At 52.2% G+C, this 65,983-nt stretch overlaps 2 protein-coding genes across 6 annotated transcripts; both read left to right on the top strand.

Moving 5' to 3' along the window:
* The first annotated feature begins 17,681 nt into the window (after positions 1-17,681).
* BAHD1 (bromo adjacent homology domain containing 1) lies at positions 17,682-44,228 on the top strand. Of its 4 annotated transcripts, XM_037056073.1 has the most exons (8): positions 18,810-19,014; positions 35,480-36,919; positions 38,876-39,258; positions 40,123-40,282; positions 40,666-40,742; positions 41,506-41,606; positions 42,031-42,252; positions 42,580-44,228. In XM_037056073.1, exons 2-7 carry the CDS (start codon positions 35,494-35,496, stop codon positions 42,218-42,220), a joined length of 2,337 nt encoding a protein of 778 aa, XP_036911968.1. In that variant the 5' UTR covers positions 18,810-19,014; positions 35,480-35,493; the 3' UTR covers positions 42,221-42,252; positions 42,580-44,228. The 4 variants fall into 4 exon arrangements, with proteins under 4 accessions (XP_036911966.1, XP_036911968.1, XP_036911969.1 ...); XM_037056071.1 differs by lacking the exon at positions 18,810-19,014 and adding an exon at positions 17,682-17,704 and having other exon boundaries at positions 42,031-44,228; XM_037056074.1 differs by having other exon boundaries at positions 41,515-41,606; positions 42,031-44,228.
* A 1,674-nt stretch (positions 44,229-45,902) lies between these two features.
* On the top strand, positions 45,903-47,982 carry CHST14 (carbohydrate sulfotransferase 14). 2 transcript variants are annotated; one of them, XM_037056069.1, is made up of 2 exons: positions 45,903-46,459; positions 46,619-47,982. In XM_037056069.1, exons 1-2 carry the CDS (start codon positions 46,151-46,153, stop codon positions 47,279-47,281), a joined length of 972 nt encoding a protein of 323 aa, XP_036911964.1. In that variant the 5' UTR covers positions 45,903-46,150; the 3' UTR covers positions 47,282-47,982. The 2 variants fall into 2 exon arrangements, with proteins under 2 accessions (XP_036911964.1, XP_036911963.1); XM_037056068.1 differs by having other exon boundaries at positions 45,903-47,982.
* Positions 47,983-65,983: the final 18,001 nt, after the last annotated feature.

Below are 65,983 nucleotides of genomic sequence, written 5' to 3'. Positions count from 1 at the left end.
ACTGCGGCCTAGGCATCCGTTTATGAGAATTTCGCAGTCCGCCCTGGCTGGTGTAGCTCAGTGGATTGAGCCGGACCTGCGAACCACAGGATCTCGGTTCGATTCCCAGTCAGGGCACATGCCTGGGTTGCAGGCCAGTTCCCATTGGGGGACTCACAAGAGGCAACCATACATTGATATTTCTCTCCCTCTCCTTCCCTTCCCCTCTAAAGGTAAATAAAATCTTTAAAAAAAAAACAAACTTGGCAGTCTGTTTTAAAAAGAAGAAAATGCAGATTCCTGAGAGAGACCCAAACCTAATCACAACTCCAGGGGTAATTCTGAGGCACAGGAAACCTTTTGGAGCTGGTCTGAGGCCCTGAGGATGCTTCCCAAGAGATCAGAGTCCTAATTATAAACCCCTGTAATCTAGTGATGGCAGACCTCCCAAGTTTCTGTTTGACACTAGCTCGATCTTTGGGACTACCCGGGTTCTCGGGAGACAGGGTTGCACAGTGGGCCCCATTCCAGAAAACCAGTAAGGCGAGTGGCCCAGGGGCACCGCAAACCGCGGACAAACCAGCCCCGCCCAGGCGCTGGGTGGAGCCAGAGCTGGTGTAAACCCTGAGTTGGGGTATGGAAGGGGTGTACACTCCTCGTCCCTCCCGGCCGAGCCTGACCTAGGACCCAGGTGGCTGTTAGTTTAAGGTAGTTCAGGGTCCTCTGTCTGCCTCTTCCCGCCCCAGGCACCTCGTGCTGCAGAAAGCTGCTCAGGCTCGCGCTGGGGCGCGGCTCCGTGGGCCCTGCATGGAGCTCGCCTGACCCCTGCCGGCAGGCCGAAGGGTCGCAGGTGCGCAGAGCCTGCCGCCTTGTGCTTTTGGTCAGTGCTCTGGACTGCTCAGGGCTCAAGATGTTTTCTTTGCCAAATGACAACGTTGAGAGCGAGAGAAAGAAAGCTGACTATCCTTTATCTTGTATAATTTTATACAAAACAGGTCACTTTTAGAAATTAGAAAAAGTAGAAAGGACTTAAACTCAGAACAACAGCCATTTTTAAAAAAAATTTGTTTTATGTTTGTGGGGTTTCCCCCCCTTTTTTGAGTTTTTATTTATTTGTTTGTTTAAATAAATTTTGTATTTAATTCTTGTTCAAGTACAGCTTTCTGTCTTATATTCCCAACCCTGCCCACCCCCCGTGTGGGTTTTAAAATATAATTTAAAAGGTGTATTTAAAAACCTTTAAATGAAAAAAAACGCTTGCTCTTGATGCCTCAACAGTGCCCCCCGCACCCCCACCCCCCACCCCTCCAAAAAAGCACTTGAATCTTTAAGAGATTTCTTTTGGTAATTCATTTCATGCCTCTAAGTGATATGCTTACATACTGATTTAATTGCAGACACGTCTAAGGATCGTGCTTTAAAGTGCATACATTTGGCCCTGACTGGTGTGGTCCAGTGGTTGGGCGCCATTCCCCAAAGCGAAACTTCGCGATGGATTCTGGTGAGCGCCCATGCCTGGCTTGCAGATCAGGTCTCCAGTTGGGGGCTGAGGGAGGTGACTGATCCTTGTTTCTATTGCACTCGTCAATGTTTCCCTCCCTCTCTCCCTTCGTTCCCCTCTCTCTAAAAATAAATAAAATGCATACATTTGGCTTATAAGAAGCTCATTATATGCCCACCCCTATTTTGCTCACCTTCTCAGGCTTCTCCACAGGCTAGAGCTTGGGAGCCCTCGAATCAGATGGTACAGAGTCCCACCCGCATTCTTGGCTGTCTCCCAACTCTGCCCACACTTAGTGCTCCCCAGTGGCCAGAGCCCAGAGCCACACCGGTTCCAGGTGGAAGCCCCCTCTCCCTGTGCGCTCGCTCCACCGGGCCACTCCAGCAGAGAGCTGGGTGTACGCTGACACCGACCACCCACCCACTCTCACACACAGCTAGCCTGTCGAAATGTTTCTTGGATCCACAATAGTCTGACAATTTGCCTGCCTTCTTCCTTTCCATGCCCCTCAGCCCTTCCATATCAAGCCAGAGTGAATTCCCAAGGTCCCCCTAAATACTTCAGGGGCTCCTAGCACCTGTAAGATCTAAGATTTGTCAAGACAAGTGGGAACTCTGATTGGCCCCTGCCTTCCCCTCCTGCGGCTCTTGTCCACATCCCCATGAGGACTGTGTTGTGTTGCCAACATTTACAGTGCTGTTTCTTACCCACGGGCCTTTGTCCCAGTTGATCCCTCGGCAGAGGATGCCCTTCTGGCCCTTGTCCTTGCCCTTGCCCTTGCCTCCTCACCACTAACACCTCAGTGCAGGGGCTGTCTCCCTCAGGAAGACCTCCCTCCTCCAACCTGTCCTCACTGCTTGTCCCCATCCTGCCCATCCTGAGGGGGGCCCCTCCCTCCTTCCCCCGGGGCAAATCTACATCAGTGGACTTGCCCCACTTTTATATTTGTCTCGTGTATGTGTCTGTTTCCCCTGCATCTGCCTAAGAACTTAAAGGCCAGTATTGTGATTTAACTGCTTTTATATGTTCACCATCCAGCATGGCTCCTGGCACAGAATAGGTGTTCCACAAATATTTATTGAAAGAGTAAATAGTAAAATGTGATGCTTTGCTCACATTTTGCTGGTACCATACTTGTTTGTGTATGTGATCACCTCTGAGTATATTGCAAGATCTCTGAGGTCAAAGACCATTTCTCAGTTATCTGAATCTTCCCCACAGCACCCAGGGCTCACAGAAAGCACTCAGTAGCTATGTTCATGCTGAATGAGTGAAACAACAGGTGGGCCAGAGCCTTGGCCTAATCCCCAAAGTTGGCAGGAACAGCAGAGCCAGCCGGCCTGCCCTGGCCCTGCCTTCCGCAGGCCTTCTCACCCCTGGGTATCCAGGGCCCAGCTGCAGAGGGGAGGCCCCCGCCTCTTATATTCCTCTGGCCCTCTCAGAAACAGAAAGGAACTGTGACGAGGGACACTGGCCCCTCTTCTGCCAGCTGAGAACAGGAATGGGGATTGGGTGGAGAAAGGGAGCCAGGCTGGGGCGCATCATTCTTTTTTTTCCTCGTGTTGAATGTATGGTATATACCGGAAAGTATGTGACATGCACATGCAGCACAGTACGAAGAACAGTAATACCATAAAACAAAGTCCGCTCCCAAGTCAGGGAGGAGGCTATTCCAAGTGCCTTAGAAGCCCATGTGCCTCTCCCCGACACATTGTCCCCAAAGGAAGGGAGCCACCGCCCTGAATTTAGTGACAGTCCCCTCCTCCCCTTTTTTTAAAGCTTTCGTTTATTTATTTTTAAAGAAGGGAAGGAAGGGAGAAAGAGAGGGAGAGAAACATCAATGTGTGGTTGCCTCTCACACACCCTCTACTAGGGACCTGGCCTGCAACCCAGGCATGTGCGCTGACTGGGAATTGAACTGGCGGCCCTTTTGTTGGCAGGCCAGCACTCAATTCACTGAACCACAACGGCCCGGGTAGTCTTTAGGCTCTCCTACTTCTATATGTATCCTTAAACAATATCGCTTAGATTGCCTGTTTTTAACCTTTCTACAACCAAACTCATACTTAATATACTCTTCTGTATCTTGCTTTGTGGGGTCGTTGTATAGGTTTTAAAGATTTCTTCATATTAATGAGTAAAACTGTAATTTGGTCAATTTTTTTCTTGTATAGTGTTCCATTGTATAAAAATATGACAATTTAATATCCATCCTAGTGTTCGTGGTCAGTTGGGATGTTACCACCTTGAGGCCATTCTAAAATCTTCCACATATGTCTTCTGGTTTATGTGTACAAGAGTTTCTCTAGGTGCAGTCCCCGGAATGGAAGTTCTGTGTTACAGGGTATATACCTGATCAACTCCACTAGGTAATTCCAAACTGGTTTTCAAAGTAGTTGTGCACCTATACTTTATTTTTATATATTTTTAAAGATGTTATTTATTTATTTTTAGAGAGAGGGGAAGGGAGGGAGCAAAAGGGAGCGAAACATCACTGTGTGGTTGCCTCTTGCACGCCCCCTACTGGGGACCTGGCCCACAACCCAGGCGTGTGCCAACTGGGAATCCAATCTACAACCCTTTGGTTCACAGGCCGCCACTCAATCCACTGAGCCACACCAGTCAGGGCTCACCAATACTTTTTTTTTTTAATTTTTTTTAAAGATTTTATTTATTTATTTATCTTTAGAGGGGAAGGAGAGAGGGAGAGAAACATCAATGTATGGTTGCCTTTTGTGCATCCCCTGCTGGGAGTTGGCCTGCAGGGAACTGGACTACAACCCAGGCATGTGCCCTGACTGGGAATCGAACCGCGATCCTCTGGTTCGCAGGCCCGTGCTCAATCCACTGAGCTACACCAGCCAGGGCTCACCAATACTTTTTAAAATAGTGCCACCAAAGGTGACCCAGGCAGAAGTGGCATGCCAGCCACAGGGCCAGCTGCATGAGTTTATTTTCAGGAAGGGAGAGAAGTCATATGGCAAAAGAGGTGCACCACTACTTCCCTGCTCAGGCCCATCGATTGCATTATCAACAAACCTTCCCAGAAAAGCTTAGAGGTGTGCCCTGGGCCAGGGGCTGGGAGATGGCCCTCAGCTCGAGCAGCCCAAGACAGGAACAGTTGTGTTCCCAGGTACTCTTCTGCCAGGCGGCCCCACACACTTTGGCCATGGAAGGCGTGGGACAGTAGGGCTGGATGGGTCAGTGGGAGTTTCTTAAAGAGAACAACATTCCAGGCCCAGGATACCTCAGCACAGGCACTATCTTCCTCCTCAGAGGACAGTGGATCAGTGGAGGAAGGACAGAGGGTTGCCCTGCCATCACTTGAGGGAAGGAAGGGACAAAGAGAAGGTCGGGGCCTTCTGAACCAGAGACAGACATCTCTCCATCCAAACGCACCTGTTCCCTTGTGCCCATCCATGAGCAAACATGGCGCCCACCCCGGGAGACGGGCTGTTAGCTGTGCTGCAGGAGCAGAGGCCGGGAACGTCAGCTTGCAGCTGCCCGAGGGAGATAAGCCCAGTGCAGGGGCTGCCTGCCTGGCCTGCCCTGAGAGCCCCCCTGGCACATCCGCCTGGGCTCCCAAGAGGCAGTCTCTGCAAAGTGGAGTGTTTTCAGGACAACCTGGGAGCCCCCACCCCAAATGCTTGCTCTATTTAAGGGAGTGGGGTAGCAAAGTCTCTTAGTCTGTGCTAGAGCCCTGTCTGACACTGCCAGGCTGGGCAGGGTTGAGTCTGCAGTAGATCCCATTACTTGGTAAAGTAAAATTGTTTAATTAAATTTATTATAAGATGCATTAAGATTTAAAATAGGGGGAGTAGGACTCTGAAATGAGAAAAGGCTGGTGAGATGAGACTCTGCATCCTTTCATAATCGGCCTGCAACCTGCCCAGTCCTTTGTTTCTTTCCGGACTCCCACTGTGGACCCAGAATGGAAGGGTGGGGTCTGTTGACCCAGAGTAGACGGGTGGGGTTGGGGCCATTGCAAAGTTGCTAATTAAGGCTGGAGGTGTGTGAATTTTGTCTGACTGTAGTTGCCCGAGAAAACAGGGACCTGCTCCCCAGTGCTGAGACTGCTTCCAGTGGCCGAGCTGGCCAAGGTTCAGGCTGAAGACTCACCACCCAGATACTCAGACCCAGCAAGCACCAGCTCTTCTCACTACTGATCTCCCAGCCCCCACCTCCCAGGTGACTCTGGGCAGAATACACCACACCCTTTGGCCCTGCAGGGCCGAGAAGGGGTGGGGTGGGAAGCAGGTTGGTCTTTGACGTCTCCACCTCCCTGTGGTACCTCCCCCCACCCCCTGAAAACTGAGGGGCTCCAGAGTGAAGGATTGTGAAGTCCTCACTGGAATGCAAGTGGACCCTTCTTAGTCTTCTTCTGTGAGGCAATACCCAGGTGCTTGGAACCCTGCCACACACCCTTCTATGCCCCCTCCCCATTCACTGCCTTAGGGGCCAATCAGAGAGTTTCACGCTGCAGCTTTTCCGCTCTCCCCTCCCTGTCACCCACATCTCCAAGGGGGTAAAGCCTTGTGCCCTGGACTCCTGAGCCCTGGAGAGAGGCCATGGGGGTGGGGTGAGAGTGCTGGAAGGGCTGAAGAGTGTGGAGCCTGTTGTCAATAGGCAGCAAGACCATCTGTAAGGCTGTTAGCACTCCCCAGAGAAGGGTCAAGCAAACACTGGCTCCTTCGTCTTAGCTCAGAGGCAGATCCCTCACTAATGGGTAACCTTCCCTGTCTCACATTCTGCATTCCTAAAACTTCTGCGTTCCCCTCTGCTTCAAGTGGACACTCCTGTGGGCTCAGCCCTCTCACGATTCCCCACAAGGTCCTCTGATAAGCCCCTTCCCTCCGCCCAGCCCCTCTCCCCAGCCTGCCCCTCTCACCAGGAACAGCCACCCACCTCAGTTCCCTGCTGCCTCATGGAAACTTCATCTCTCTGCCTCTCCTGCGAGGATTTTCTGGGTTCACCACCCAGTCCCCAGTCAGTGGATGGACCTGCTGGTCCAGCTTCCTGCCCCCAGCCAGCACACTTCTGGCTCAACCCATTGAGTGACCCATCCCTGCATCCACCAGCCTCCAGCTCAGAACAGTCAGCATTTACCGAGTGGCCACTATACACCATGCACCAGGGGTGTGGGGGAGTCTAAGACCTGTAACAGTTATGAGATTACAATTTAGCTGAGAAAATTAACATAAAACAGATCCGTTCAATAACTTCAATCAGTTCTAATGTTATTTATTCTTTTTAAAAAAGTTTATTTATTGATTTTAGAGAGATGGAGGGAAGGAGGGAGGGACAGAGAGAGAGAGAGAAACACCAATTTCCTGTTTCACTTATTTACGCATTCATTGGTTGATTCTTGTATGTGTCCTAACGGGGGATCAAACCCATAACTTTGGGGTGTCAGCATGATGCTCTACCCAACTGAGCAACCGGGCCAGGGCTGATGCTACTTGCTCTTTAAAACCTGGCGCAAGCACCACTCACCCAAACAGAACCTGTCTGTGGTTTGCTGCTCTATCCCTAGCATTAAGTCTGGCTTAATGGAGCTACCTGAATAAGAAATATTTGCATGATGAATGCCTGCCCTGGGGGGCTGCAGGAGGGACCACCCCTCTTCCTGTCTCTCTCCACCAAGCTTATCTAAATGAAATCAGATTTAACTGAAACATCAAGGGCAGACTTGGGGGGGTGCAGCAGAAATGGGCAGTGGAAATCCCAAGGCTTTGCCTTGAACTGAATTCTCCCATCTTTTCAGTAGCAGCTAAAAGATTGGGGTTCTGGGGCCACAGATTCTAACTTCTTGGAGAAGCCCTCTGGTCTGCCAGAGCCAGACTGTAAATTTTATGTCTCCAGATTTCAAAGAATCTGCCCTGTCAAACCCATAACTATTGGAATCCCAGTCACAGCATTCATTAAGTCAGTAAATTTTGTAGGAAAAATGTACACAAATCACAAAACCCACAAACATTGGAGACTTAGAGGCCAAGGTAACAGCACAGTTACTTCTGCAAACAGGCAAACTGAGCTGGGAGCAGTGAGTCTAAGGGCAGCAGCTGGGGCCTGGCACACAGTGTGGCTACAGGAAGTAGTTTTCCAGCACTGTGACCACGTGGCAAAGTGGTCAGACTGCAGAGCTGAGGTGGCACGGGCGAAGGTTTAATTTCTCTGCCAGTTGTTCATTTATTCATTCTTCATTCAGTAACTGTCACCGAGAGCTGACCGTGTGCAGTACCCTGCCAGGTGGTGGGGAAACAGGACGCTATGTAGATGTCCTTACCCTAGCCTAGCTGGCGACAGGCTGTACCGGGGAGCCACTCCCTCTCCAAGCCAAGCCGGGCCTGAGAGGGAGGGGAACATCGCAGGTTCAGGAGTGAGATTGAGGGCGAGGGGGGAGGTGTGGAGAGATCCATGAACCTCGGGCTAAGGCAGCCTCGGTTGTCTGTTTCAGATTCGGATCTTTATCCCGGCAGCCGGCAGGAGCCACAGAAGGGTTTAAGCAGGAGAAGGATATACTACGATCTGTTTTGAAAAGATCCCTCTGGCTGCTGTATGGGAAAGTCGGGGGGGGGGGCGGCGGAGGGCGGGGATGGGAAGGGCAGAACGGATGCGGGAGGCTAGGGCTGCGGTTGCAGGGGTGGGGAGGAGGAGATTCGAGGAGTGGAGGTAAATGACAGTCTGGCTGTGGTGATGGATTAGATATGGGTGGTGGCTGGGGAGGGTGAGGGAGGTGCCAAGGATGACTCGCAGGTTCCTGGCTTTTGAAACCGGGTGGGAGGTGGTGCCTTTACCCCAAAATGGAAACACTGGGAGAGGACTTGGTGTGCCTGTAGTTGGAAGTTGGTTGAAGTGTATCTGATGTTCCTAAAAGACCACATTGTTATTTCAGTGTCAAAATGAGTGCAGTGGGCAGGGAAAGGGTACTTTTGATGAGACCTCACACAAGGAATATTCTTTTCACAGAGAAATATGACAATACGCCACAACATTTTGCCTCCAGTCTGATAGCGGCTCACAGTGACTTCATGTGTAAAATCCAAATGATTTGCTGACAGATGGCTGGAAAACATAAGAATAGAGAATTGTTTAGGGAAAGTCATTTAGGAACAAGTGGTGGGGGAACAGTTAAAAGTGACAAGGCTGGGATCCACCACTTATCAGCTGGGTGACTCTTGGCAAGTTACGGAAACTGTCTGAGCTTCAGGTTCCTCATTAGTGATATGTGGTAGCAGTACCTATTTCATGAGACTGAGGGTTGAGGGTTAAGAGCGCATATTCTTTCCATCAGTGTCGAGCCGTGGGCATCTCTTAGGACAACTGGCATGGCGCTGCAAGACCTTGAAGCCCGGCCACAAGAAGTGAAAATATGAGCTGGGACGCCCTGCTGCCAACACAGATCGTCCCCACCGCACGCACGGTCCACGTGCGAGGAGGCAGCAGGTACTGTACCTTGAGCCTGGACATGGGCAGCTTCTCCTGGGGCTCAAAGTGTCATCCTCGCAAAACAAGAGCTATTGATGTTGTCCGCAATGACGGACTGGTCAGTACTGATACCCTAGGAAAGAACCGCATCATGCTTATTCGCAGCACACCAAGCCGACAGTGGTACGTGTCCCACTGGGCACTGTCCCTGGGCTGCAAGAAGGTAGCCAAGCGGATGGACTCCTGAGGAGGAGGAGATTTTAAACAAAAAAAGATCAAAGGAAAAAGAATGCCAAAATCAGCCGTCTTCAAGAGGAGCGGTTCCAGCAGAGCGAGCGTCTTGCCTGCATCGCTGGAAACTGGGCCAGCAGGGCCACGCGGATGTCTATGTCTACCTGCTGGAGGGTGAGGAGCTAGGGTCCAGCTGAGGCAAACCAAGGCCCAGAAAGGCAAATAAATCCGCTCCCCTCATGTAAGAAAAGTGCTTATTCTTTTTAAAGAGTTTGATACAATGCCCAGCTCATGGACTGTCTCTAGGAGTGGCACCTATCGGCACAAACTGCACACTCCGAGGGACAGGAACAAATCAGAACAGGGGCCGCTGACTCACCCCCGTGCTTTTCAGTAAAGAAGAGTTGCCATATAACTAAGCCCGATTTTCACAGATTCCCTTATACTATTTTAAAAAATAGACTTACTCACAACTCAGAGGGCAAAATCTGTCAGACCTGGTACTGGAGTGTACCTGTCATCTACCCGGCTGCTTCCTGCGTGGCCCAATCTTGCTTGGGCGATCCATCTCTGCGGGGCTGATAGCTCTTTAGTTTTAGAGGGTCTCGTCCTGGTGGAATGGAAGCTTTCCAGAATCAGAAGCAATGTCATCGGCATCATCTTCCAGGTCCTGTTCATACTCCAGCCGAGCTGAGTGTGAGTGGCGCTGTGGTTGGTCAGCACAGTACTGCCCTGTGGGGATCGCCCCAGGCAAGTGCCTGCGCTGCCAGGGGCTGGGCCTGGCCCCTGTGGGCTCACTGCCGGCAAGGGAAAAATGGCAAAAGAGCCACAGGTGACTCTCTCCCTCTGATGTTCCTTTCTGAACACTAGAGACGCCACTGGCTGTGGCTGAGAGCCTGTAAGAGATGGAGCCACCTCACCTTGGGGGGTGTGGTTAGGGATGCCACCGAAAATCTCTCCAAATGTAGAGATGGTCCTGGTTTTGGGAGGGTGGAGTGGCAGAGTCATGAGGAGGGAGGCTGGTCCCCTTCCTGACCCAGCAAAGAGAGGCACAGCCTGGCCAAGGCCAGAGCGGGACACACGCTTCTGGATGCAGAGAACACAGCCGTGGATACCGCATAGTAGGGACTCAACGTGGGAGACAGGTGCAAACAGGTTGCAGGACTGGATTCCGGAAACAGGTCCACTGCAGGCACAGCCGGACAGGGGCATGATGGCGTAGCTTCATAATTGCTAATGTTTAGGGGGCATTTGCTAAGAGTCAGGCATGTTCTAAGCATTTTGCATGTTGTAAGACACTGTACAGCCAGGACTCCAATTCGGGAAGTCTAGCTACAGAGTTTGTATTCTTTAACAACTACATTATGTGCAGGAAGAGTAAGGGTTTTTAGACCTGTGGAGGGTTAGGGTAAGTAAGGGTCTCTTTCCCCTTGGTGCTAACTGCCATATTTAAAAAGCAAGGGTCTGGAGCCCCTCCAAGCCCATGGGATCTTGAGCAGTTACTTAGATTCTCCAGGTCTCTGTTTCCTTATTTGTCTGTTAATTTAAGAATAACATTCACCTAAAAGGGCTGCTGTGGATGAAATAGAGAAATGAGTGTGAGTGTGAGCCCACACCCCTGCAAGACCTCTGACTCCAGCAGGCGTTGCCCGCTCCGGATCAGGGTGTGCCCATCCCAGCAGTCTGCAGGCCTGGGTTCAAGGAGCCATAGTGGATGTATTCATGGACCCCCGTACACAGCTGCTGGGGAGGGGTCCCCTTTAACATAGTCCCATTTGATTGCTGAGCAGATGAAGTGTCCCAAGAGCAGTGACCCCGAGGAAGCCAAGGTCCCAAACAACCACATCCAGACGATCACGGTTATTTCATGCTTCTTGGAACTGTCACTTCTTTACCATTAATTTATTTACTCAGTTGCTATTTACCAATCATTTGCTATTCAGTTCATCAAGTATTATTAGGCACCTACTATTTGCCAGGCATTATGCCGTGTTCCCAGGAGTAGTCACCTCGAGGAGCCCACAGATGCTGGACCATGTTTAACATCCCTTTTCATCTCCAGCATACTTCCACGGATCTTGGAGAGTGCGCAGTAAACATCTGTCTCCGAGGCAATAATAAAGGCACTATTGGAGACAGGCTGTGAGAATGTAACAAGGCTGCCTGTGTAGGTCCACGGCAGGCTTACACTCCCAAAACCTAAGACACCCATCGTCGTCTCTGTGGTGCAAGGATCACAGTCCTGAAAACCTTTGAGTCAGGCAGGTCTCGAGCGCCTGAAGAGGGCAAGGTGGGACTATGACAAAGTGTAGAGATGGCATTTGTTCTTCGTACCAGCCAATTGTTGTTGCAAGTGGAAAGGTGGGCCAAAAATAGCCAGATCGTCTGGCTTTTTAAAGATTAAAGAAAAACATGTTTATTGACTTTAGAGAGAGAGGAGAGAGAAAGAAACACTGAAGTGAGAAAGCAGCACTGATTGGTTACCTCCCATACACGCCCTGACCGGGAATGGAACCCCCAGCCTGTGGTGCCCGATGAAGCTCCAACCAGCGGAGCAGCCTGGCCAGGGCCAGAGCTGACTGTTCAAGAGAAATTGGAATTGTATCATTTTTAAGAGTCTGCAAAGTTCTTTTTTTTTAAAAAAAAAATTGATTTTAGATAGAGGAAGAGAGGGAAGGGGGGGAGAGAGAGAGAAGAAAGAATGAAAGAGAGAGAAAAGAAAAAAAACATCTATTTGTTGTTCTACCTATTAATGCATTCGTTGCCGATTCGTGTATGTGCCCTGACCAGGAATCTGACCCAAAACCGTGGTGGATCGAGGTGATGCTCTAACCAATTGAGCTACCCAGCCAGAGCAGAAATTTGGATTTTTATTTTAAACTTCCAAAAATACAGGCATTGGCTTTTAATTTTAATCTTTTTTTAAAGTCCTGTGAGACAAGAACTTGCCAAAACAGAAGTTGTCTACCTGCCGAATTCCACGTAAAGGTTGCCATGGGGGACCCCTAAGTCAGTCTTCAGAAGGGGAGAAGTAAAGAGCGGTGTGTCCTGGGGCCAGGTTCTGGGCGACCTAGAATGCCATCATTCCTTGGGTGCAGGAATATGCTAGACACGTGGGAAGCCTTAAAGGGGAAGTTGAAGCCATAGCCCTGCCCCCCAGAGGTCTGTAGCTTCATCACAAAGACCCAAGCAAAGTCGCAGATGCAGAGGCTACTAGGAATTCAGGGCATCCGGGAGTGATGTGGACCTCAGTTCCGGAGACCTTCACCTGAGCCCTTTGAGACCTTTCCGTGTCTGGAGACTTTAAGGATGAAGATTTCAGGGGCAGAGAGTTCAGGAAGCTCCAAGAACAAACACAAACAGGCATGACCTGTGCTGGGGTCCAGAGAGGTTGCTTCCAGGTGTCATGGGAAAAGCCTTGCTGGGAAGGACAGGGCTGTATAGCATAAGGCTTCAACGACACCCCCACACCCTGTCCTACTTGAGGTGGCAATCCCTGAGCGGTGAGAGTAGTTTTGGTCCGAGTGGGCGGGCAAGCAGGGCAAGGTCAGTAGAAGGCACTACAGTAGGCTAGGGCCCCAGGAGGGGGGTCCAACCTTGACCTGAGAGTCTGGCGGAGCAGGCTGTAAGCCCCACTTGTGTGACTTGGGACAGGCATTAACTGCTCTAAGCCTCGGTTTCCTAATCTGTGAAATGGTGACAGTGAGCCTACATGTCTTCTGGCAATGATTGGGGTGACAACGGAAGGAACTGGCTCCCAAAAGTCAAGTGCTCAGTCCCAGGGCCCCAGGAGGGACGTTAGCCAGCGTCTCTACGTGGTTTTTATCCGCAATGTCCACTGCCTGGGAATTCTAGTCCCACCTCAGGTGTGGAAAGAGCACCTGGAGGGTAAAGCTGGTCCCCATGGTCTTGCCTTTTTTACTGTCAATGTTACAGGAAACGGCACTGATTCTGGGAGGGCAGGACTGCCCAGAAGGGCTGAGGGGAGATGGATGAGTTGGGCCCTCCCGGGCCTTCTCTGGGGAGAGAGGAGGTGGAGCCCTGCTTCAGGAGGGAGCAGCACCGAGACGGGAGTCTTCCCCAGGGCGGACCCTTCCCGCCTAACCCCCACCTAGGAGGCAGAGAGTCAACGTTAAATACCCCTCCGCTAACACAGCGCCGGGTGGGAAGCAAAGTGGAGCATGCCGCCCAGCGCGAGCCACACCGCTCTGCTGGCCCGTGTGCCTTCCCGGATCTCTGGCAGGCGCAGATCCGACCGGGACCCTGCCCCGCAAGGCCTTTAAGGTGAACATCCTCCGCAGGACTTGCAGAGCGTGGTGGCCGCAGCCACCTCTCCACCTTTACCTCTAGCCTCACCCCCTATGGCACAGCTCGATGTCCTCAACTTTCGTTCTGCCTCTACTGATGGCACCTCCGCATGACGAATGGTGCCCCTCCATAAAGATTCTGCTCTCGGCTTAGCCCCTTCTCCGAACGTTTTCGCACCTCACTCCAGTCCCACCCCGGAGAGGACCTCGCACTCTCCCCTCTGCTTCCTCAGCAGCCATTGTGTGCTGCTGTCACGAAGTTATGCTTGTCATGCTGTTTCCTGTCTACTTGTCCCTCTTCCCCCAACACATCCCAGCCCTCCAACTGGAAGCTTCTCGAGAGCTGGGAAAGTCACTCCTTGCGGGCCGGCCCTTTAGCCTGGGGCAGTCCGGCCACTCCACACCGGACGGGCGACGGGAGAGGGCACCGGCGAGTGGGCGGCTGGATGGAAGAACTAAAGCAGTGGATGGAGCTGCTTTTTTAGAAACCGCGGGGGTGGTGTTGAGGTTAGCACTTCAGCCTCTGCAGAAGGCTCCCGCCGACCCCCGCCCGCCTGCCGGGCCGGCCCAGCTCCCTCCCGCTCCCGCGGCCAGGCCCACCGGACCAGGTGATCTCGAACCTTCTCCTTCTCACACCCAACAACAAACAACCCTCACGCTCTCCCTCCGGAGAAAGGAGGTGGAGCCTGACCTCAGCCGGAGGCTGCAGCAGCTGCCGGAGGGGGGTGGGGGAGAGCTCGGAGCTCCAGTTCTTGGGGGAGCCTCTCCAACAGGGAGTGGCGGGGTGGGGGCCTTGGCGAGTTCCCAAGCGCCCGGGAAGCCCTCCCTCTGCAGCCGCGACCCTCCTCGGGCGAAGGGAGGAGGGGCAGAAGGGGTGGCTTCAGTGAGTGCCTGCTTCCGACTCTGTCCCTCTCTGGATCTGGAGTGCCCTCGAGCCCGCCCTCCGCGCCCCATTCACACCCAACCTTCCTCGAACCCTGCAGCCCAAAGGGCCGGGTGAGACTAGGAGCCTAGTAAACCGGAGGGAGAGGTTGCAGCTCTGCGGGGCTCCCGGGAGCCGAGGTGTGCCCATCCCCCACCCCCTGGCTGGGTGGGGGATAGGGGGCAGTGTGGTGAGACGGACCCCGGGGACGCTCCGACTAGGGCAGAAAAGGGCCTGAAATGGGGTGTAGTCTGTAGTTGTTGGGGCCCTGGTGGAGGCAACTTGGGTAAGGGGCAGAGAGGGCACCCCGAAGAAGGCGTACCCCAAAGAGGGAAAGAGTTGGGAGCCGGGAGAGAGGGAAGGAGAACGCATAAACAGTTTTTTCCGGGGAGGGGCAGCTTGCAAAGACTTCCCTTGGCCAGCAATCTGGAGGCTAGCACTGGACACATGGGGGTCTTGGACACAGCCCCACGGACATGTATTCCCCAAAGTCTGAGTGCATGTAGCCGCCCTCCCCGCCAACCCCCATTTTCCTTCTGAAGGTCTTGGGCCCACATAGGGCCCGGCTTCACTTTGACCCCCAATCCCCACCCCCACGCTGTAGTAGTAGGTGCCATTAGAGGAAGGAGGAAGAGGTCCTGTTCTTTGCTGGGCATTCAACAGCTGGCTCCTGGGCAGGGCCTTGCCCCTCTAGTTCAGAGTCACAGGAAGTGTACTTCTGCCTCCCCCATCCCTAGGGAAGGGGCCCCAGCAGGTAAAGACCCAGCAGACGTCTGCTCTGGCTTTGCCTGAGGGCAAATAATTTCTAGAGATCCCTTTAAGGAGGGGCTTCCGATCCCTTTAAGAGGGAGTGGGTCAGATAAAAGGACTATAAAGTCCACTTTCATTATTTCCCCTGGGGCTGGGGGGTGCATGCGTGGCTTCCTATGATGAGGGAGGGAGCAAGTGCTGCAGCCGCATTTAATCGGTGCCCTGGTGTCTTTCCCCCAAGGAGCTATGCCCCTCAGTTTGTCCAGTGGGGGTGAGAGGCCAAGTGGCTCAGTGTTCCTGGGACCTAGAGTTCAGGCACTTTAAGGGGGCGGAGGAGCAGCTACCTGCCCCATATCCTGGGAAGATGGGACCAGTGCTTGGAATGGACATGGGGAACGTGGTTACTGCCACCACTGCAAGGACAGCAGCGTTGCCTCGCTGGGGTGCCCTGCCTGGTGCCAGGTGGCTGGAACCGAGGGCAGGCAGTCTGCAGGGACTGTGGCGGCAGTGGAGGAGGTGCTTGGCGGCTGGACAGTAGAGATGGAGCAGCCAGTCTGTCCCGGCTGTCAGTCTGGTCCTAGGTGGTGGGGGAGGGGTGTGCGGTGTGTTTTCTCGAAGCCCTGGTTGTTTTCCTCTCTGCTCTGAGGCAGTTAGCCCTTCCTGATGGGTCCGGAGGCATGGCAGGGGTGGCCCCGGAGACCTCATGGATCCACTTCTCTCTACAGACCCAGCCACAAACCCTTTTCCTTTTCAGTGGGGAACCTCTGGGCTTATGAGTGTGCCAAGGTGAGGCAAGGTGATGGGCCCCAGGCTGTGGCACAGCCGCCTTGGTGGAATGGGGTGGGGGCAGTACTCATTCAGGATAGAGGAGATCAAGGAAGGAGGAAAAGGTGGAGTCCTTTCCAGGTGTAGAAGGGCTCTGGACTGGGAAGGAAGGAGGCTCAGTCACAGAGGTCCCTGGAAGTGAGGGGAAGGGGGACTGGCTGAAAGGTCCCTTGGGGAATAGACAGGGTGTGCAGCCCAGTTCCTCTTCTTCCCTGGCTTGTTGATCAGCTTTAACAGGCGGTGGGTGCAGGGATTGGGGGTAGATCAGTGGGCAGGCACAGGAGGAACACCAAGTGCCTTTAGCCAGCCTGTGTCTCTGAACCTAGCCCACTCAGAGCCTCCTGGGGCAAAGGACACAGCCATCACATGGGGGAGGCTCTGTGGGTAGAATTCCTCCAGCTGCCAGGCAGGGCAGACTGGGGAAGTTTGAATGGGTTCTCATGACCATTCTGCCTCCTCTCCAGTCAGTATTCCCTTTTTGCCCTCCCAAGAGGGCCCCATGTAAAGACAGCTCTCTCTCCCCAAACTCCCAACCCTGGGCCACTGGATCTTCACTCCTGTATGGTGGGGAAAAGCCCAGTCCTCCAATCTCATCCTCCAACCACTTCCTAGGCCCATCATGGGCTTCGTGCCACTTGGTCTCTTTCTGTGTGAGTAGGTACATTTCTCTTCTGAACCTTTCCATCTCAATCCTTGCCCATTCACGGGCATGAAGTCAAGGTCAGCACAGGCTGAGCTGCTGACTGGAGCCCTGTTCCCTCCTTTGTTTTGGCTTCCAGCTGTCAATGGCCACTGCTGCTGTGACCCTCTCTCTGATGAGGGGTGGGGGCACACCAGTCCATGGGAGACTGGGACAGGGCGAGGGTGCTTTTTGTGAGGTGGGAATAGGGCTGGGATGGTGGGCAGAACTGCTAGAAATCTTTGTCCTGGGCAGCTCAGGAGAATTTTCAGTGTTCTACTTTTGTAGATTTGGGAATTTTGCTATCTCAAAGGGCGAGAGATGGGAGAAGTAGGGGCAGTTGTCTAGGAGAACCTCACTCTGAGTTTCCCCCAAGTGTTAGCAGTTAGCTTCCATTCATACACTTCTCCTTCTGGGTGGCCCCCTCCTTCAAACATTTCCCCCAACACACCTAAAACTACCTGGGCCTCACTGACAGTTCTAGAAGTGCATGGAAACCATCCTTGAGGCTGTTAATTCCTAGCCATAGGGGTGAGTAGCCCCGATTGTCTTCAAGACTTGCCTGTGTGAGTGCTTACATGTCAAGGTCTAGAAAAGGCTAGTGTGTGGGCTGCAGAAGGGCCCCAGAGCCACACTCCAAGGCTGAGTTTCTCCTCTACCCTAGGCAGCCCCAGCATTTAAGGGTGCTTCTCTCTGCTGGAGGCGGTCCCTCCCTGGGCTGCTCCCAGCCCTCTGGTGACTCCACTCTACCCTTCTTGCTGCTGCTCCTTTTACCTCCCAAAGCACCCCTCCCCCTCCTGAATGGGGAATGAGGCTTTGTTCTGGGGACTCAGCATTTCTCAAGAGCCTACTATGTGCCCATTCAGTGCTGGTTGGGTGAAGCCCTATTCTGGTTCTGGTGAGACAAAGTGCCCAAGACACAGCCCCATCCCTCACCTCGCAGGGACCTCCCACAACTCCATGTGACCTCAGCCTGCTGTGCCCACCCACCCCGCTGACCCCGAGAGCATGCTCAGGCTTGGAAAGACACGTCTGTGGGTGTGAGAAGGAGTCACAGCATTCGGTGACTAGGGGGGAGCCAGGTAAGTGTCCACGCTTGGTCCCATCCTGGAGTGGGGACGAAAGAGAGTCTGGCCTGGGCTGTCAGGCTGCCCACCGACACACACACCACCCCGCTCCCGCAGAAAGCTCTTGATTTTCCCCGCGGTGGTGGAAGAGGGTATGTGGGTGTCAAGGACTCACAAACCAGGCTCTGGTGTCTGTTGTTAATGGATGAGGGTTCCACACTCTGCCTCTGGGAAAGGTGAATTAGGAGCTGGAGTGGAGGGCGGTAGGTGCAAGGGAGAAACAGGAAAAAGAGATGCGGGTGAGGGGTTACCGAGCCAGGACCGACCTTGCTTGAAAGGAAAGGAGACGTGGCAGGCTGGGAAGTCGGAAAGATGAGGCAAGGGCGGGAGGGGCTTCTCAGCAGTCGGGGCCCTTTCGCTGGAGTCTGGGGCCCTTTCTGCAGGAAAGGGGGGGTTGTCCTCGCTTGATTTTCGTCTGGTCTTCCCGAAGCTTTGCCCTGGGGGCAGCTGCCGCTGGCGAGGGTGGGGGTGTTCCTTGGCCCGCAGTTTTCTCCAGTGGGTGCTAGGGAGGAGGAGGAAGCGGGATGTGGAGGGGTTACGATAAGGGTGGGGGGCAAGATGATTTCTCGGGGGTGGGGTAGCAGCTGGGGGATTAGGATTCCAGGCTCGGGTCACCATGGGATACAGGCTTAGGCTGTGCAGGCGAAAAGAACAATCCAAGAAGCCGGCAAAGAAAACCACCACCCGCCACCACCCTTGGCACCGTACCCCTCCCCCAAGGCCCCACCACTCCCCGCACCGCCTCCCCCAGCCGCCTCGTGCTGCCCCCTGCGTTGGGACGACCGACCCACGGTTCTGATTGGTCGGAGACTGGGAGGGGGAGCCGAGGGCCGGATTGGCTGGCGGGGCCAGCGCAGGGCGGGGCGGCTGATTGGCGGAGCTGGCCGAGGGGCGCTCCGCTGATTGGTTGGGGACGAGGAAGCAGGAAGGAGGGTGGCGGAGGCTCCGCTCTCGGGGAGTTTGTGGAGGAACCGCGAGCGGCGTAGCGGATCCCGGAGCCCGGCCCCCGCCGTCCGCCCGTCCGGCCGCCTGCCCCGCCCGTCCGGCCCTCGCCGTCCGCCCGCCCCGGCGCGCCCGCCCCCCCGACGGCCCCGCCCGGCCGCGGTCCCCGCTCCGCCCGCCCGGCCCCGGCCCCCAGGAGGAGGCGCTGACGCAGCAGCGTGGAGCCCGGGAATTGAGCGCCCCCGGGGGGTTCCAGCCGCCGGATTCCAGCCCTGCTGGGGCCTGCGGGCGCCCAGAGCTGCGCCGTTCGCGCCGCCGTCCCGGTGAGCTAAGGGCTGGGGTCGAAGGGGGGGAAGGGGCGAGCGGGCGGGAGGGAGCGAGCGAGGGAGGCGGACGAGTGAAGAGGAGAGGACCGGCCGCCCGTCAGCGCGCCCCACCGAGCGCGCCGCCGCTCCCGCCAGCCCGGGAAGGGACGGACGGACGGACGACGCGAAGCAGGTGCGGCCGCCCGCTCGCTCGCGCCTGATGCTTCCCTGGGGTCCGGCGCCACGGTCCCGCCATCGGGGAGCGCGGCACGCCTCGAGGTGACAGCCCCCGGGGGCTGCTCGCTTCGATGGCCGGGGGCGGGGTGGGTGGCGGCCGCAGGGTAGCAGCTTGGCCGTGCGGCGGCGGCGCGGGCGTCCCGGGCCGCGGAGGGCGGGAGGACGCTGGTTGTTTCCTTGCCGCGGCGTAGCCGGCTCGCCTCCGAGTGCGCGGGCGACGCGGCCCTGGCCCCCCTCTACCGCCGCGCCCCCTCCCCCATCGCGGTCCCCGAGGCTAGGGGCCGAGGCCGGGGGCGGCGCCGCGGGATTGCCTGTTCAGGGTGGGGGGCGCCCTCCCGCGCTAGGAGCTGACCGGTTATTGCTAGATGGGGGGCAGGGGATGGGGGCTGCGCCGGGGTGGGGGGTAGTGTAGACCCGATGGAATCGGACTGAGGAAGGGAGGCGCCGAAGACGGAAGGGAACCGGTTCGAGAAGCGAGTGTGGGCCGCGGGAGGCCCGGCGGGGACCGTGCAGAGCGGCTACCGAGTCCGTGGTGGGGCGGAGGGATCGAAGTTGTCAGAACGCCTCCAAGTGACAGCGGGACCCCGTGCTCTGGGCCCGGCCTGGTCCTGCCCTGCTTGCCTCGCCGCGGCTCCTGGGGCCGGGCCGGGCCGGGTCGGGTCGGGCTCGAGGGGCCCGCTCGGCGGTGAAGCGCCGGACAAAGGCGGCGCCGGAGCGGGCGCAGGTGGTGGCGTCGGGGAGGGGAGCAGGTCGGAGCCACCACCCGGAGGGGCGGGCGACAAGGCCGGACTCTGCCCGGGTTATTGCGGGGGCCGGGGTGCCCGCCGACAAGAGCTGTGGCACTGGTTCACCGTTCCAGCCGCGGATCCTCGAGAGGTTCTGGAAAGAGTGAGGTCGACCTGGCCAGGATGGAGTGGCACAGGAGTAGAGGTGGGGGAGTGCAGACGGTGGGCCTGGCTGGAAACGACCAGGTTGCTGGACGTACCCAGGCAGGCGACAGTCTGGTGGTGAGTCATTGTAGAGCCTCCTAGGAATGAGGGGTTTCAGCATGCAGTTTGCCCACGGGTAGAGGTTTAATCCCACCTGGGGCTTCTCCCAGTCACCCATTGTCGACAGTTTTAAGAGGACAGATCAGTTGTATTGGGAACTAGGAGACACTCTTCAGATGTGCGCCAACAATCCATCCTTAACTGCTTTTAGCACTTTTTTTTATATCCAAAGAAGGTATCCACGTAGGGAAATGAGAAGTTCAGTTTATGAATTCAGGCAGAAATTTAATGATGAAATGGAAAAGTCTTCCAATTCTTTTCCTTTGTGCCACCTGAGGGATTTTACTTCCTACCTTTTTCATACCCGTGTCTTCCGGAAAGAGGCCCCAGAGGGACTGTATGTCCTGGAGGAACACGTTGTACTTGGTCAGCTGGAGGTCACTTGGGAACTGGTGGCTTAAGCTGTGGGTTCCTCTAAGCCCACCAGTAACCAGCTCTAAGTAGATGCTATTTCCTATTTGTAAAACCCCCCTCAGAGCTCCCATGTCCCCCTCATATGACCCCTGAAGTGGAATAGTTGAGAACACAAAGGTGTGGAGACTCGGGCTGTCTAGAATGCAGACTTTTGCTAGGAATTTGGGTTTGAGTCCCACCTCTGGAAGGTGTTGGGTAAGAAAGAGCTGCTCCCAGCTGTAGTTGGCTATAATCTCACTCTTGGGAAAGCTGTCTATCAGCCTTGCTTAGTATGGGCACAGAGTTAATTTATGGCCACCCCCATCCTCCCCCTGCGAATCTAGACCCCAGCCTGAGTGGTTTGAGGCTTGTGGGAATGTGATGTATTACCTCATGCAGGAAACTAAAGTTTGTTCTGAGATTAATTTAATTGTATGTCTAAGATTCAGAAGATGATGAAGGCCCTTGTGCCTTCTTTGGGGTTACACAGTGTGTGATTTCTTTTGGTGTCAGTATAAAGGGAGTGACCTGGTCTGGCCATTGGATGTAAAGGGGAATTAATTGCCAAAACAGTGGTTTTCCTCTTGGACAGGCTCTTACCTGGCCAGCAGTCTCACGCCAGTCAGATCAAGTAATTAGGAGGTTTGTCTCAGAAGAGGTTAGCCAGTGAAGAGGTTTTCTCTTTATATCTTTCTCCCTCCTTTTTTTCTTTCTGTTCTCCCGGCCTCATGTCAGGCCTGTGTTGTTGTCCTGGCCTCCCTTTTCCTCCTGCTTCCTCTGATCCTTCTGATCCAGTCCCTACACAGCTATTAGATGACTCTTCCTAAAGCACCCCTTTGCCTTGTCATTCCCCTATCCACAGACTTGCAGTGGCTCCCCTTTTCCCACAGTCTGACAGCAGACACTTCCCTCCCCTGACTCCCCCAGTCATGCTGTGCACATTTATCTTGCTGCATCTTTGCTCTGCTGCATTCCCCAGTTTTCCCCAATGAGGAGCCCCTTGCTGCCTTCTTCTCCTGCCTGAACCCTATTTATCCTTCCTTTCCCTGTCACTCAAACCATTCGAGGCCAGCGTTGAGTGTTAAACCTGTATGCGTGTGTGTGGGTGTGAATATTCCAGGATTTCTGATAGTGTCATATACATTGTTTGTGTTGAATGAATAAATGCAGTTGACTGCTTAGTTGGGTAGGAACAGAGGGGAAGCCTTCCTTCCTTCCAGCAATGCTCAGTATGGAATGCTTTGTGATTTCCAACCTTTTCTCTCAAAGGCATGTAGATAGGGCATGTTTGGGGTGCTTTAGTGTGGGGAGCAAATGAAAGTTAGCTGTTTCTGATATTCCGTCTCGTGAAAAGTCTGTCCTGTGGGTTGCTCACATGACGCGATATAGACATGAATTACAAAAAGACTGTAATCTCGGTTTACTTCTATCGCACCAGGCCATTCTTTCCACTGGCTTTGCTGCTCTTATGCAGTTTTCCTTGTCCATGTTAAATGATTCCATATGTTTTATCTCTTCTCAATCCCAGGTGTAAATAAGGGAGAAAATGGGGTTCTGAGAACAGAAAAGAAAAAGATTCCTGGGTCTGGCCCATGGATGGGACTTTGGGGACTGGCGTTGGAAGAGGTGTTTGTAGCGGTATCGCAGATGTGGGAAGCATGATCAGCCCCACACTGGACCCATCAGAAAGGAAGGCCATGATCCCAGCTGTCTCAGAACTTTAGTTTTTGTTCACCATCAACCCCAGACCATGAGGGAAATGGGAATGAAGAGTGGTGACTGGTTTGAGTCTAGACAGTGAAAAAATAAATTCTGCATCCATCCCCTTTCCCCCAAACCTCTCTTTTGTGCCCCAGTTTGATGATTAATGGACCAGCATTTCCCTTCCAAGCTGGAAAGCCACCCCTCACAGTTGCCATGGCAATGTAGACCGCTCCCCGTCAATTAAAAAAAAATCCCCACTATTACTCTCCTTGCTTCTACTGTAGCAGGAGACAAGCTACCTCAGAATGCAGCTCCTGGGTTCTCCCCTCAGCTGCTCAGGCTGGTTTTGCTCTGCGTTTGAGAACATAGTCCTTGCTGTTTTTCTGGGATTTGCCTGCGTTTCTTCACTCTGAGCAAATTGTGCCCCCTTTTAGTTCCAGCAAACCCTGAAACACTTATGTGAAGAAGCAGAAAAAATAATTGTTTTTTTAATTCATCTTCCATACAAATGAAAAACCAGAAAGAGCCCTCTTCTACTTTTACTTCTGGGGTTAAAAAAAAAATCCCATCCACACCTTCTCGGGTATGTAAGGGTATAAGCTAGAAAGCATTTTGACTTCCATAAAGGAAGTTTCAGTAAACCTGGAAGGAATTTACCCTTCCACTGTGCTTCACGTTGGAATTCTATGGGAATTTTCAACTTATTTATTTTCATTCCTCCCTACCTCTCCTTCTCACCATTCAGGAGCACTTGTGTGTTTTTATTTTATCTGTTCTTATTCCTCTTGGCCTTGCTTTGGCAACATCTGGCCTCAGCGCCCTGTTGCAAGGTGAGTCATTAAAGAGGGAAAAAAACTTAAGGGGAAAAAGTCTCTGGAATTGAGAAGTAGCCTGTGTTGAACTAAGGCTCCCAGCCGAAGCTGCCAGGTTTATGGAGCATTATACAGACAACCCCAACATTAAAGGACCTCCTTTTTATGAATGGGTTGTGAAGAATGTAAATAAAGCAGCATCTCTCAATGGGGAAGCATTGTACATAAGCAGTACTACCCTAGCCTAAGTATTTATGGGAATTTGCTAGCCCAGCCTGGGAAGACTCACTTCCTTTGTGAACTTGCCATTGCACTGGGGACTTCGAAGGGACAAGGAGTGTGCTTGGGTACTCAGGGCAGACCCAGCACTCCGGCTCTGCAAGTCCCTGGCGTTGACTTGATGGACCAGCTCATGGCTAGAAGTGCCTGTTAACTCTGAAAAGATGGAAAATACAGGGTGTAGTCAAGAACTTGTGATGATTGGAAGCACAGGCTCTGATGCCTGGGGTCCTGAGATTCCGCAGTTACTGACCCTTTGTGCTGCTTCGACCTCCCCAGAACAGGGGACAGAGAGGACCTGGATGACGAAATCTGGCCTGGTTTAATGGAAGGCACCTAACTGAAGTAAAACTGACTGGTTTGAATTTCAGTTCCTTTATGATTCCCCTGCCCACCTCCTGGTATGGCCACTAATGAGCAGTAAACCGGCTAACAGGGAGGAGGAGGAGGAGGAGGAGAGCAGTGGCAGCCAGAGGCTGCAGACCGCCTCCTGCTCAGGGGCAGATGAAGAGCTGCTGAGCACCAGTGGGGCCTGGGGTTTCCCTGAGGGGAGGGGACTTGTGCCCTGACTTGGACAACTTGGTCTGGAAACTGGGGAGCAGAGGACTGAGGGTTTCGTGAACCAGTCTCAGGGCAGTGGTGTCCAGGACTTTGTGTTGTGTCCTGGGGAGCATTTTTATCCAGATTCCGTATTTCCCAGTGGAGTAACTCCTGCAGGGATGGTTGGTTATTCACCCTATTCAGTGTGCCCCCCCACACACACACAAGAAAAAGATAAAAAAAATAACATGCCCTTGAGGTGCTCTGAAAGCCCAGCCCACTGAGAATAAAAGAATGGGCTTGTCTCTTAGCCTCTTTGAGATGTAAAATGGGAACTTTTCTCCTGCGCACCAAGTTATCTGAATGAAAAAGTGACAAGTGACTCTTCTTAGTTAACAGGATGGGTGCAGACAGGAACCTGGGGTCTACATCTTCTTTCTCACATCAGCTTTTCTAGTGGATTGGGGGGCAGAGACAAGGTGCTTCCCCTATCCTAAGTTAAGGAGAAGGGCCGTGTTGCATTTCTGCTTCTTGTGACCCTGGGGTCTCACTGGGAGTGGAGCGGATAGCTCCTATTCCCATCCTCCCCAGAGGGGGCTTTCCATTTTTGCCTGCAGAGGAGGAGGGTGGCCCACACTTGGGCCTTTCTCCAACTGCTGCTCCCTGTCTGAAATGTTTGGGGGAAATTCAGTTCATTGATGACATTCTTTTTTTTAAAAAAAAAATATTTTATTTATTTATCTTTCGAGGGGGAGGGAAGGAGAGAGGGAGAGAAACATCAATGTATGGTTGCTTTTCGTGCGTCCCCTGCTGGGAGTTGGCCTGCAGGGAACTGGCCTGCAACCCAGGCATGTGCCCTGACTGGGAATCGAACCGCGATCGTCTGGTTCGCAGGCCCGCGCTCAAACATTCTTTTTTTTTTAAATATTTTATTTATCTTTTTTCTCCNTTTTTTTTTTTTTTTTTTTTTTTTTTTTTAATTTAGAAGGGAAGGGAAGGAGAAAGGGAGAGAAATACCAATGTATGGTTGCCTCTTGTGCGTCTCCTGCTGGTAACTGGCCTGCAACCCAGGCATGTGCTCTGACTGGGAATCGAACCACGGTTGTTTGGTTTGCAGGCCTGTGCTCAGTCCACCAAACTTCACCAGCCGGGGCCATTATTAATGACATTCTTATTTGGCCAAGTGGTATAGAGATGAATTAGCAGTTTTTAGAGGGTCTTCCTAGAAATCATGGGAAAAGCGTTAGGGTACTGCTTGGTGCCAGGATGTCCTGACAAGTATGCCGGAAGGGAAGATTCGCATTTCCACTCTAGGGCCTCAGAAGTGAGGGGCGTCCCTGCTATGTGCCTGGAGGGGTTCACCCAGTTTGAACGGAATGTAAGAAAGAATTACAGCACTGACCAGTGTGGCTTAGTTGGTTGGGCGTTGTCCTGCAGAGTGAAAGGTTGATAGTTCGATTCCTGGTCAGGGTACATGCCTGGGTTGTGGGTTCCACCTCCTGCCCCCTCCTCAGGACGTGTGCAAGAGACAGCCGATGGATGTTTCTTTCCCTCTCTCCCACACCTTGCCCTCTCTCTAAAAATAAATAAAAATCATTGTAAAATTGATGAAATGACTATAAGACATCTTCAGAGAAAATTGAAAGGACTTGATTTGTTTGGCCTTGAGGAGTTAGCCAAGGGGCAGTTACTGTCCTCAAACACTAAGGCGTCTTTGCAGCGTGACAGATTTCAGCCTTTATTGTAGCTCGGGTGAAGGAAAGGCAGTGCGCCTGATTAAGGAAGTGTGGTTAGATGTGTGGGGATGTCTGTAGACGACTTTCCTGGATTTACTGTAACATTGAGACAGTGTGCTTTTTTGCAGCCTTTACCCATTTCTGGAATATAAAATGGGTTTGTTTTCAAAAATACATGTAAAAATGTGTTAGGAACTTTGAGCAGACTTTCCGATAGAAACAATCTGTAAAATTATGTTCATGTTCCCTAGCCAGCTCACCAATGAATGCCGTTTAATCAGAATGCATCCTCAGTTTCTCGGGTGATGAAAAATCAGGAGAAACTAATAATGTGTTGATGCCAGTGATGAAAGCAACACAGAAAAACAGAATTGAGCGTGCAAGTTGCTCTCCAGTGTCCGTCGGGCCCCAGCAGCTGTCCCATGTCTCAGTGAGGGTGTACAGAGAGGTGACACAGTTTGCCTCTCTCTCCCATTGCTTTCTCCTTTTGGGGGTGAGATAATAGCTATCCTTGCGAGGTGGTTTTGAGGATGAATGAGAGTAAATGTGATGTGCTTACGGTGGTGCCAGGCGCACAGTGAGCACTTGACAAACATGAGCCGTCCTGTTAGGCCAGAAGCCTCTGCAGTGGGGCAAGACTTTCCTACCCTGCACATTTAGTGCATTTGGGGACTGGTTCTTTGCTGCTGAGTTCACCTTAATATTCGTGACATTCCCTGTCTTGATAGAAGTGTGTCTCTTGCTCTATTGTTTTTTCTTTTTTTTTCTAAAGAAGGGAAGGGAGGGAGAAAGAGAGAAAGAAACAGTGATCTGCAGAAGAAAACATCAGTTGGTGGCCTCTTGCACACCCCCAACCGGGGACCTTTACCTCTTGCATGCCCCTAGAGTTGGGGACCTGGCCCACAACCCAGGCGTGTGCCCTGACTGGGAAATGAACCTATGACCCTTTGATTTGGAGGCAAGTGCTCAGTCCACTGAACTACACAGCCAGGGCCACCCTTGCTCCCTTAATGGTTTGGGAATAAGAAGTGGAATGAGAGGATTATATCCTGAGATACCTGGGCAAGTTGAGAGAGAGAAGAAAGAGAATGGTAGTGAAAGAAGGTGTGCTGGGTAAATGTGAGTGATTTCCTGAAGTAACCCTATTTATCGAACTGTGGGTTACACTGAAGAGGCACAGTGGACTCCTGGGGATGGGGCAGAGTTTGGAGCTCAGCCCCTTGTCCTGAGCTCCAAGTGATGCCATTGCCTAGAGTAGAAATATTATGAGTTGGGGCAGATGGGCAGCCAGATCTTCATTCATTCAACAAGCTCTTACTAAGCCCTATGGATGGGATTTAGTGGTAAGGAAGGCAGGACCTACCTGTCCGTACAGAGCTTGCATCCTAATGGGAGTACCACTGATCACTTAAGGTGCCCATAACTCTGGTAGGGTCTGCCCTGTGGTTCTGCCCTTCTGGTGGAGCGTTGGAAAAGCCTAGTCTTAGGTCTTGTTCCTCAGGGCTGGTTCCTTCAGAAGGTCAAGACCTGCTGGGGAGGCTGAGGGCAGAGTTCCCATCTCTGCCTGGCTGGCCACTTTCTTCTGTTCAGGATGAAATAGCACCTCCAGTCTTGGCAAGCCATCTTAGAAATCTAAGTTGTTGGTTCCTAGAGTGTCCTGGTGGTTTAACCAACACATATCCTCTGCCACTCCTGGAGACAGGCCCACAGCAGGCTGTTGAACTGTTGTGTGTGGTTGCGTGTGTGTGTGTGTGTGTGTTTTGAAGAATAGTGCATTAGAAATATGAGGTTTCTACCTAGTTCTGCTGAGGGCCTGTTGCTGAGCTTTGGGGAACCCAGCCCTATTCCTGTTTTATTTCTTCCTCGTTGTTAATTGCCCAGAGGAAGCGAGTCCCGCTCCAGGAGGAGATTTGCTTCTGGCGCAGCCTGGGCATTGCTGAGTCTGGGTGGGAGGGTCTGAGGGAGCCTGAGCCTGGGGCTCCCTTGTCCCAGCCTGAAATCAGTCTACATGGAGCCAGTAAGGCTGAGTCTGGCGGAAGGTGCATTTGTCTCAGCTTTTGCCCGCTGCCCCTTCCTGAATCCAAACATTTGTGAAATGAATTTCTCAGTGCTGCCCACTCCCTACTGGGCTTTTCGGTTCCCTCTGTCCACCTGGCATGGAGGAGGCCTTCAGTGTCTGAATGGAGCCCTGGCTCAGGGGCGCCCTCTGAGGCTGCCTTGCAGAGAGAGCACTCTCCACCAAGTTCCGAGCACTCACTCCATCACAGTCCCTGTCACACTCTCTTGTCCTCTGTCTTCCTACCAGCTCAGAGCTCCAATTTCTTAGCCCTTTTTGCATTTTTTTTCTTAAGCACTTAGCTTAATACTGGAAATGTAGGGGAAAAGAATGAGCTTGTATTGATCACCCTTTGTATAACAGGCACTTGCCACAGATTCTCATTTAACTTGATCCTCATAACAACCTTGTTGTGTAGACAAGGAAAGCAGGGCTCAGAGAAGTTCAGTTTGCTGACCACGCTCACTAGGGTTAGTAGTAGCACCAAGTGGCTTCCAGAACCATGTGAGTTTGTCCTCTGTGTTGAGCCATGGCAAGGGGCCAGCAAATGTTGGCTGACTGAGCAAAGGTCGCGGAGGTGCCGTGTGCCTGGGATTGAGCTCGGGTGCCCTGGCTTAGCTGTGCTCACACCTGCAGGTCAGATCTGCCTTGGGTACATGGCTGTGCACTGGGAGGAAGCCCGGGGAAGGCAGATGGTTTAAAGTAGGGGTATGTGCCTTTAACGAAAGCCGTAAAGACTAGTTTTGTATTGTACCTGATTACCTTCTAATTTGTCAGGTTGGAGTTTCTTAAAGCAGAGCACTGTGGTGTGACTAAAACACAGTACTCTTTGCCCACTGTCCTAGTTCAGGGGTCTGCATGTATGTATTGACTTCTCGGTCCGAGGAGTACTCTCTCTCTCAGCCCCACTACCCGTAGGGAGGACCTTGCCCTGAGGCTAGAGCACTGGCAGTGTCCAGTCAGGAGGAGACTCCGCCAACTCGACTGTTATGCATGGCGGGGGGGGGGGGGGTGGCGCAAAGTAGGTTTACAGTTGTGAGTACACAAAAGGTTATTGTATTATTATTTATTCATTTTTATATTATTTTCCATATGAATAACTGCAAATCTACTTTTCTCTACCCCTGTACTTGTATACTTAGTTACAATTCTAATATAAAATGGGGGGTTTGCGTTATTATAATCTGAGGTAAAATTTTCTTGCCCTAACTGGTGTGGCTCAGTGGGTTGGGTGTCATTCTGCAAACCAAAAGGTTACCAGTTTGATTTTTTTTTTCTTTTTCACTTTTATTTATTTATTTTTAGAGAGAAGGGAAGGGAAGGAGAAAGAAGGAGGAAACATTAATGTGTGGTTGCCTCTTAAGCACCCCCTACTGGGAATGTGGCCTGAATCCCCTGCGTGTGCCCTGACTGGGAATCAGACTGGCAGCTCTTTGCTCCGCAGGCCAGCACTCAGTCCACTGAGCCACACCAGCCAGGGCACCCGGTTTGGCTTCTGATCAGGGCACATGCCCGAGTTGTGGGCCAGGTCCCTGGTTGGGGATGTGCAAGGGGCAGCGAACTGATCAGTGTTTCATGAATCAATGTTTCTCTCCCACATCAATGTTTTTCTCCTTCTTTCTTCTTCCCTTTTTCTCTAAAAAAGGAATAAGTAATTTTTAAAAACAAAAACACCACTTTCCCCCTCCCCACTAGGATTTATGCTCCTTTACAGTTACAAGAGACTGTGTGTGGAGGTTCTGGACCCTCGGTGCGGATCTGGGCCTGTGTGTCTGGGCTGTCCTATTGGGGTCGTCAGAGTGGGTGGGAGTAGCCATAGATAAGGCCAGCTGCACCCCACACCCCATGTGGGGTGGGTGTGGGTCTCCTCAGCAGGGCTGCTCTCCTTTCTCAGGGTTCCTGGGAGCCTCAGTGTGAAGTATGAAAAGCCAGTGGTCTGACGAGCTTCGGTGGGCTTGGTGCCTCCGAGGGACAGGCTCAGCCCCTCAGATGGCTGCCAGACCAGAGGGCAGTCTATAAAACAAGCTGTGTCCAGGCGGGTCAGGCCATTTCCCTTTGGTTGGGAAGCCTGTGCTTCCTGCCCACATGTTTGTAGGATCTCAACCTGATGTCAGTGAACTGAGAGCCCGCAATGAGCAAGGCCCAATGGGCACCAGGGGGCGGGGCCCTGGGCCTCAAGCTCATTCTGTGCCATCTGTCAGGGACTTCACCTTTCTGTGGGTGCCCACCTCGAAGCAGCCGTCAAGATGGCAGGAAGAGGCAGAACGCAAGCCCTCTGACCCCCACCCCAGGCTTTTAGCAATTGAGGAGCTCACCTTTTGCTACAAGAGTAGAGTGTTTCCCCGCAAGTGTGGGGTGGTTGTTCAGGGTCTGTTGGGGTGTGGTTTCTGCCCTTTGCCCTCTTGCTGTGTTGTAAACTGAACCCCCCACAATTCACCCCACAGGGGGCCCTGCATGGGGAAGGAGCAGTATTTCCTTCTTTTTCTGGGGTTGATGCTTGGGTGTTTTTGGCAGACTAGTAGTGAAGCAGAGTTGAGGTGCACTCTCATTTTTCAGATTTGTCACAGAGGAAGCTGGACTCCTGCTGTGGGGAACTGGGCAGGCCCACCTGTGTCTGTGGGTCTGGAAGCGGGAGGGACATTGGTTCCTGCCCTGGTGGACTCCTGAGTGGGGTGATTCCATCTTCCTTACCACCACTCTTCAGTAAGATTCATCTGGTGTATCCTTTTTAGATGAGGAATCTGCCGTTCAGAGAAGTGAGCCGCTGTGAGGGGCCGAGCTGGCATTTAAATCCAGGTCTGCCTGACTCCAAAGTTTGATTCCTTCTACCAGCTGTGTCTCTTTACCTACCTGGCTTGATCGTAAGAATTTCAGCAGCTTCTCTTTTCTGTTTTCCCATGAGATAACTTCAACTAAAATAAAAGGAGCAGGAGCCTGCCTACATGCTCTTTCTTTTCCTCTCTGGTAAAAGATTGAAGAAACTGAGTGCTCGTGAGCAAGTGTGGTGTTCTTTTGTTTGTTTGTTTCTAATTTGTATGTATTGATTTTAGAGAGAGAGAGAAACATCAATTTGTGTTTTACTTACTGATACGTTTATTAGTTGGTTCTTGTAGTGCCCTGACTGGGGAGTCGAACCCACAGCCTTGGTTTAGCAGGACAGTGCTCTAACCAGCTGAGCTACTTGGCCAGGGTGAGAAAGTGTTATTCCTTCAGGAGATGAGGGAGGTGATTCCAGGAGAGGTTCCAGAGGAGGGCAGTAACTCAGTGCCAGTTGTGTGGCTTTAGGTACAATCGGGAGGTGCCTTGGGTCAGGGCTTCTTGCCTCTTACCCTGGTGACCTCCTGGTCTGCCCTTACTTAAGATCCCCTTGAATATGATGAATCAAAAAGCCTAAAAAGCAAACTTGAAAAGGCAGTTGGTAAGGAAAGGCAGTAGGGCAGATCCCTGAGTCTGGGGGTGGGGAATGGGTCCTGGAACTGGGTAAGTATGCGGAGGGCCAAGGCTCAGGACCTCTTCCTGCCACAGACCAACCTCTGCTTTTTGGAGAAATCTGGGCTTGACCTGCCTGTCCACGCTCCACCCTGGTTTCCCCCTCAGCGGTGCCCACAGCCCACACGCCTCCAAGCCTCTGACCCTCCCTTGCACACAACACCTTGGGCGTGCTCCACCTACCTACGCTGCTGGAGCTGGAGGGCAAAAGGCAAGTCCTCCCTCCCTGACTGTTTCTGTGGAGATGAGTCCCCCAGCCCTGGGCAGCGGGGGCAGCCCTGAGGCCCAGACCCTGCCTTGACACTCTGCCTGGGCCTGCTCTCTCCCTTGATTTTTAGCCCCCACATGCCTGGGGCTGAGATGGCCCATTGGCTGTCTTCAGAGTTAAAGTACACCTGGGATTTTGGATTCGCCCTGTGGTTTGCTAGTCTTCGGCTTGGAGAGACCACCAGCAGCAGCTGTCCTTCATGGCAGCTGGCAGCAGTCAGACTGCTTTTCTTCAGTGAGCTTGCTTGACATGATCTGGGTGAGTGATGATGTGCCCTGGGGAGTCCCTCCTAGGAACCTGGTCCCGAGCAGGCCTGGACTGCACGTGCCTGAGAAGGCAAGGCTTCCCAGAGAGGAGGAGGGTAATGCTGCAAGAACGCAGGCACCCTTGTCCCCTGGCAGTGGTAGAAGTCCCTGGTTGTGTGAGTAGCAGAGGCAGGGCAGCAGGAGGGTTGGCAGAGCTGGGATGGGAACTAAGCCTACTGCTTTCCAGGATCATCTTTCCCTAAGGAGCTGGGTTACCCCCTGCAGCACCCCCTCGACCCAGCTCCACCCGCAGAGGATGTGTGGGGAGGGGAGCTGCTGCCAAGAGTTCCTCACCAGTCTGGCTCTCCTCAATTTGGAGTGTAGCAAGGCAGGCGGCAGAGACCCCAGCCTCTTCTGAGGATGGTGAGTGACATTGCAGCCTTAGGCACCGCTTGGAAGCTAAGAGTTGTTTCTCAGTGTGCTTTTGACTGCCTTGTGTGCTTTCAGTGGGTGACGGGATTTGCCAGAATCACAGGAGGCTAGCAGGAGGCTCTTAGGCTTGATTTGGAAATGTGACTTACACTCAATGATTTAGAGGCTTTCCTGATAGCCAGCCAGATAGTCAGCCCATCAGTGGAGGGAAAGGATGGACAGACATGGCAGTGGGTGTCCCTGAGGGACTGGAGGTGAAGAGAGGGATTCTTACGGGAACAGATTTCCAGGTTCTGGGGACATGCTCCTGAAAGTCGAAGGCTCCTCACCCCACCTTTCTCTGTCTGGGACTTTTTTGCATGTTGAAGGTGAAGACTGAGTGGGGAGAAAGTGTCCCAGAATCCCATCTACCCAGGCAGCCAACAAACTGCGGGGGAGTGTGGGCGAGAAGTAGGGGCAGATCAGTCACCCTTGGCTCAGAGCTCTTTTGCTCTTTGGCTTTCTAGGCTTCAAAGTGCCCCCCTGTGCTCCCGTTGTTTCCCATCCACCCCGTCCTTGCTCTTTACTCGTCTGTGTCCTTAAAGGCCACAAGCCCTGGTGACTTCAGCCTTGGCCCTTAGCCATTCCCAGACCTGGCTTCTCCGGTAGCTTGGGGTCTGTTGAGGGGCTTTGGCCCCTGCACTGCTGTGTGGTCTGTTCACTCCCCTCCATCTCCAGGCCTCTTGGGGGTGAGAGAAGCCTGGGCCTAGGCTTTCCTAGGAACTACAGATGTATTTCTCCTTGCTGCTGCTCCGCCACCTCTGGCACAGGGGGTCCTGCATTTGAGAAAAGGGCCTGTGGGTTGGTTTTAAAAGTGGAAGGATGCATTGCTAACCAGCAGGCTGAGCAGACTGGGGTGAGTGGTCACCCTGATTAGAAGCAGAGTCTAAGGGAGCCTAGCAGATGCCTGGGGTTTTTTAGGATCTCTCCTGTCTGTGGTTCAGGAATGAATGGATTTGGCTTCTGTGACTGTCATGCCCTGGGATCTGGTCTTTGGGCAGGGGCAGGGCTCCACACTGAGGCCAGGGCAACTCCTGGCATCCTGCCTCCTTTTTCCAGTTTTCCAAGTACTTTCTTGGGTGGGGGACACCCACGCTGCCTTCAGCCTGGTTTCCTTCGGTCTCAACCAGTGGAGCCTGTCTCAGGAGAGAAGGTATACTCAGTGAGCCCAGCCACCAGCCCAAGGCCACTGGAGCAAGCTGGGAAGGGCTCTGGAATCCCTGGGAGCACTCAGGCCTGGGACTTTGAGGGTTAAGTCCTGGCCCAGCAGGAGGGCTTGCAGCTTCTCTGGTAGAGTGAGTGAGTGAGTGAGTGAGTGAGTGTAACAATAGCAGTGGGAAAATATAGCTTGAAAGCCTGGGCCTGCTGGTTGGGGAGGGGGTCCCAGAGTGCCCAAAAGGCAGAGCCTTGCTGGCACCTTACTTGACAGCACCTTGTTTTGGATTGCGGAGTAGATGAGGAGCTCAGTGGTCTCTGACCACCGACCCCCACTCTCCTGTTCTTCATTGTCTTGGCCAAGCTTCTAGTGAACCCCCAGCTCTGGCACCTCGTTCAGAATGGGGTCCAGTTGCCCAGGTATGTTGTGGGGTGGGGCGGGGCAGTATTTGACAAGCAAAGTTAGGGGATGGTGCCTCCTTGAGGTCATTTTCTGTTAGGGGCTCTGGGCATCCTGGCATTCCCCCATCCTTCTTCCTGCCTGGAGGCTTGCCTACCAGGTGGGAGACCTGAGGACTAGGGCAGGACCAGGAGGAAGCTTTGGTTAGCCCCCTGAGTTAGCCTTCTCTTGACACTTTCTTTTCCTAACTCTTAGTGACTAAGCAGGATGAGGGGGATTGGTTAAAGATGTACCACACCTGTGTGTGGTCTGGGTTTCCTACCCAGAAATGCTGGCCCTGGCTTTACCAGCGTCCCTTCCGTAAGCACTGGCACTGTTTAGGCTGCCCTTCCCTGGAATCTCCTGGATCAAGATGGGTTGGGTTCCTAGGGTTGGCTGTGGCTTCCCCTGGCCACCAAGTTTCTCACAGTCAAGCCTTCACCCTTCCTGAGCTTTTCCAGCTAGATCCAGGTTGCAGCTGTCTTGCCATGCAAGCTCAGTGGGGTGTCCTCCCAGGCTGGACTTTGCCTCCTCCAGGCCCAGCAGGCAGGTTCCTCATCGCAACTCCTCATTGTCCACCTCCTTATCATTCTGTGGCCAACCTGGAGGCCCCAGCACGGGGGAGGGGCTGGCGATATTGGGTTGGCCAAAAAGTCCATTTATGTTTTTCTGTGAAATAAAAGACTTTTTTTTTTTCATTTTCACCAGTAACTTTATTGATTTGGATATTTTGAGTATGTTATCTCTCTCCTCCCGTGTGGTATAACTTCGATTGTTCTCGGTTGATGTGTCAGTTTGATCACTCTCAGCCTCCGCCGGTCTGCCCAACCATGGAGCGTCATCCAGTGAGAAATCCGCAGCCTAAACCTTTGCAAACCACTTTGACACGTCGGGTCAGTTAGCACCTTCTCCATATGCTGCACAAATCTTTTTTTGCGTTTCCATTACATTTTTACCTTTCTTGAAATAATAAACCATAATATGCCAAAAATGTTGCTCCCCCCCCATCATCAGCATTAAAATGACTACACATAAATTCAACCATTTCGATGTTGTTTTTTAAATGCACACTGATGCGACAGCTGTCATAGTACAACCTAACAAAGTTGTTTTGAATGAAGTTAGAAACAACTAAGTCCTACTAGAGCCATCTTACGGGGGCGGGGGACAAACTTTTTGGCCAACATGTTTTTGAAGAAATGGATGTGCTCCCACTACCCAAGCCCCTGTCCTGCCTCGGTGTCTTCAGATCTTCCTTCTGGCCCAAGATGAGTATCTGGTGGGAGAAAAACAGTCAGAACCACCTTTGCCCCTGGCTCCTTCTGTCTTCTGACCCTGGGGCTTGTATTGCTCTGTAGCCTCTTTAGTGGGTTACTTCAGAGGATCCTAGGCTGAAAGAAGGGGGCAACCATTTCTTGCAGAGCCACTGGTAGCCTGACCTCACTGGACCTTTACACTCTGGAAGAGGGGTCCCCTGATAATCCAGGCTGGAGATGGGGTGAGGGTAGGCCAGGGTTGCTGTAGCTGGGACTAGATGTACTGTAGGTGGTGGAAAGGTGGCAGGGCATGCCAGGGTGGGCTTCTCTCATTGCCTACCTTCTGTCCTGCAGGTTGGAGGTACTTCATGACACACACTCGGAGGAAGTCCCTTCCCATGCTGAGTTCGGGCCCCATTGGCCGCCGGGAGCCCCTGCAGATGGAAGGCAGCAATATGGAGCAGGGAGCAGAGGGTGTGGAGCCAGGCATGCCTGAGAGCCCAGGGCATCTGACAGGACGCCGCAAGAACTACCCGCTGCGTAAGCGTCCCTTGGTTCCTGAGAAGCCCAAGGCCTGCAAAGTGCTGCTGACCCGCCTGGAGAATGTGGCTGGTCCACGGAGCGCAGATGAGGCTGATGAGCTGCCACCTGACCTGCCCAAGCCCCCCAGCCCGGCCCCATCCAGTGAGGACACTGGCCTCGCCCAGCCCCGCAAGCGACGCCTGGCCTCCCTCAATGCCGAGGCCCTCAATAACCTGCTGCTGGAGCGGGATGACGCCAGCAGCCTGGCAGGCAGCCGCCGTGGTCGAGGAGGAGACCCTCACCATAGCCGGGACCGTGACAGGGCCACAGGGGGCTGGTCTTCCTCCAAGAAGCGGCCCAAGCTGGGGGACTTTGGAGGAGGAAGTCGGGATCTGTCCCCAGAGCCAGCACCAGATGAAGGTGCTCGCCGAGAGGGTGACCCAGCTCCCAAGAGGCTGGCCAGCCTGAATGCAGCTGCCTTCCTAAAGCTGAGCCAGGAGCGGGAGCTACCCCTGCGACCACCTCGTGCTCACCCAGAAGCAGATGGTCGCTCCACTGAGCCACCCACACTGAAGGCCCTGAGGCCAAAGTGGGCCAAGGTCAATGGCAAGAACTATCCCAAGGCCCGGCAAGGGATCAGTTCTGGGGAGGCTGCAAACTCACCCAGCTGGCAAGAGTACCCTGAGGAGCCATGGTTATCTGCCACCCCTCAAAGGCCATCCAGCCAGCTACCTTACCAGCCCCTGAGCAAGGCTCTGGAGAGCCCCTTAGGGCTGCGTCCCCACCTGCCCCTGCTGATGGGTGGGCAAGCAGCCCTGAAGCCAGAGCCCGGGCGCCCAGGAGAGGAGTCACCTGCCCCCAAGCAGGAACTGCACCAGCCCTCTTTTCCTACACCCCAGCTATCCCCGCTGCCGATGCCTGGTAACCCTGCCGACTACAGTGGCCTATGTGGTCGGCCTGAGCTCACTGCGCTAGGCAGCTTCTACCTGTATTGCAGCCAAGATGGGCTGCAGTGTGGGGGCTACTCCCCCTGCCCCATGCTCCCTGAGGGCAAGCTGTCCCCCGTGGCTGCACCCACGGAGGGGCTCCTCTTGGCCCCGAGATCAGTGCCGGCGGGCACCCCTTTCCAGCACCCTCCCTGGGGCTCTCACTACTGCTCCAGTGAGGACGCTGAAGTGAATGGCTATAGCATCTGTGAAATGTTGCCCCCTGCTCTTACCCACATTGGCACTACCTGTGGCGGCTGCTCCTACAAAATGCCTTTTGCAGCAGGTAAGCCTTTCCGGGCACAGGATATACAGGCACAGGTGGCAAGCACAAGGCCTGCAGGCCAAATCTGGGCCTCTGCTTTATTCTATCCGGCCCGGTACCTTGTTTCTGCCCGGCAGCAACACCGAGCTCTTGCTTAACTGTTAAGGACTAGTTACATTTATAAAGTCCCAAAATTACATTTGGCCCTTTGAAGGCGACCACGAGGCTGATGTGGCCCCTGGTGAAAATGAATTTGACATCTCTGTACTAGGGAATCTCTGAGAAACAGTGTCCCAGGAGGGTGGGTTGTGGGGTCCTCAGGGGTCTAGCTACTGCATAGGAAGTAGGGGGCTTGGAAAGGGGAGTGTTTCCCTTCTTTTGCCCCCCACGCCTAGGAACAGTCCTGGGAAGGAGCCCATGTTTAGCTCTGAGCAGCCCTGCTCTGGCAGGTAGGTAGCATTTTGCTGGTGATTGCGAAGGGGGGTTAGAAGGGCTTCTCTGTCCTCCCCATTAGGATTTCCAGTCTTAGACGCTGAGTAGCAAGTTAATGAAATTAGGGCTTTTGCCAGGTGGTCCCCATGTCCCTTCTGCTCTCCTCAAAGAAACCTGGAATGTCTTCCTTTCCAGGAGCCCCGACCATCTGCATGCCAGACAGCTTCAGCATTCGGGGCATGCGAGGGGTGCCGGGCCTAGTAGATGGTGCCAGCTGTAGTGAAACATCTTCACCCCACTGTACAGGCTTTGAAAGAAGAAAGTGCCCCAATTTAGCATCACCTTGCTAGGGGTGGGCACACCCCCAAAACAGGCAGAGTGTCCTGGCACAGACACGGCACTCTTGGGGCCTGTGGCTTTGGTGTCTGCCTTCCTGGCAAGAGCCAGACACCTGAGAGGCTTATGAGACACCCCCACAGTGATCTTTCCCCCACACATTGGCAGGAGGGTCCTTACGTGCCTCTCCAAGCTCCCTTTCTGGTTCCTGGGTGGAAACAAGGTGACCAGAGCTATCCTGACTGGCGAGTCGGCCCTGCTGCTGATGAAGCGAGAGGCCAGGTCTTCCCAGGGCTCTCCCCTCCCCCACAGCCTTTCTTGTAGGGTCTATAAAACAACTTTATAGACCAGTCAACTCTGTCCGGACTGGTTGTTTCAGATTTTGGCATGAGCTGGGACTCTGAGAAATGAGAACAGGCTTTTTCTTTGGCTTTTCCTTCTCTTCTGTACCACTTTCCAAGTCTAGACATCTAACTGTGGTCCCCAAGGCCCTTACCCCCCTGCCCTGGGGCACCAGTAAGCACCATGTGCCAGGCACTGCCCTAAAGCACTTTGCAGATGGGAGGCCACGTGGCATGTAATCGAGCATAGGCTGTGGAGCCAGACGTACAGTGAAATGTTCTCCCTCGCTTCCTTAGCGTGTGACCGTGGAACAAACCAGTAACTACTTGATGTCTTAGTTTTCTGAATTGTAAGGTGGGAATAATGATAGCTGCTTCATAGGGTTGTTGTAAGGGTAAGTTAGTAGGTTGATAAGAGAAACATGTAGGACACATGACATTTGCAACTGCTACTTCTATTGCAAGGCACTGAGAGGTAAAGTGGCTTCCTGAGGTCGCACAGCTGGTACAAGGCAGGTCTGGGATTCCTGTTCTGGGCTGGTTCCAGCTCCCTGCTCCTAAGCACTGAGGAAGCCTCAGAGAAGATTAAGTCAGAGCTAGAGAAGCTGTTTCCATTACTCACCCCCTTTCTTGCTTTAGGCTAGAATGGCAGGTGGTGATGTCTGTGTGCTCCGAGGTCAGGAAACACCCTTGCTTGGCCAGTCATTCTGACAGTGCACCTTACCTTAAAGGCCCCTGACCAAGTCTGTTGCTTCAGTGGCTTTTGGTTCACACAGAATTAAGACAGGAGCAGGCTCTGAAAGCAGAGAGGCCAGGGTGAGGTTACTGCTTGTCCTTACCTGTCCCGACCCCTTTCTCCTTTCCCCAGAAGGCTGCAGGTCTCTGGGCCAGTTGGAATTTCCTCTTCCCGAAGCTGGTCACCCTGCCTCACCTGCCCACCCCCTCCTGGGATGCCCTGTGCCCAGCGTGCCACCTGCAGCAGAGCCCGTCCCTCATCTCCAGACGCCCACCTCGGAGCCCCAGACAGTAGCCCGTGCTTGCCCTCAGAGCGCCAAGCCTCCTAGCGGCTCCAAGTCAGGTCTGCGCACGGGCTCCAGCTGTAGGCACACTGTGAGGAGCAAGGCTGCCCGCAGGCCCAGCCACCCCAAGCAATCACGTGTCCAGCGCCCACGTCCTCGCCGCCGTCGCCGCCGCCGCACTAACGGCTGGGTGCCTGTTGGGGCTGCCTGTGAGAAGGCTGTCTATGTCTTGGTGAGTGCCAGGTCTCAGCCGATGGGGAGAAGAGAGGGTGGCTTTGGGGACACAGGACCTGCAGTGAGGTGGGTCCCAGGAACCCTGGCTTTAGTTACTCTGAAAGGTGATGAGGGGCTCCAGCTCACTTGTGCTCCCGGGAACCAGCCAGGCCAGCCCAGCCTGCTCCATTGCCCCTACTGATCCCGTGCTGTGCGCCTCAGGGAGGTCGGCGGTCCACACAGACCAGCTGGTGGCTGCCGTCTCTGTTGCTGATTCTCGGGGAAGTTATCTGAAGTGTCTCCATCCCCCATCCCTGCTCACACTGCCCCCCGTATTCTGGATTTTAAAATGCAAGACTTTTGTGGAGGCTTTTTAGATGAGAATGTATAGGGAAACCTCGATAGGCAGAGGAGGTTGGTGATACAGGAACGTCTGGGGTAATGAAAAGAATGTCGACTAAAATTTATTGAGCACTTTTTAGGTGCCAGAACAGAGCTAAGCACTTTGCATTCAACCTCACGACTACCCTGTGAGGTACGTACCCCGTGTTCCTATAATTATCCTCATTTCACAGATGGGGAAACTGAGGCTCAGCAGTAGATTAAGTTATTTGCCCAGCACTACACCACTTGCACTGGTGGTTGAAGGGTCAAACCCAGACTGTCCTGCTTTCCTAGCCCTGTTCCCATCTCGTCCTTTATCCGGCCACGGGGACTCCTTCACCTGCACCCAGGCTTCAGGAGAAGGGGCACTTCCGCAGATCCTCATCCTTGGTGCCTTGACTGCCGTGGGGAAGGCCTAGAAAGGACGTCGTTTGCTCCCTCCCTCCTTCACTCTGTGTGCAGTCCCACAGCTTGTGTGTGTCACTGGTTTGTTACACAGGATGAACCTGAGCCAGCCATTCGAAAAAGCTACCAGGCGGTCGAGCGCCATGGAGAGACCATTCGAGTCCGGGACACTGTCCTCCTCAAGTCAGGCCCGCGGAAGACGTCTACTCCTTATGTGGCCAAAATCTCAGCCCTCTGGGAGAACCCCGAATCAGGTAGCTCTGGCCTGCAGTTAGACCTGGTGGCGGAATTCCCGTTTCTCACATGGCCTGCCTTCCATTCAGCCAGGGTGTGTTGCAGGTGACCTTGCGGCTTCAGTCGGATCAGTACATTAACCTTTACAGCCATCAGAACCCAGGCACTTGTCTGTTGCCCTTCCTTGCTTGTCATTGCCCCCTGACCCCCTTCTTCCTTCATAACTAATGGCATTCCAGGTCACCAGGCTGGCCTGAGGCATAGGACAAGGGTGGCTAGAACCTGCAGGATTGGCCCAGCCTTGAAGTTGGATGAGCCTCCAGGGCAAGTGGCCAGCCTACATGCCTTGTCTGAGGAACTCGGGTTGCTGGCTCGAGCCGTGACTACTTCTCTTGTCCCCCAGGAGAGCTGATGATGAGCCTCCTGTGGTATTACAGACCAGAACACTTACAGGGAGGCCGCAGTCCCAGCATGCATGAGGTGAGCCACCGGGCAGACAGGATGGGGAAGGCAGGGGTGGCAGAGGGAGAAGCTGCAGCACAAGGAAGAAGGTGGGATGGGGAGGGCAGACATGGGTAGTCAAGTCCCCAGACTTATCACCTTGGACGCCAGAGAACCTGGGGGAAGGGTCTCGGTTTGTTTTTTTTCTCAGCACTGCTCCAATTCACGTTTCAAAGGGAATAGTAACCTTTATCTAGAAAGGGAGCCCTTGCAGGCAGGGAGGGGGTGCCAGAATGTGCCCTCCTGTAGACAAGAAAGGGGAAGTGAGCGGCACGCCTAGCTCCCTTTGATGCTGTCTGCAGCGTGAGACGGAGGACGAGAGCTCCTCCTGACACCCTTTAGCACCGGGCCCAGAGATGTGCGAGGAGCGGTGCCCTCTGGGGGTAGTCTCCCCCATCTGGGTCTGCTTTCACTCTGCTTCCCTCTGGGGCTCTTCGGGAAGATGTGCACCAACTCCCTTCTGCTCTTCTGGCTGGCGGTGGGGGTTAGGAAGCTCAACGACTGGCTAGAGGAGGCACCTGGCTTCTCCTGAGCATCACAGAATCTGGGAGGGGTGCCTCGGGCTACCAGGTGAGAACCAGTTGGGCTCAAATTCCAGGGAAGCGCCCTAGCTTTCTGGGCACTAGCCAGAGCGATCTCAGGTCAGGAGACTTAGCAGAGGAGTTGGGGTTACTGTCCAGCTTTTCCCTGAGGTTAGGTGCTCCCAAGCCTGGTACCTGATCTCATCCTGTCTCTCCGTGAGCCTTTGCAGAATGAAGTCTTTGCATCGAGACATCAGGACCAGAACAGTGTGGCCTGCATCGAGGAGAAGTGCTACGTGCTGACCTTTGCGGAGTACTGCAGGTGGGTGGTGCCCTGTGTCTCTGGCTGTCCTCTCCCCAGGGCTGTTGCCTGTGATCCCCAAGGGGATCTCACTGGGCCTGACCACCCAGAATTTTTTTCTTTACAACCCACTTCTGTCATATGATTTTTTTAGAAGAAAAAAACTTGTAACCTGTCTGAGGGAGAGTGGTTGGACAGAACTGGGGGTGGCTATTGTACTGCGCTCAGAGAACGCAAAGGGGGGTTGTCAGGTGGTTGTGAGGGAGGCCCTGGTAGGTGTGGTTTCCCAGTGACAGAGAAGGCGAAGCCCGGGCGGTGATGGAGGCGGCACCAGGCCTTGCCCAGGTTGGAGGCAACTTTCCAGTTCCCTGAACAGGGTGGGGAAAGAATTGGCCCTCCCGCAAAGGTAGCTTTGATGAAGACAGTGAATGATGTGTTGCTGCAGATTCTGTGCCATGGCCAAGCGCCGAGGCGAGGGACTTCCCAGCCGGAAGACGGCACTGGTGCCCCCCTCCGCGGACTACTCCACCCCACCACACCGCACAGTGCCGGAGGACACAGACCCCGAGCTGGTGTTTCTTTGCCGCCATGTCTATGACTTCCGCCATGGCCGCATCCTCAAAAACCCCCAGTAGCCTCCTCCTGCCCACACTGGGGCTGCCCACAGGCAAGTGGGGCTTGGGGCAGGGGGCACTGCTTGAAGCACAGCACTTGGTTAAGGGGCCACAGGGGCCTGAGGTTGTTGGCCTGTGGTTCTCTTGGGGGGAGGGCAGGGGCCCCTGTGGGTTCTGCATCTTACGGGAGGGAAGGGGAGGCCAGGGTATAAGGAAAGCGTCAGAGCCCTTGGCGTGGCCCAGGGTCCCACTCTGGTCCCTGGGCAGTGTTCCCTGAGGCTGGGCCAAGCCTGAGGGACATTGAGCCCTAGGGGGAGGGGGAGGTCCTTCAGGAACCAGGCCCAACAGGGCCTTTTTTACCCTCCCCTGGGCCCTTCAAGGGGCAGCAGGAGCCAGCTTTACCTCACCCACTGTGACCCGCTGCTTCCCCGTTAGCCTGGGACCAGCCTCTTTCTGATTCTAGCACAGCTCCCAGCTCATTCCTTTGAAGCAGAGAGAGCCAGAGTCTGGCTTCCAGAGCATCGACTTCCTCTTCCTGGATTCAGGGCCTTTCCCTGGCTTTCCTCCTTGCCCCTGCAGTAGCCCCTGGTGCTGGGACAAGTTACTGGGCCCTCACGGTCATGGGTGTCAGCTTCCTGTTCACCTCCTGGTGAGGGGCCACCCAGCAGGTCTGGCTTCCCTGAAGTTAACTGATCAACATGGGGTTTGTCGTGTCTGGGAGGGCAAAAGGGAGCTGGGGGGGCAGGGGGCAAGGAAAATTGCTACCTGATTTATTGAAGACTTTTCCTCTTGCCTTATACTTGGAGGTTCTAGGAAACCTCTTGCAGAACTACACACATGACTCTTCAAGCCACACCCACCTGAAATCAAACCAAAGGAGTGCTGTGGCCCCCCCCTTGCCCTGCCGCCCCTCGCCCTAGTCTTTTGTAGATTGCACTAATTTACATCCCAGCGAGAAACAACACTGTACCAGTCCACAGACCTGCTGAGCTGCAGCCACTAGCTGCAGGAGCTAAGGACCGAATTTTGTTTATTCTTATTGCCCAGGGTCCCTGTTCGCACCCTGCTCCCCAGAGTAGATTAGGAGACTCAGCCCTCTGTCGTCCTTGCCAGGACTAGGACCTGGCCCTGGGGCTGTCTGTGAGGGGGCTGGAGCAGCCTGGTTCTTTCCTATTTGTACCAAAGAGGAGCATGGCGGGGAGCAGGAGAGGACCCCTGTGTGGCTCAAGCCTGGTGTTGGGAACCTGCTTGTGAGCACATCCGTGGGGGCAGGAGTCAAGGAAGGCAGCGCTGGGTCCTCCTCTCCCAAGCAAGGGCAGACGGACCCAGCAGGCCGAGAAGGGGGCACTGGGTGAGGACAGATAGGGAGGGTCTGGAGAAGGAGGTGGAAGTGAATACTGAGGGCACTCCTAGCAACCCCAGCCCTGGGCTGCTCCTGAGAACACTGGGCCGCTCCTGCTCCGTCATTGAAATGGGAGAGGCCTGGAGGCTTCAGAGGTGAATTTACACAGCGAACGCCCAAGCCCAAACCTGAAGAGAAGGGACTCAGATTCCCTTCTGTGGAATAAGCTGTTTGGAGGAAGGTATCAGTCCAGAGGACTCTGCAGTAGGAGAAGTTGGCAAAATAGGGGCTCTGAAGAGCCAGCTGTGGAGGCTGCTGGTTCCCAGGGTGCTTGGCCCTTGCCACCTGGGAGGTCGGCCCCACCCAGCAGGAGAGATCAAGGCCCCTCTGCCCAGGTCTGCTGCCCAGAACTTAAATGCTTTTGAAATCTCTTAGATGTGGAAATATTTTTTCGAACCTGAAAATGGAGCTGGTAGAATTTCGATGGAAGCATAATTCATGTAAAATATATTTTAGTTGATAATTTTGTAAAATGCACTTTTTGTGTGTGTCGACCCTGGTTTCTCAGATCTGTATTTCAGTGTTTACAAGGGAGGGAGGACCTTTCCTCACCTCCCTTTTGACAGAGATTAGAAGTACTTCTTTAAGAAAAAAAATAAATTTGAGAAATTGTATTGATTTAGAAAACGATCATTTCCTGCGTGTCCTGTCGACTTTTTGTGTGTGGTTGTGGAGGGGCTCACTGCTCTTTAGTTTGGGGGTCTCTTTCAACCCTTGCAGCATGGGGCTCACTAAAGTCAGTGAGCAGAGAACAGGAGGGTAGGGGAAAACAGAGGGACAGAGGAAACAGAGGGACTAGGCGTCAGCAGTAGCCAGAGCCAACCTACCTGGACTGAAACCGTTCGGTCGCCAGCCCTCACCTGGCTGGCGATCTGGGAACTGGTCCCCAAATAGCTGCACAATGAAGGTAGCACCTCATCACCTTGGGTCATGCCCCTGGGAAGCTGGCCTGCAGAAACTGGTCTGCAGGCCCAGTATCTCGCAACTGGCACTACGGGCTGAGAGAATGGAGGCTCATCCTATGTGCTCTCTCGAATTGCTGGGGTTGTGGGGGGGGATCCAGGAGCCTCATAGCTTCATTGCATCCCCCGGAACCCTTTGTCCTTCTGAACACCTGGTCAGCGGCAGTGCCTTCCGGCAGCACCCTCAAAGCCTCTGACTGTCCTCTTCTATCACTCGCCCAGTACAACATGTCCTGGGCCAGCTGCTTCTTCCCTCCAAACCATTCTCCCTTTGTGCTCCATCTCTGAAGGATGGTGATTAGAAATTTGGGTTTTAGAATCAGACTGACCTGTACAGAGTCTCAGCTTTCCTGAGCCCCCCCCCCCCCAGTGTCTTCAGCTGTGTGGTGGAAATGCCTGTGGCACCTCCCTCCCCGCATGACTGACACATGAAGGGGAGAATATAAAACACTGAGCAGAACCCTGCCTTGGTAAATGTGGACTCGAATCACATTACTGCTGTGCTTCAGAACCCCCCTGACTCTGCCAGGAACAGGGTGAAGTCTGGATCCTTAACAAGGTGTCCAAGTCAGGTAGGGAAAGGCTGGCTGCAGACATCCGGGTGTTCCCCTATCTACCCCACGGGGCCAATCTGGTGCCCTTGAACACAAGCTTGGCGCTCTGCAAGGAAGTTACCTGCTGTTCTGACCTCCAGCTGCATATCCTTCAAGATGTGTGCCCACCATTGGTCACGAGACACCAACTTGTTATTGGCCCCTCACCAGAGTGTCCCAGTTGTCCCATTTCTTAATGCCTGGGGGAAGGACATTCAGCATTACTCTAGATAAACACTAACCGACCAGGTATAGTTAAAAACTTAAGGGTCACTGGAGAGAAGCCACTGGTCAGTGCCTGAGTGTCTTGTTCCTCTTTCCTGGAGCGGCCAGGATAGGGTACGCAGTGAGGGCACACTGGGGTCTCTGTCGGGCTAGAACCAGGCGCCTCAGAAGTGGATTCAGAGCGTTGGGGGCGGGGTGAGGTGGCTTCCCGCAGACCAGCTGTTTGAAAGAAGAGGCTCAGCAGGCCAGAGTGCAGCAGTACGTTGGGTGCAGGTCGTTTTCATCAACTTTTCAAAGACACTTGCCGGGACTTGAAGCCTTGCCTGGGTCTCCTTTGCCTTCAGGATACGGGCAGTTTTTGTCCCCGAAATCGGAGGACCAGGCCCGCCCTGCATCAGGCAGTGGGAGCCTGCACGTGCCCTCCCACCGACTCCCAGAAGGCGGGCCGCTCCCCCAACCCCCACCCCATGGACCCGCCCAGTGCCTGTGTCACAGTTGCCGGGGGTTGGAGAGCTGTCGGGCGGGACATCCGGCTCAGTCTCGCCGCTCCCTCCCGCCTCCCACTCCAGCGTCTCAGCTCGGGAGCCGACCACCCTCTCCAGCAGACCACCTTCGCGCGCTGAGGTCTCCAGTCAGTGCTCCCCTCCCTGACCCCCGCCCAGCGCTGCGGCCCCAAACACTCGGCGACCGCCCGCAACCTGAGCCCGCCTGCCAAACAGGCTGCGCGGAGCTGGGCTGGGCTGCGCAGGCCCCCACCCCCCCGAGCACCATGTTCCCCTGCCCGCTGACCCCGCTGGCGGCCCCAAATGGCGCCGAGCCCCTGGGCCGGGCGCTGAGGCGGGCGCCACTGGGCAGGGCCCGGGCGGGTCTCGGGGGGCCGCCCCTGCTGCTGCCGTCCATGCTGATGTTCGCGGTGATCGTGGCCTCCAGCGGGCTGCTGCTCATGATCGAGAGGGGCATCCTGGCCGAGATGAAGCCCCTTCCCCTGCACCCTCCCAACCGCGAGGGCGCAGCATGGCGCAGGACGGTCCCCCAGCCTGGGGGGCTGTCCCTGGATGCTGGAGACTCGGACTTGCAGGTGAGGCAGGATATCCAGAACCGGACCTTGCGTGCTGTGTGCGGACAGCCGGGCATGCCCCGGGACCCCTGGGACTTGCCGGTGGGACAGCGGCGCACCCTGCTGCGCCACATTCTCGTGAGTGATCGCTACCACTTCCTCTATTGCTACGTCCCCAAGGTGGCCTGCTCTAATTGGAAGCGGGTGCTAAAGGTGCTGGCGGGTGTCCTGGACAGCGTGGATGTCCGCCTAAAGATGGACCACCGCAATGACCTGGTGTTCCTGGCAGACCTGCGGCCTGAGGAGATTCGCTACCGCCTGCAGCACTACTTCAAGTTCCTGTTTGTGCGGGACCCCTTGGAACGACTTCTCTCTGCTTACCGCAATAAGTTTGGCGAGATCCGAGAGTACCAGCAGCGCTATGGGGCTGAAATCGTGAGGCGGTACAGGGCAGGAGCTGGGCCCAGCCCTGCAGGGGACGATGTCACCTTCTCCGAGTTCCTGAGGTACCTAGTAGATGAGGACCCTGAGCGCATGAATGAGCATTGGATGCCCGTGTACAACCTGTGCCAGCCTTGTGCTGTGCGCTATGACTTTGTAGGCTCCTATGAGAGGCTGGAGGCTGATGCCAACCAAGTACTGGAGTGGGTGCGGGCACCACCCCATGTCCGATTCCCAGCTCGCCAGGCCTGGTACCGACCTGTCAGCCAAGAAAGCCTGCACTACCATCTGTGCAGTGCCCCGCGGTCCCTGCTGCAGGACGTGCTGCCTAAGTATATCCTGGACTTCTCCCTCTTCGCCTACCCACTGCCCAACATCACCAGGGAGGCCTGCCACCAGTGACCTTGTGTTTGGGCCAGCAGCTGTTGAGGACTGGTTTTGACAATGCCAGCTCCTTGTGCCTGCCATTCATAGGAACCCTGACTCTGGGGCCTGGAGCTTTTCCAGTTGTCTGGATGCCAGGGACTGCCCTCAGATGTTCTTTGTCCAGAGTGGGTTCCACCGTGGCTCAGAGGACTGGGTTGGACAGGGGGCCTGGTGTTTCCCCCCAGGGGGATTTCTTGGCAGCCAGTGTGATCTTTCTTGTCCTGGCAGAGCCAGGTACCAGTTTGCCAGTGAAGCAATGCATTTGTTCTACAGACTGATGCTAGGATTGTGCAGTCCACTTGGTTTACCTTAACTGCTGGCCACACCCGGAGGTGGCACCCATCAGGGGGCATGACCAGAGCCAGGGGCCCACATCCATGAGTTAGCAGTCACGTCTTACAAATGACTGTTGTGCCTTTCAGCTTCAGACTCAAAATTTCCTACACTTGCCATATTCTTTATTTTTCCAAGGAAAGGAAAACTGAGTCAGGGCTCTTGCCTGATAGCATCCAAAGACCCCTAAGCCCAGCCTCTTCTCGGGGCTCCCCCAAGGTTATGAGTGTGGCTGGTGTATCTGGCTGCCACTTTTATGACATGTTTATTTAAAATTTGTACTTTTTGATAGAACTCTTGTGAAGACTTTGTTTTCCTAATAGCTGAATTTTTAATAAAGCTGTTTTGTATACAAAATCAGCATCCCCGATTCTCCCTCTGTGCTCCTGTGTGCTGAGCAGGTCTTCCAGGTGCCTGTCTCCCCGGGTCAGGAGAGGGAGCTTGCAGGTGGAGAAAGGAAGAAGCAGTGCACCTTGTTTGGGCCAGTCTAGTGGGCCACTGCCATGCCATGGAGAACTTGGGGGCTCCCCATAGGCCATACCCGATCACAGACTCAGCTTGTAGAATGCCACTGACGGGCAAACCCTATTAGGGATGACACATCCTGTGGCTTATTCCCTGAAGAACGAGGTGGGTATGAGACACTGGCTCTTCTTTTGCTTAGATAGTAATTGTTCTTGACTGAGGAGGCCCCCAGAGGAAAAGTGGGTTGTTGTGTGAGTAAGGGGCGGTTATTCCTGGCCTTGAGAATTATAAGGAAGGCAAGGAGGCTGAGCAAGGCAGGCTACTACTGGCTTAGGTCCAGAGGAAGCTGTGGGCTATGTGGGAAGGTACATACTAGCCTGTTATTGGCATGATTTTGCAGGAGAGATTGGGGAAGGGGGCTTCTGTGGGCACTCATGGTTCTCTGCCATGTCGCACCAGGAGGTCTTACCTGTCTTACTTGACCTCTTGTCCAGGTCAGGTGTCCCCCTTCAGGGTCCACCTGGCTCTGGGGAACTTCACCTTAGATAACATTTAACCACGCTCTGTTGTCATGGCCCAGTTACTTGTCAGTCTCCCCACTGAGACTGAATTGTGGGAAGCTGAGACCATGTCTGTCTTGCTCCCAGAACCTAGCCAAGGGGCTGGCATACAATAGGTACGTATGTGGCCCAATAGAACCAAGGTGCCCATCTTGCTACAGGACAGGTAGCATTGCACTTGGGACTCACCCAGACCAGTCCAGCCCCACCTCTGCTCGCCAGCTGCCTGATCACCTCTCTGAGCCTCCGCATGCTCCACCGTCTCATGGGAATAACACCTCTCATATGTCTATTGCTGTGAGGACTAATGACAAAATGATAAAAGGAGGGCCCACCCCAGCACGTGATTTACTGATTGTTTTTTGAGATGCTAGCTGAATATCTGATCCCTTTGCAGCCTGTAGGGATAGGAGAGAAGCCAGGACACTGTGTCCACTCAGTACTGGGACCCAGAGACCTTTTGACCCATGGGTTCACTCCCTCTGTAAGGTTCTTCTTTGAGCTTCTGGCCCCTCGGGAGTCCCCTACCCCCACCCTGCCCAGCTTCTTCCTCCTTGGCTGGGAAATGCCCCTTTGGACCTATAAGGTCTACTCAGGCCCCCTTACAGGGCTGCAGTGTGGAACCCAGAGGTCCCAGAGGATGCTGGGCCCAGCTGCTGTGCTCACCTCATCTCAGGCCTCACAACAGCCCAACACCACAGCTGTTCTGCTTCGGAGACACAGAGACTGGCACAGAGAGGGTAGGTACCTGCCCAAAGTCCAGCCCGGGTCTGCACACTCCCAAACTGGGAGCCAGAGGAGAGAGTGGGCGTGGTGGGGAGAGGGGAGTATGGAGATTGTGGAAGGTGGGGGTTGAGGGAAGAGAGAATGAAAATGAAGGTTAAGAAGATGAAGGGCAGGAGGGGGTGATATTTAAGGGCATTAGCACATGTTCTCCCTCCTCAGTTCTGTCCCTGCCCCACCCTGAGGGAGTGGGAGACAAATGAAGTCCTTGATGTGGTTAGCTTGTGGACTCCTCTCCTCTCAGGCATTACAGGGTGGCAGGCCGCAGAGCATCCCAACAGTCAGTGTCAGACACCTGTGGTGTGGGCAGGGGGGTTTGAGGTAAGAGCATGCGGAGGGGGGAGCGAGGAACGGCTGAGACAAACTGCCACTTACTATCATTTTTGTCCCTCGAGTTAGACTTTGTGGAAATTAACTTGTCATCTACCCTTCCTTTCAGGAAAATAGATTTCTAAAAGAAGCTGCCAAGGAGGTGGCAGAGAGTCTTGGGGGTCCAGCTGGCCCTAGTGTGGCTTGCCTTACATCGGGCACCTAGGCCAGAGCTTGGGGTGTAGGGGTGGCAGGCTCTGGGCCACCCGGGTTGGGCAGGGCATTCTCAGGACTGGACAACTGTACTGTGTCTCCTTGGAATCCTGCGTCCACATGAAGTTGCCTCTCATCCCTGCAAAGAGCCAAGCCCTCCACTGCTGACGGTGAGGACAAGGGTGCCCCTTCAGAACACACTCCATCCCAATAACCCAGGTCTCCAGGATACAGGGGGATGGGGCTGACAATTGTTTAACTTCTCTCCAAGGCTGAGGGCAATGAACAAAGGGAAGGGGAGGAGCTGGGAGGGGCCTGGCCTTCCAAGTCTGGGCCCAGACTCCACTTCCGGGCTCCCGTTCTGGTCCAGTTTCCATCCTGTCAGATACGGGCCCAGAAACCATCTCACCTTAAATTCTGAGAGTGTGTCCCCTTCCTTTCTTCTCAAACCTCTGTTCCCTCCCTCCAGGAGGGAACCACCACATAAATGCCCTGTCAGAAGCAAGATCTGACTTGAGCAGCTGATCCTCCCCCTGGGTGAACACGGAGCCCTCACCTTTCCCAGGGCTCATCGCCAGAGAGGCCAAGCCCTGGGCCCACTGTCAGGGTGGATGGAGTGCTTTGCACATGGAACCAGCCCCTGCCTGGCATCAAGCAAGGCATTCTTTCTCTTCCTAAAGGAAAATGCTAATAATGAACAATACTGACTCTGAAATGAGAGCACCTGTGCCCAGCACACTGATAAGTCCTCTACGTGTACCCCCTTCATTCTAACGACCACCCAGCCAGGTAAGCAAAGTTATTTCCATTTTATAGATGAGGAAAGTAAGCCTAAGGGACTAGTCCACAGAGATGATGGGGGTGGGATTAAAATCCAGCTCCATCTAATATTTGCTCCTTTGTAAGTGGGCACGTACCGTAAGTTCTCCAGCTCATTGAGTCTGCCGGATAAGCATCGTGTCCATTTTCTCGGAACTCTGGACCCATCTCCAGCCCTCCTTTCCAACACCTGCAAGTGCCTCTGTCCACAGGCTTCTTCAGAACCCCCCAGGTTTGCCGCCCTGAGGACAACGTGCCAGGAGTGCCTGGCCCAGACCGTGAATATACTAGGCTTTCAGTCCGGGTCCTCCGAGGAGTCCATGCCAAGGCAGAATTAGACACGCACGAGATTTATAGGAGAAACAGCTGTGACGGATGAAGGGGAAGGGAGCAGAAGTGGGCTGGGAGAGCCTGACCCCCGTGAAAGGAGAGAGGGAAGAAGAATGGCGTGGGGAGAGTCTCAGATTTCAGTGCAGCTCTAAGAAAGTCTCTGTGGGGCACAACCCAGGGGGCATCCCCGGCAAAGGTTACCTATTGGAGGAGCCCTCCCTTGGGCAGAAATGGCCGGACTGATGGGTGGGGTGGTCTGGGGTGGGGTGGGGGTGACACTGAGGCAGGTCAAAAGATCGAAAGCTGTAGAAGCAGCTGGGGCTGTTGGCGAATTACACTTCTCACAGCAGGGTGTCTTGAAGGAAGATGTGGACACAGCAGGTCCATGGCTGCCACACAGCCCAGCTTGGCTACTCTGACCAATGGGCACTGGTTCTCAAAAGTTCTGTTGGCATATGACCTTTCAACAACCAGAAAACAGCTGTTGGCCTAGCAAAAACCTCTAAGATGTCGGGATTGGGGGGCAGAGTGGCCTGAACTCACTCTTCCCCACGGCCGTTCCTTGGAGTTATTGCGACCTTCCTCTGGGCGTTGGAAGATGTGTGCCACCACCGTGCCCGAGGGCCCGGGATATTTCCCCTGCAGTTTGCTCAACTCACTGCAGTTAACTGGGTGGATGTGGGTGATCACCTTTGCCTAGCTTTCCTCTTTCTCATAGGCTCACATGCTTTTGGGGGAGAACGGACACACCCAGAGGCTGAGTCTGGGTGCTAGAACCCCAGACCTCCCAGGGCATAGAGTCTAGGCTTTTCCCCAATCTGATCATTTCCATAAACTCCAGGACAGCCTGAGATGGAAGCAAAGGCTCCCCGAAGGGAGCTTCCAGGGACTGGCATGCCCATAAGTACCGGGCCTGTAGCATCCCCTACTGAGATCATAGGCTCATTTCATCCCAGTCCTGGACCAGTCTGCTCGGAAGTCCCAAAGGAACAATGAGAATCACAGCATCCGTCTTCATTGTTCCATCGTGAGGAGACAAAGAGGGCCTGGTCAGGCCAGGTTGCCCTGCCCTTCAACCCTCCGACAGGAAAGCTGGGCCAACTTCAGCCTTGGGGTGGGGCTTTGGGGACAGAAAGACATGAGGGCCTTCAAGAGCTCAGTAAGGAGGAGCCTGTCGTATTCCTCCTGCTACTGGCTCAGCTGCTTCCCCAGGCCTGAGGGGCCACCACCTCACTGTCTGCAGATGGAGGAAACCAGATATTCCACCTCACAGCAGCCCAGGGGGCGCCCACTGGGTCATTTCTCTGTCCTCCGCCCTGGACATACTGAGCTGCCCCTGAGACCCTGCCAGAGCCTCAGGGGCAGCAGAGCCTTAAGGATCCAAGCACTGTGTCCAGAGAGGCCATCAGAGCAGAGGAGTCCATGGCAACCGAAGACCAGGCTTGCTGCTGAGCAAAGAGCCCCAGGCTGCCTGGAGGGAAGACTCTGAGGCAGGCCCAGAACGGTGGTGTTGGCTGGGTGGCGCAAAGGAAATGCGGGAAAGCTTTCTGATGTAGGAGCTCAACCAAATTGGGGGTTAGCTGACCACTGGCAACCCAGGCATGCCTCCCCCACCCACCAGTGAGAAGCTATAATGAACCTCTTCCACAGAAGCTGCTGGACACAAGAGCAGGCCAGTCCCCTGGTAGGGGGGGTCTCCTGTTGTCCAGGGGCAAGTGGCCAGCAAGAGAACAACAGCTGTTCTGATAGCTGAGGGAGCTGGACTGACTAAAGCAGGAAAGCCAGGAGAGAGAAGCCAGCCCCTGGGCGACTTTCTGGGAGGACTCTGATTTTTGTTCGCTGAGACTACCCTCAGCCCAAGCTCCCACATACAACAAAATGAGTAGGTGGAGGACAAGGGGAGAGATGGGCAAGAGGAAGGACAGAACAAGAAAGGGGACGTACAGGCTCTGCCCAGTTGCCTGGCCCTCCTGAGGCTTCTCTCAGCTACTGACCAGTTAGCCTCTCCCTCCTCTGACGCTCCCTGGTCCCTAGTACTGCACACCTCTAGGAGAGCTTTTAACCCATGGGGCTCCTTGCCTGTCCCTGCCCTATGGACTAGGAGTTTCCCAAAGGCAAGGGCCAGGTCTTGTTCACATAGAAGGTGCTCAGTGAAGGTTGAAGTGCTAAGTGGAAGGTCCGATGATGGATGGATGGGTCGGTGGGCAGATGGATAGATGAATAGGAGTGGGTGTATGTTTGTGTGAATGAAAGGATGGATGGCTAGATGAAAAAGTGAGTGGATGGAAGGATGGGAGGATAGATGGATGGATGATGGACAGATGGACAGGTGGGTGGATGGCCAGATGAAGGAGTACGAGGATGGATGCATGAGTAAGTGGCAGCAGAGGGACTGAAGGAAGAGGAACTTCTGCAGGGAGAGAGATCAGGAGTCACAGTGGACATCTGGTAGTTACAGATTGCTTCTTAAAAGGAAAAGACTGGAAGGAAAGAGAGGCGTTCCATGCAGAAAGCAATGGTAGAGCTTTGGCAGATGGAGGAAGTGGCCCGGGCAGGGCTGGGTCCTGGGCTTGTGGAGATACAGGAGGGAAGGGGCACCACTTGGACAGGTGGGAATATAGCCAGGTGAGGCAGATGTCAGGAAAAGTGGGAGTCAACGAGTGACCATGAGAATTCCCCAAAGGGAGGAACTTCCAGCAATCAAAACAAATGTCTCTCCTAAAACAGAGGTAAAGGGGGTCTGCATTCATTTGTTCCTAATCCACCTGGGCGGGCTTTCTACAAGAGGTGGGTCTTTTTTTTTTTTTTAGGAGAGGTGGGTCTTCACCACCAACGTTTAGTAGGGAGGGCATCCCTTGGGGCATTAAGGACACAGAGGGACCCGATTCCTGCATTCCAGTCCAGACTCCGCCACAAGCTTCTAATGATCTTGAGCAATTCCCTTTAAGTCTCAGTTTCCTTACCCATCACTGTTACGACCTTATGGGGACTTGCAGACCACATGAGGAAAGCAGTTTATATGGCACAAAACTCTGAACAAGCAGGAGGCTGGAGAGAGCAATGGGATGAGAGTTTAGGAGTCAGAAAGTCCTGGGCTCCGATACTTGAGGTCTTGCTCAGGCACTCACTAGCTGGGCCAGGTGAACAAAGCCCCTAAGCCTCTCTGAGCCTGATTCCCCACAAGTGAAATGAGTGAAATAACACCTTCCTTAAAGAACTGTTGTGAGGTTTCAAAGTAACTCACACAACACACCTGGCATTCAATAAGTGGAAGTTAACATTACAGAGAAGGGATTAATCAAGACTGCTGTGTGCAACCAGGCAGCCGGTGCTGGACACAGGCTGGGTCTCCCAGAGGAGGGAGCCCGTCTTTCTCATTCTCAAAAAGGTACCGTCTGTTTTCCAAGTTCTGCACTTGGGGGCCTGTCTCCATTAAGCCTGGGACTGTTTCCATCTCTATTCTGTTACCTTCCGCAGTGGAGAAGCCTGAAGGCCAAGCTCTGAATGTGGCCCATGACCCAGGCTCTAAAGGTGGGTCCAGAGCAGAGTGAGAGAGGAGGGCTGCCTCTCCATGTTGGGGGCACTGTCACCACCCCGTAAGGAGCCAGGCAGAGTGGGGGAGGTTCCAGCAGGACTCCAGCAGCCTGAGTCCTGCCACCATCCAGGGACAGAGCCTGTCATTCCACTGTTCCACAGTCTTCCTTTTGGTTTGAGAGATCATCCCCATGGGAATGCAAAAGTCAGACGACCATAGTAAGGAGCTGCCATTTGTTAGCTGCCTCTTTGTGCCAGATCCTGTGCGAAGAGATTTCTGTACACCTTTTCTCCTGCTTCTTATTGTGAGAACGTTCAAACCTACATAAAAGTTGTAAAAATAGTACAGTGAAACCCACAGACCTAGATTCACCTGTTCGCATTTTGCCCCGTTTGTTTTATCTCTCTGGATGTGTATGTTTTTCGAAATCTTTTCAGAATAGGTTACAGAGTTTGTCATGCTGCACCCCCAAAATATTTCAGCGTGTATCTCCTGAGGAAAAGGGCATTCTGCTGTGTAACCCAGTGCTGTAATCAAACTTAGGACATTTTTACAGTAATGTAATAGTACTATACAAGTCCACATTTAAATTTTCCCAGGTGTTCAGGTAATTTTTGTAACTTTTTATTTTTAAATCCAGTTAAAGGTCATGCACTACGTTTAGTTGTCATACTTCTCAGTCTTCTTTCACTGAAAACAGTGCCCCACCCCCACCTTTGGTCTTTCACGCCATTAACATTTTGAAGTGTTCAAATTAGTTGTTTGCAGACTGTCCCTCGATCTGGATTTTCCGATGGTTACATTCATGCCGACCTGCGTGTTTGATTCTCCTAGCGACTATCTGGCAGATTTTACTACTTCATTTTACAGCAGAGGAGGCAGAGGGTCGGAGAGGGTGTCTCACAGCTGCCTAGAGGCTCCCCAGGGAGTGGAGGCAGAGAGCTTGGTTCCAGTCTGTGTTCGTAGTCCGTGCTGCCTGGGCCAGCTGCAAAGTCTTCTCAGTTGGGTTATGTGATGGATTTGTTTATCAGCCTCTTTTAGCACCTTGACCATGAATAGAGAACAGGTTCTGACAGGACTGCATGTGGGAAGAAGAGCAATATCCCAGGGGAGGGACACTTCCAACGTACTCTGAAGCGAGCCCCAGTCTCCACAGTGGCCTGACTGGAACCCCAAATGGTCCTTTAGGCTGTTATGGAAATTTGACTTTTTCAGCCCTTTTCTAGACCTTCAGGGAGAGTGATGCATATCTCTCTCTCTCTCTCTCTCACAAACACACACACACACACACACACACGAGCTTGTGCGCCACACACTACTAGGGTATAACAATCTTCTAGTTACCATCATAGATGAATGCTGTCCCGTTGCCTAGCAACCTCAGGGCATTTCCGCCCTTCCCAGCCAGAGGGTGGGTAGAGAGGGCAACCACGTGACTGGCTGGGAGTCTAGCAGTGGAGGTCTCCTGGCCCGCTTCCTCAAGGCCAGTTGCCTAACAACCATGGAGGTCCTGGTTCTCCAGGGAGTTACCTCATAGGGGGTGAGGGGAGCCTCTTTAGGGCCTTTCCTCCTGGCTTGGGAGCCGCACACACGCACTTCAGAAGGCAGGGCCCCTCCCAGAGGGGAGTGCCTGGCAGCTGAGGGGAAGATGCACACGGCACTGGGCAGTGAATCTTTGAAGAGAAATAAGTAAAAGGAGATTCTGGATAAGAACCTCGTTATTCCAGGACAGTCTAGCTTCTTTCGATCTGGTGCCTCAGAGGTTCAGAGAGCTGGTGGCCAAGAGTGCTGGGTTTGGGTCCTGGCTGTACTCCTCTGTGAAAGGAGGGAGATGGATGGTCCATGCACCTGGGCAGCTCCTTAATCACCCAAGCCTACAGTTAATCTTGAATTGTACGTATAACTTTAACCGTTTTATTTAGGGAAGATTTAGGCCAAGGGTCCTTGCCTGGGGTCCTCAGGACCCCTGAAGGGTCTGTGGACAGAATTCAGGGGATTGGTCAACTTGGGGAAAAGTTACATCTTTATTTTCACTAACCTGTTTTGAAATGTGTGAAAATTTTATGAAATATTATAAGTGCATAGTTTCATGAAGTAGTAAAGTTGATGACTTTATCATCTATCGAAATCACAGATACTTTTATATGATTTTACAGTTTAAGATACCACAAGCCCCTAATTATGCCCTTAACTACTTATAAGTGACGACGGTCATCAGACCTGCTGCTGGACCTCATAAAGCAGCACATATCAATGCCACGTTTTTGTTTTTCAGTGTTTTGAGAACTAAATTTCAATATAGTTGGTTTCCTTTGCAATCCTATGCATCTTTTAAAAGATTTTATTTATTTGTAGAGAGGGGAAGGGTGGGAGAAAGCCAGGGAAAGAAACAGAGAATTGGCTTCCTCTCACATCCCCAGCGGGGGACCTGGCCCCCTACCCAGGCATGTGCCCTGACTGGGAATCGAACCAGCAACCCTTTGGTTTGCAGGCCTGCACTGAGTTCTCAGTCCACTGAGCCACACCAGCCAGGGCTGCAATCCTATGTGTTTTTCTAAAATGCAAAACATAATTCTGAGCCTTTACCAGACCACCAAAGGGAGCTGTGGTACAAAAAAAAGAAAGAAAGAAAGAAAAGGTTTAAAGGCTCAGGTTTAAACTATGGAAGTTTTTGTCAGATGAAGACCCAAGGATGTGTTCTGGGGAGTCTTATAAGTTCGAATGTTTGATCTCCATGCTCTAACCCAAGCAAGTCACTGTGCCATCTTCCTGATGGTTTGATCACTACCTCACCATCTGCTACAGAGGGGCCCTCTCAGCTTCTGAGTTTGCATTTACAGCAGAGGTGGTGCCAGACAGCTACCTGAATTGTTCCATTCTGATTAGAAAAAGAGAGAGATCAAATATGTAAATGATGACAACACAAAAATAAAATGCTGAGGAAGTCGGCAGGAGGAAGTGTATTGAACTCAGAGAGCCGGCCGCGCATGGTGGGCGCCGCAGCCAGGTGGGCAGGGCTCAGTGGCAGCGTCACAATAGCACTCATCACGTAAGATTAATCATTTTAATTTGGACTGTTTTTATAGTAGTTCTCATCTTGTTCTGGCTTCCACAGTAGTGTAATAACTGTTAGCAGGAATGTATTTAGTGTCATGTTTTGTACTTACTTGAGTAACAAGTTGACTCTAGAGATCTGAGCATTTTTTCCTCTTTAACAAGGATGTGCTTCTTGAAGGTGAAAAATGCTGCACTCGGGCATGTTGGACAACTTCCTGTTTTCTTCTCTGGCTTATCCCCTTTTCCACTGAAGAACGACTGAGTTAGGGTCTCAAGCTTTAGAATGACTTAATTTCAAAGGTTTCCCAGATAAACGATGAAAGACCAAATGACCTGGTAATGCCTGAAGATGTCTAGTGTACAATTCCTTGATTCATATCCAAAGTCACTCTCCCACCATGAGGACTAAAATATGGGTGTTTTTATTCCAGTGAGAGTTTCATACTGTGTTTGACCTTCTACAGACATGGCTTCATTGTGGCGTAAGCACTGACGGTGAGGTTGGGGAGCACAGTGTCATGAAGTCAAGGGACAGGCCACACTAACACATGGTGTACACGAAATATTCCTTTTTTTCTAATCTACTCTGAGGAGCATTTAAGTCTTGTGTCCTACGGTTTTATCATAATATAAAAAATCTAGATGTGCTATATTTATGGTATATATATTTTTTCTTTCCTGTAGCAGGGCCTGAAATTAGAAAACCTACAGTGTTAGAGGGTTCAACTTTCACTGATTAACTTTAACCCTCTTACGGATCAAACATCAACCAGTTTGCCAGTGTTAGTGTTTTCAAACGGAGCGCAGGCTGGACTTGCAGCCCCATTCAGTGCGGCAGCTGCGTGCTCAGAGCTCAGAGCTGCGGGCTTCCTCTGGGCTTCCTCTCGGAGAGTCCCAGTTGCTGGCGGTGCCCCTCTGCTGCTGTAGGGGCTCTTCCAGTTGTCCTGGCGACCTCCCTCCGTGTTTCCAGGCTACTCCACAGCCTGTGGGGAGTGGTGGCCAGCCTCGGACAGCGTGTTCCCTGCCTCAGGGCAGCTTCCCTGTGGCACTCCCTCCTCCCCACCCGACTGGTGTGTCCTCTGAGCTGCCACCCCCTTTCTTGCAGGTACAGTTTTCCTTGTCGACATGCCTGACTCTTCAAGGTTGGGGTGGTTCTATTCCATCATTCCGGTCCTCAAAGTGCCCAGGAAGCTTAGTTTTACATTCTTTTTCTAGAGCAACTGGGAAAATAAGTCTCCCCGGACCTGGCTGGGGGGACACTGCTGGACGAATATCACTCAGAGCACATCGGACGAGGTTCCTAGATGGGATGTACTTTTGTGCACGTGTGTGGCAAAATGAAACAAAACAAAACCCAAAACCCCGTAAGTTTATCCTCTTCACCATTTTAAAAGAGTGCAGTTCAGTATTGTTAACTATATGCACATTGTTGTACAACAAATCTCCAGAACTTTGTCATCTTGCATGGCTGAAACTATACTCATTGAACTACACTCAGCTCTCTATTTCCCTCCCTCCCAGCACCTGGCAACTGCCATTCTTCTCTCTATTTCCATGGACTGACCACTTCAGACAGATACCTCGTGTAAGTGGAGTCATGCAGTACATGTCTTTCTGTGGCTGGATTATTTACATAGTATAATGTCCTCAAGGCTCATCCATGTTGTAGCATGTGACAGGATTTCCTTCTATTTTTTTAAGGCTGAATAATAATCCATTGTATGTATATACCACATTTTGTTCATCCGTTCACTTCACCTGCTGATGGACATGTAGGTTGTTTCCACACTTTGGCTATTGTGAATAATGGACACGGGGTGCAAATATCTCGTCCAGAGCCTGTTTTAAATTCTTTTGGATGTATACCTAGAAGTGGGATTACAGAATCATACGATAGTTCTATTTTTATTTATTTGTTTGTTTATAGGAAACCCCACACTGTCTCCTGTTGCAGCTGTGTCATTTTACAATCCCACCAACAGTGTACCAGGGTTCCAATACCGCCATGTCCTCGACACCTCTTATTTTCCTTTTTGATAGTGGCCATTCTAATGGGTATGGGTGATATCTCATTGTGATTTTGATTTGCATTTCTCTGATGCTTAGTGATGTTGAGCATCTTTTCATATGCTTGTTGTCCATTTGTATGTCTCCTTTGGAAAAATGTCTACTCTAGTCCTCTGCCCATTTTTTTCCTCTGCCCATTTTAAATTGTATCTTTTGTTGTTGTTGAATTGTACAAGTTCTTTATATATGCTTTGCAAATATTTTCTCCCATTCAATAGGTTGTCTTTTTATTCTGTTGGTTGTTTCCTTCCCTGCACAGTGTTAAAGTTTGATGTAGTCCCGTTATTCTATTTTTTTCTTTTGCTTTGTTACCTATGCTTTTGGTGTTGTATCTAAGAAAGCATTTCCTATTCCAGTATTAGGAAGATTTCCCCCTGTGTTTTCTTCTAGTAGTTTTATAGTTTCAGGTCTTATATTTAGATCTTTAATAATCAATTTTTAGTTAAGTTTTGTAGATGACGTAAGATAAGGGTCTGTCTTCATTCTTTTTCATGTGGCTATCCAGTTTTCCCAACACCATTTGTTGAAAGGCTGCCTTTTCTTTGTTGTGTTGTCTTGGCACTTTTATTGAAAATCATCTGATCGTATACACAAGGGTTTATGTTTGGGCTCTCCATTCTGTTCCATTGATCTCTATGTCTGTCTTTATGCCAGTACCATACTGTTTTGATTATTATAGTTTTGTAATATGTTTTGATATCAGTACGTATGAGGCCTCCAGCTGTGTTCTTCTTTCTCAAGATTGTTTTGGCTATTCAAGATCCTATCAGATTCCATATGAAGTTTAGGGTGGCTCTTTCTATTTCTGCAAAAAATGCCATTGTAGACCAGTGGTTCTTAACCTGTGGTCCTAGAATCCCTGGATGGCATTTATGGTGCTGAGAGCCTCCTAGAACTATGTGTGTCTGCCTCCGATCATTTTCACTTGGCCTCTGCTCGGATATCTGAGGGTTCTTCAGAGCCTGCAGATTGGGCTTCTGAGCACACAATCCACAAATGTCAAGAATGGTGGCCACCGGCAGTGGGTCTGTCATGATACAAGAGGAAGTTACACAAAGGCATCAAATCCAAAGGAGCTCATGGAATACAAATGTAGCCTTATTGTTAACTAGTGTTGTTGGTGTTGGATTTTTAGTTACCATTATTAACACTTTGGGGACAATACTGCACTCTTTAAAAAAAAATATATATATATATATATATATATATATTATTTATTTATTTTTAGAGAGTGGGAAGGGAGGGAGAAAGAGGAGAGAAACATCAGTGCATGGTTGCCTCTTGTGCGCTCCCCACTGGGGACCCAGCCCACAACCCAGGCAAGTGCTTGACTAGGAATCAAACTGGTGACCCTTTGGTTCATAGCCGGCCCTCAATACACTGAGCACCACCAGCCAGGGCTGCTCTCTTAATCTGTACCTTGCAGGCTTTATTAATTAGAAAGTGATATCCCATGAAATGATTATCACTTGAGTGTGTTTGCCCTGAAATAGATATCTGCTTTTCTCAAAACCTGTCTTTCTTTTCTGTTTGGGTCTCTGGTGGCCCATCATCTGAGCCCCACAGAAGCAGGACAGGGGTCATTTTTAATTACTTTTGTCTCATCAGGTTAGGTGTGGAAGTTTGGTGATGAAGTTATTACCATGCATGTTCCCTGGTGGTGTCTGGGCAGGCGGGGGGACAGCTTCACCACATCTTGACACGTTTTGTTCAACAGCTGGTATTCTTGGGCATAGTGGGCCAAAAATCTTTTACGATAATTGTTAATGCACTTGTCGTTAGAGACTGCTATGGACTGCATGTTTGTGTCCTATCGAAATTCAAGTGTTGAAGCCCGAATCCCCAATGTACTAGTATTAGAATGTGGGCCTTAGGTTTAGATGAGGTCATGAAGGAGGAACCCCTGTGACAGGATTGGTGTCCTTATAAAAAGAGGAGGAAGCCAGAGGTCGCTTGCTCTCCACCACGGGGGTACGCAGTGAGAAGGCTGCTGTCTGAAAACCAGGGAAGGGTTCTCAGCAGGCACAGAGTCTGCCAGCACTGTGATCTCAGACTTCCCAGCCTCCATCCCTGTGAGAAATGAAAGTGTCGGTCAAGCCACCAGTCTGTGGTTTTCTGTTATAACAGCCTGAACTGACTAAGAGACTCCTCCTGAGTCAACTATTATAACACAAGTCAAATATTTTTCATAATGCAAGGCACCCGTTTCCTCCTGGAAACCACCGCCCGAATAGCAAACTTGGAGGTAATGTTTCTTTGGACCAGCAAAGCTACTTTGCCCATCATGTGTTGGCTCCCTCCTCTCCCCTCTCTTTGACCAGAGTGGCTACCACTTAGCCACCCTTACTTCCTTCCTCCTGAACCTCTGCTTGACTCAGGAGTCTGGAGATCTTGTCACTATGCAGAGTATGCTGTCGCTAGCATCTCTGCTTAGGAGAGCATCCATCTGGGCTGCAGTCATTACTAAGAGCTTACCTTGGTCTGGGGTCACGCTGGCATTTCTCCGGAGGAACTCAAGTTGCATTCAGGAGGTAACAGGCCTCATAAAAGTTTAGATGGTCAAATATGCTGGGAAATCTGGAGTTATACAGAATTTTATTACAAAAGATCATTTTTCCTGTTATGTTGCTATGTCCGGTAGATCCACGTGGCAGGTGGAGACAACGGAGCATGTGCTGTTCTTCCAAATGTATTTGTCTGCACAGTCCCCTTTCGCACAGGTTTGGGTTTCCTCTGAATCCACTTCGGGAAAGATAAGTGTCTGGGAGGCGCACGCCAGCTGCTCCTATATCAGCTTTGCTATTTTGACTCCCCCCTATAAATAAACATATGAACTAAATGTTTCCAGCTATTTCTAACTGCTAGAAGAAGTAAAAGTTAGTAGGTATGATTCAGGTAGGCAGATGGGTGGTGGGTATATGAGTGGGTTTTTCTTTGTTACTCTTTGAACTGTACATATATTTTATGTATACTCTTGTATGTATATTTTGTTAAAAATTATTGTTCTCTTGTATTAATATTAAGTAGCTTAGGTTTTATAATTCACATACCATTATTTTTTTAAATTAATTTATTTATTTATCTTTAGAGGGGAAGGGAAGGAGAGAAGGAGAGAAACATCAATGTGTGGTTGCCTCTCATGTATCCCTTGCTGGGAACTGGCCTGCAACCCAGGCATGTGCCCTGACTGGGAATCGAACCATGATCATGTGCTTCGCAGGCCCACGCTCAATCTACTGAGCCACACCAGCCAGGGCTATAATTCACATACTATTATTTTTTTACTCTAGAAATGGAGAAATGAACTTCCTAAAGTTTTAAATAATAATAAGCAAGACTAAAAATTGTTCAGAACAGGGTTATTCTATTTTTCTTTACTTATGTACTATTTTAAACTTATTTTTCAAAGTACACATAAAGAGATTATAAATCTTGGAATGCCTGTAAATATCACTCAATTGAACCCTGTGTCACAGAGTAGAAAACTTCACCTTCTATCCTTGGAAGCTCAGGATATCTAGAACAATGGTTATAGAGCACAGGTTTGGCAATCAATGTCTGTTCAAATCTCTACTTCAGGTCTTATCTGTCTAACATTGGGTGAAATGTTTCACCTACCAAAGCCTCAGTTTCTGGATCTGTAGAATGGGGTTTGTTTGGAGGTTTAGATGGGATACCGCATGTAATATTGTATGAAACGCCAGCCAGTTGTGCAAAGTACTTACCAGCAGCGTTACTGCATCTGGCAGAACGAGTGACTGACTGCATGTCGGTTTTGTGGACAGCAAAAAGTCGTCCCATCCTCTGCTTTTGGATCGTGAATGTTATATGGCAACTTGCCTTAGCCCATAGGATACCCAGATGTTTGGTCAAACATTATTCTGGGTGTTTAGGGATAAGAGTAACAGTTCAAGTGATAGATTGAATAAAGCAGATTGTTTTTCCTGATGTGAGAGGGCCTCATCCAATCAGCTGAAGGGCTGAATAGGAAAAAAGGCTGACACCATCCGCCCTTAGAGGAGGGGTGGTCCTGCTGCCTGACTGCCATGATTGAGCTGGGACATTGGTCTCTTCCTGCCTTCAGACTCAAAATGAAATGTCTCCTCTTCTTCTTGAGCCTTGAGCCTGCTGGGTTTGAATGAGAACTATGCCATCAACCCTCCTGGGTCTCCAGTTTGCCAAGTGCAGATTTGGGACTTCTTGGCTTCCGTAATTGCCAGAGCCGATTCCTTATAACACACACACACACACACACACATACACACCCTGGTCATTGGTTCTCTTTCTCTAAAGAACTCTAAACAACTTTGATAGCTGTTCTTAAAAACTTACAGTTAAGACAATTAGAATGACTAGGAAAACATCAATTCAAAGACTGGTATGAGCATGAAATATGTAGTCACTCATAGGACTAAGACTGAGTGAGGGTTAAAACTGAGAAGATATAGTATGTAAAGGCCATATACTCATATAATGTAGCTATAGGACAAGTATATAAATAGGGAGAGAATGGGGATTGCATATTCAAAACGCCAAATTTTACCTGTTCTCAGTAATCTTAGCATTGGTGGTAGTATCCATGTTATTCTGGGACTACTGTGTATGTGAGGTGGGATAAAGTAGATTATTAATAATGTGATATTCCAATTTTATCTTGCCCTGTGCTCTGGAGAACTAGGCTTCTTGGAACAGAAGCAAAAGATACACTGATATAATACAGGAAAGATTAAGTGAAAACTGTAATCCTGCATTCTTTGCATAAGCCCCAGTTGCCTTCCCTTGTCCCCATGTCCTTTATGCTCTCACACCCAGCATGACATGGACTCCAGCTTGCTGAGATTCCTTCTTGCCTGAGAATTGCCCTTCCTTTTACCTCCCCAGTCTCCACTCCCTATAGTCACATTTCTAACACGTGAAAATGCCCAGCAGCTGGAGCGTTGGACACCTTTTACTAACCATGTGCTTGATGAAGTGGGGGAAGTAGATCTGGAGAAAGAAAAGCAAGAAGCTGCCCCACAGAGGAGGGCTGCCTCAATCCCTGACAACTTCCTTATCCCTGGTCTGGCCCAATTTCTCCTCTTGGCCACTGTGTGTTTTTATACTAACTTCCTCTTTTCTGCTTAAGCTTGTTTGTGAAAAGGTCTAGCGAATTCTTACTCCCTAAGACTCAAAAACAAAGACCTTAGTCCTAAATTTGAATTGAAAGTATCACTAGGAACTCAAGAGCTGTATTTATTTATCTATTGATTGATCTGTCAATTCATCTATTAATCCCAGCTCTGTCATCTGAAAAGGCCTAGAAACGATGACTAACCTAGTAGCAATGAGTATCTATAGTATCCAGAGTGTAGTCCTGAAATACCATTTTCTACTAAAAGGAACCAGAGCCCCTGGGGCAGTGGCTGATTCCAGGTCTGTGGTAGGAGTAGACAAGGTCAGCTTGAACAGCTCGTTTTACTGGCTAGCAAGGAAGTGATGGAAGACTACTGGGATCATGTCAAAAGACGCAGAAGCCAACTTAAAAAGGCTACCACCAGCCAAAGATGGGCCAATTTCAACTTCCAAAGGGTGATTGTCACTGGTTTAAACCATTGGCTGTGGTCAAATTTATGAGTTCCTGCTGCTGTTTAAAAAACAGTCGTCACATAAAAAAGTTATCCTTTCATAAAAAAGTTTTTGCCCTTCCCCAAAACTGCCTGAGGTGACCTTTGAAAATGGTTGGCTATTTACTTGACCCAGAAAACCCCACAAAATCATGCAGATCAAGAGGTTCAAATCTTCATGTTCACTTTAAGAACACTCGTGAAACTGCCCAGGCTGTCAAGGGTATGAACGTCCAAAAAGCCACCAGGTACCTGAACGGTGTCACTTTGCAGAAGCGATGTGTGCCGTTCCATCGTTACAATGGTGGGGTTGGTAGGCGTGCCCAGGCCAAACAGAGGGGCCGGACACAGGGTTGGTGGCCCAAAGAGAGTGCTGAGGTTTTGCTGCACATGCTTAAAAGTGCGGAGAGTAAAGCTGAACTTGAGGGTGTAGATGTGGAGTCTCTGGTCCTTGAGCACATCCAGGTGAACAAAGCTCCCAAGATGCAGTGTAGAACTTAGAGCTCGCGGGCGGGTGACCCCCCACAGGAGCGCTCCCTGCCACACTGAGACGATCCTTCCTGACAAAGAGCAGGGTGTTCCGGACCAGAAGAGGAGGTTGCAC

This window comes from Sturnira hondurensis, unplaced genomic scaffold (genome assembly GCF_014824575.4).
Source record: "Sturnira hondurensis isolate 20B ecotype Veracruz unplaced genomic scaffold, ASM1482457v3 Scaffold0008782, whole genome shotgun sequence".
NCBI lineage: Eukaryota > Metazoa > Chordata > Mammalia > Chiroptera > Phyllostomidae > Sturnira > Sturnira hondurensis.
Note: the sequence above shows the minus strand (reverse complement) of the source record. Positions and strands in the feature narration are given on the sequence as shown.

Bases quoted from the DNA above. Each gene is read 5' to 3' on its own strand.
- BAHD1 (XM_037056071.1), top strand. From the start codon at position 35,494: ATGACACACACTCGGAGGAAGTCCCTTCCCATGCTGAGTTCGGGCCCC. The intron at 36,920-38,875 runs GTAAGCCTTTCC...TCCTTTCCCCAG, and splicing joins CAAAATGCCTTTTGCAGCAG to AAGGCTGCAGGTCTCTGGGC. The intron at 39,259-40,122 runs GTGAGTGCCAGG...TTTGTTACACAG, and splicing joins AGAAGGCTGTCTATGTCTTG to GATGAACCTGAGCCAGCCAT.
- CHST14 (XM_037056068.1), top strand. From the start codon at position 46,151: ATGTTCCCCTGCCCGCTGACCCCGCTGGCGGCCCCAAATGGCGCCGAG.